The sequence below is a fragment of the Cervus elaphus genome, chromosome 4 (genome assembly GCF_910594005.1).
Source record: "Cervus elaphus chromosome 4, mCerEla1.1, whole genome shotgun sequence".
NCBI lineage: Eukaryota > Metazoa > Chordata > Mammalia > Artiodactyla > Cervidae > Cervus > Cervus elaphus.
Window position 1 is genome coordinate 10395199 of NC_057818.1, and position 72089 is coordinate 10467287.

A 72089-nucleotide genomic window follows, 5' to 3' on the forward strand; every position below is an offset into this window, starting at 1 on the left:
TTGATCATCTGATTGATCGTATCATCATAAGAGAGTTAGGTAATAAGGTGAGATTGCAAAGGCAGTTCCATGTCACACAGGGCCAGAGTAAGGAGTTTTGAATTTATTCTCAGTGTGATAGAGAATCACAGAAACATTTTAAGCCGAGAAAGTGACATGATCGATCTCTAGATTTAAAAAGTAATTTGGCACTTATTGCTGGCTTTCTCATTCTCTTTACTTATTCAGCTTCTAAGTGCTCCTGATTTTACTTTCATATACATATGTCTGTTTCCACAGCCTCCAAAGCATTTACATTTTGAGAATGCCTCTCAAAATACAAATAAAACTTCCCAACATTAGTCTGCAAAAAAAGAAGAAATCATGTTAAAGCATTGGATTAACCCTGGGTTATAAATTGCATGACTCAAAGGAAGCAAAATGTAATTTGTATTAGATTTAGCCAAATGTTGGCAAATTAAAATATGTCAAGTAATTATTTAATAAATGAAGTGCAAGAGACAGAGTGAGATAGAGGAGGGAGAGTATGGATTAGAAGAGACTTGAAAGAAATGTCAATCAGTGGCTATGTAGGGAACCTATTTGGATCTTGATTTAAACAAACTATAAAAAAGCATTTGTTAGTTGAAAAATTTAATACTACATTTTATGATAGACCTTATCTTTTAGATGTATATGCTAAAATATTTTCATATTTTAGCCATTTCATAGGGGAAATGGTATGACATTTAGTATTTTGTTCAAAATTATACAGAGTTGGGTAGTGGATGAAAGTACAAACATAACAGAATGGCTATAGGTAGAAAGCTGAATCTGGAAAATGGGTACATGGAAATTTATGATACTATTCTGTCTACTTTTATATAGATTTGAAATTCCACAATAAAAATCTTTGAAAAAATTGAAATTTGCCATTTTTAAACATTCAATAAGAAATATGAACGTAATCAATACAAACTTTCCAGATAAAAAAATCTGTGATCCTTTTCCTTTCCAATCATTCTTTTCTTGATTTTATGTATTATCTATCATCTATTTATTTATCTACCTACCTATCATTTATCTGTTTGCTTGCCAATCTATCCTTACTCTGTCAATAACAATTGTTCTAATATCTGACTCACGGTTGCTGTCTTGAGTTGGATTGCCCCGGAAGGCGACCCTAATAAGGGTTCAGGTGCAAGCAGTTTATTTTGGAAGTGCAGGAAATACGCAAACAACATGGACAAATCTCAAACCATTAGGATGATCAAGAAAACCTAGGTACAAAAAAATAAATATACTATAAGATTCCTTTTATATAAAGTGTTAGAATAGGCAAAACTAACATAATATGGCAGAAACATATCAGTGGTTGCCTAAGACAGGAGGTCAGGAACTGACCACAGGGAGGCAGGAGGGAATTTCTAGGGTGGATGGAAACAGTCTACATCTTCATTGCGGTGATGGTTTTGTCAAAAGTGAATACTTGTGTCAAAAGTCATCAAACCATAGACTTAAAATGGGTGAATCTTATCAAGTGTTCATTATATTCCAATACTGACTTAAAAAAAAAAATCCCTTTACCAGTAGACAGAGTGTCAAAATAAAAGGGATGTAGAAAATGACCCCACCTTTGAAAAGAATTACTTTTAAAACCTTCAGCTTGAAGCCAGTTTCTTCCTTAGCCCCTTTCTCAGGGAAGCTGAGTGAAAAAAGAGCTTTCAGGACTTCCTCCCCACCTTTATTTTCTTCTTAAGGAGGAAAGTATTCCTCATCAAGGAAATGAAGAGTGAGTTTATAGTCAATTTTTTATATAAGAATTCATTTAATATGAGTTAGAATTTTTGGAACAAGACAGTACTACTAATTCTAACACTTGAAAGTATTAAAACCCATAAGCCTCCAACATGCATAATTCACATTCATGAGACAGCTTTTCTTAGCTTCATAATTATTACTTCCTCCCACCTTTGGAATCGTTGGCATCTATTTCATGTACTTCTTGTTTTTTTGTAATCTCTTCATCTGGGCGAAGTAAGCTCCAGGAGACCTCAGGCATTTCTTAGTTTTGCTCTTCTGCTCCCAGGTATAAACACTTGGAAACATACCATTTCTGATTTGAAAACTCCCAACTGCCAATCCAGGGCTGCTGGAGGGTGTGTTGAAACCCTCTGCCGCCACCCAGCTGTCTCTGCCTCAACATGAGGACAGTCGGTTTCAGCCTCACTTTCTTTTATATCAGTGAGCCTTCTGACCCAGTGGTTTCCCGTTTGATTCCTGCTGGAGGCTCTGGGGCTTCTGCCACTGTTGTTACAGAGGGTACGAGTCATTCAGAATTGTACATTTGGTCCTCTGGATTATAATGTCTAAAAATCCAGACGCCAACTTTTCCAGAATCAAGGGCATAGATGCCATAATCTGTTAAACAGTGTTATCACTGAAATCAGCTATAGTGTTACAACCATCCTGTGTAATAACCAGCATCCTGTGTAAAACCTGGCTAGCTAGCAACTTAACATTCTGGGATTATTTGCTTCCCTTGAAATTTCTCTCCAGAAATATCTGCACTATAGTTTATCCCACAGAGCTGATTTCTCCTGGGTAATTCAGAGAAACATATTTTTCCCCCCCTTCCAAACCTTCCAATGTACAGGTGTAGGGGTACCCACAGGGATTAAAAAAAATGGATTCCCAAACCTTCTAACTGTTGGTGGGAATATGAACTGGTATAATCACTAAGGAGAACAGTATGGAGGTTCCTTAAAAAACTAAAAATATAATTACCATAGGATCCCGCAATTCCACTACTGAGCATATATCCAGAAAAGACAAAAACTCTAACTTGAAAAGATAAATGCACCCCAGTGCATGTATGGTAGCACTGTTTACAATAGCAAAGACATAGGAGCAAACTAAATGTCCATCAAAAGATGAATAGATAAAAAATATGGTACATACATACAGTGGAATACTACTCAGTCATAAAAAAGAATGAACAAATGTCATTTGCAACAACATGGATGAACCTAGAGATTATCATACTAAGTGAAGTCAGACAAAGGCAAATATCATATGCTATCACTTACAGGTGGAATCTAAAAAAAGGGATACAAATGACCTTAGTTATAAAATATAAATAGACCTACAGACATACAAAAATAATTTATGGTTAACAAAGGGGAAAGGGTAGAGAGAGGGAGGGATAAATGAGGAGTTTGGGATTAACAGGTACACATTACTGTATATAAAATAGATAAACAACAAGAATCTATTGTGTGGCACAGGGGACTGTATTCAATATCTTATGACAACCTATAACAGAAAATAATACAAAAAAGAACATATATATAAAATATATGTAAGTGAATCACTTTGCTATACACTTGAAACAAATAAAACATGGTAAATCAATCACATTTCAATTAAAAAAAGATTCCTAAACTCACTAGTAGCCAGGACATGTGGATGAAAGAAACACCTCATAGACAAGATTGGGAAATGTGTCAAAGTTGATATCTCTGTTATGCGTGGCTGTATAAGAAACCACCCCCTTTAAGATTCTTAGAATCTCTCTTACGTAACAAAGAAGATCTAGGAGACAAACCTTCAAATCTGACATCTCAAAATCAGAAAATGATCGTACAGCTGCATCCTTGAGTTTGATGATTTACCTCGATACTTATTCCAGGACCAAATTTTATTGAAAACTCTCCAGATTTAATCTTCGAATTTTCTTACATTGAGGGCCTTTTGCTTGGCTAGAAAGACTACTCTGGGTTCCCACATTTTCTCTAAATTCTGCTACAAAACTAAACAGTTCCTTCTGTAGCCCATCTATCTGGCTTCTTAAAACCACATTTACCTGTTTTATCATAGGCATCAAGAAGAAGCCATTTACCTTTAACATTTACCTGGGAATGTCCCCAACCAGATGTCACTAGTTGTAGTGGGCCCTGTAGTTAATTTCTGGGAAGAACCTTGCATCTTCTGCTTGACAGAGAGAGTACAGTCCGGCACCTGGATTAAATCAGAAGGGAGAAGTACATCCTAAACTAAGATTTTCATAATTCTAACCTCCTGGAGAAAACTCAGAAATTCTCCATTACTCTTGAGCACTGAACAACTGAAGACTTTGAGTTTGTGAATATATGCCTGCAGATAGACTTATTTTGCAAAACAGTGAAGTATGCAGAATCTTTGAGGAGCCAATATTTATTAAACAAATTTCACAGGAGAGTCACTAAAAACATTATGTGCAGTTAGGTAAATAGAAAAACAGTTTTTTAAAGTCTATTATCTTTTAATTACCTACTTTTTTTTTTTTTTTAAACAAACGCCTGCTTGAGGAACTTGGCTTGGAACCAAAGAAGAGTAAGGCATAGGTGACTTCCCTGGTGGTCCAGTGCTTAAGACTCTGCCTTCCAATGCAGGGGGTGCAGATTCTACCCCTGGTCAGGGCGCTAAGATCACATGCCTCCAGGCTGAAAAACCAGAACGTGAAACAGAAACAATGTTGTAACAAATTCAACAAAGACTTTAAAAGTGAGGCATAACCCCTGCTTTCAAATTAGGTAATATTTCATAGAATATGACCTTAACAAGTATGTGATGACATACAGTTATATTCCAAGTGATCACTCATAATTGCTTTTCCAATTGTCTTTATTACCATAGAGAGTCACATGTGAAATTTTTCTTAATACAGGATTACTGATGTTGAGAATATCCTATTTAAAAAATAAACCATTTGTGTTGAAAACAGATTTTTAGTGTGAATTTAATGGAATATGAAGTCAAGTGGGCCTTAGGAGGCATCACTAGGAACAAAGCTAGTGAAGGTGTGGAATTCCCATTGAGCTATTTCAAATCCTAAAAGATGATGCTCTGAAAGTGCTGCACTCAATATGCCAGCAAATTTGGAAAACTCAGCAGTGGCCACAGGACTGGAAAATGTCTGTTTTCATTCCAATCCCTAAGAAAGGCAATGCCAAAGAATGTTCAAACTACTGCACAATTGCACTCATCTCACACGCTAGTAAAGTAATGCTCAAAATTCTCCAAGCCAGGCTTCAGCAATATGTGAACTGTGAACTTCCAGATATTCAAGCTGGTTTTAGAAAAGGCAGAGGAACCAGAGATCAAATTGCCAATATCCACTAGATCATCAAAAAAGCAAGAGAGTTCTAGAAAAACATCTACTTTTGCTTTATTGACTATGCCAAAGCCTTTGACTGTGTGGATCACAACAAACTGTGGAAAATTCTGAAAGTGATGGGAATACCAGACTACCTGACCTGCCTCTTGAGAAACCTGTATGCAGGTCAGGAAGCAACAGTTAACTGGACATGGAACAACAGACTGGTTCCAAATAGGAAAAGGAGTACACCAAGGCTGTATATTGTCACCCTGCTTATTTAACTTGTATGCAGAGTACATCATGAGAAACGCTGGGCTGGAGGAAGCACAAGCTGGAATCAAGATTGCCTGGAAAAATATCAATAACCTCAGATATGCAGATGACACCACCCTGATGGCAGAAAGCGAAGAACTAAAGAGCCTCTTGATGAAAGTGAAAGAGGAGAGTGAAAAAGTTGGCTTAAAGCTCAACATTCAGAAAACCAAGATCATGGCATCTGGTCCCATCACTTCATGGCAAATGGAGAGACAGTGGAAACAGTGGCAGAGTTTATTTTTCTGGGCTTCAAAATCACTGCAGATGGTGATTGCAGCCATGAAATTAAAAGACACTTACTCCTTGGAAGAAAAGTTATGACTAACCTAGACAGGATGTTAAAAAGCAGAGATATTACTTTGTCTACAAAGGTCCATCTAGTCAAGGCTATGGTTTTTTCAGTAGTCATGTACAGATATGAGAGTTGGACTATAAAGAAAGCTGAACATCGAAGAATTGATGCTTTTGAACTGTGGTGCTGGAGAAGACTCTTGAGAGTCCCTTGGACTGCAAGGAGATCCAACCAGTCCATCTTAAAGGAGATCAGTCCTGGGTGTTCATTGGAAGGACTGATGCTGAAGCTGAAACTCCAATACTTTGGCCACTTGATGTGAAGAGTTGACTCATTGGAAAAGACCCTGATGCTGGGAAAGATTGAGGGCAGGAGGAGAAGGGGATGACAGAGGATGAGATGGTTGGATGGCATCACCGACTCATTGGACATGAGTTTGAGTAGATTCTGGGAGTTGGTGATGGACAGGGAGGCCTGGCGTGCTGCAGTCCATGGGGTCGCAAAGAGTTGGACACGACTTTTTAGCAACTGAACTGAACTGAATGCATACCATTTGGAAAAAGTAAATTCAAGAAAAAAGGAAATATTAGAAAGAAAATAAGGTAGTACATTGTACTTCTGAATGATTCTGTTTGGAAAAAATCAGGGTCTTGGGAAGCTATGCTATTTTATGCCTATTTCCCAATTCTGTTCTTTTGCTTTTGCCTGTGGAGTGACATGAGAGGAAAACTGTGGGCTTTGAGGTCAGTAGATCTGGGTTCAAATCTGGTTCTATCACTTACAAGCTGTGTGCCATCGGGCGAGTCAGTGAATGTCTGTGTTTCAGCTTCTTCATGGATAAAATGGAGACAGTAAATTACATCTCCAGCCCACAAGGCAGTGCCTGGCTGAGTGTCAGAACTCAACATTTATTAAACAGACAAACAGTGGAGTAATCTCAGAAATATTCCTGGCACATGGCTGACATTTAATGACAAATCTCTGCGTGGTGATTGCTTTGGTATTGGAGAAACTGTTTCTTCTTTGGCTTACTTTTCTCCAGATGACATCTGGGTCCCCCATTACCAGCACCCGTCTTGGTTAAACCCCTGCTAGGGTCTCTGATGATCCAGTGTGGGTTTATGCTTCATACTACTGACTTAGTTCAGGTGCTCTGTCACCATGGACCCTAGAATCGGCACACGGCTTGAAGAGCATGCTTATTGTTCTTCTCCATTTTTGAGCCGTTGCCGCTCCAATGAGGTCAAATGAGAAGCCGAGGTGGGGGCAGCAAAGTGTCAGGTTCAGGGACAGGATCCATTTGACAGGGGCGTCTTATGTGGTAAAGTGACACAGGGACAATGATCAGAGCAGAGGTCGGAGAAGGGGAAGTGGGTGTGAGAACTTAGGTGAATGGTAGACGAGCGTGACCAGTCACGGGGAGTCACCATCTGCCAGTATTTGTCAGATTGCCGTCTGCATTACCTGGATGGTCTTGTTTGATCCTGTTGCAATTTTGCAACAACATACGGTTACCCCTGATACTCCTGGGCAGGCAGGGTGTTCTCCCATCCAGACAGTGCTGACCGAAGAGGAATTTTAGCAAGGGATACCATCCAGATTAAATACCCCTTGAGGAGAACGCTGTGACTTTGTAGGGTGCATCCAGGGACTCTTACTTTACAACAAATGTCTGAAACCCAGTGTGTCTTTTATCCTGGGGCAAGTGAAAACATAGGGCCGTATGGAAAACAAGCTAAATATGTTAGAAAGAAACTCCAGGATATGAAATTGAGCTGCTGATTTAGAAAGTAGCATCCTTTCTGTGCAAATAGTTTCTTTGTCCAAACACAGCTTAAACAAGGCACATTTATGTGTTAATGACTCTCTCAATGATTAACATTAACATTAGAATTTACTGTGTAGTGGGAAGCTTATAGCTCTGTAAGAACTTACAGAGCCACCAAATAATTTTAGTAAACTGCTTATGGAAGGATATGCCTATACGGAGAGGGGAGGTCAGACCACAGACACTCTTTAAGAAGCTGCCAACACACTGTGGACTCAAATGATAAGGCACCTGTGTGTTCTCTGAAGCCAGGATTGGGAAAATGAAAGAGTGTTTTGGCAGGCAAGTGGAGAAACCGAAGAAACTGATTTTTCTTCATAAAAGACATATTAAACAGTGGAAGTTCTCTAGGGATTTTCTTCAAATTACTCTTAGAGCTATATCTTCTCTTCCTCTCCAAATATAGCCCACTTTGATAAAGTTCGTCAACCAACTTGAATGTCAGCGAATGGATAGTTGTATACCTGTGAGTGGAATGATGATATCTTTTAAATTGAATTTTATATCCATTAGCCAGTGGTATTCAGTTTTTGTCCCCCAGATCTGGGATGGTAAAAGGTTTTAATTGCTTTGTCTTTGCGGCATTAACTGAAGTGTCTGCCTCCAACACAGATAGCTCCCTTAACAACTGGAGCCACGGACATCCTTGATCCCATCAGTGGCATTCTGTTTTTAAATTGGGTGCACGTTTCCTCAGAGACATGATGAAGTGGTTGTATTTTACAGTACGATTAGAAATAAACTTGAGCACTGAGAGACTGAATACACAAATGGACAATGGGCAGGCCACATATAAAAACAGAACTTTGATTCATAACCTGCAGTAACCTGCCCAAGAAATCAAACCTTCATCTCTAATAAACAACTTAGGAAGCCAGCCTGCTAAATGTCAGACTTGGCAGGAAGTCAGTTAGTGTCTCCAGTGAGCTAAAAAAAAAAAAAACCTTCATAATAGTCAGCCCCAAATAGTCAGAACTTGATTAATAACTGACAATTATTTTACCTAATTATTGCCCCCACTTCCAATTTGGGACCAACTAGAGAAAATAACAGGCTTCCCTGGTGGCTCAGTGGTAAAGAATCTGCCTGCAATGCAGGAGACATGGGTTTGATCCCTGGGTCGGGAAGATCCCCTGGAGAAGGAAATGGCAACCCACTCCAGTATTCTTGCCTGGGAAGTCCCATGGACGAAGGAGCCTGGTGGGCTACAGTCTATGGGGTCACAAGAGTCAGATATGCCTTAGCTATTAAACCACCCCCACCAGAGAAGGTAAAATACGTGACCCTAACCAGTGACTTACAATATACTGCTTCTAGTTGGCTGCCTGGGGCTTTTCAAGGCATTGATAGCCGCCAATCAAGGTATCCTCCACCCCTCCCTTCTTCTCCACTATAAAGCTCTCCCACTCTCTAGCTCCCTTTGAGTCTCTGCCAAAGCACAAGTGATGGTGGCTGACTCCCTTGCTATATAGCAAGTTCAGAGTAAAGTCTTTATTTTTTCTCATTTGATTGGTCATTAATTCCATAGCATGCATGCGTGCTAAGCTGCTTCAGTCATGTCCAACTCTTTGTGACACTATGGATTGTAGCCTGCTGCCGGGCTTCTCTAAGAATATTGGAGTGGGTTGCCATGCCCTTCTTCAGGGGATCTTCCTGATCCAGGGATCAGATCCTTGTCTCTGGGCATCTACCTGTACTGGCAGGCGGGTTCTTTACCACTAGTGCCATCTAGCAGTGTGGTTAGACCAACTTGTTCCCAAATCATCCAACTATCATTCATTCATCCATTCAAGAAACATTTATCACAACCTTTAATATGAGCTATATTCCTTGCTAGGTGCAGAGGCAAATGAAAAAAGATATAGTTCCTGCCCTACAGGACATTAATTAGCTTGACAATTGCAGAGATGAACATGAACAACTCAGCAACCAGGTTGACGGGCATTACTGTGTTGGGCAGTGTTCTTCAAAAAGTGTTATGCTAACTACAGCTTCCATGAGATAACTTCCAGGAAGTGTAAAGGGTTGAATGTTTTTACTTTAATAGCTGTAAACTTGAGGGGCATGATGCTAAATGAAGTAAGCCAGATTATAGAAAGACCAAATTTGCATGATTTCACTTGTATATAGAATATAAAAGAGCCAAACTCCTAGAAACGGAATGTGGAATGATAGTTGTCAGGAGCTAAAGGGAGGTGGAAATGGGGAGGTGTTGGTTCAGGTGTAGTTTCAGTTAGGCAAGATGAATTTGCTCTGGACATCTAATGTATGCAATGTGAATTAGAGTTAATAACCCTCTGTTGTGTACTTGAAATATACTAACAGGGTAGACCTTCAGTGTTCCCACCAAGAAAGAGAGGAGGGATGGAGGGGAAGGGGCAAGGGAAGGGGGGAAAAGTAGCTGTGTGAAGTCATGGATATGTTAGGTTGACTGTGGTGATCATATACCAATGTATACATGTATCAAAATGTATACCTTAAAGGCATACAATTTGTATTTGTCAACTATGCCTCAATAAAGAAGGGAAGAAAAGGGGGGAAAAAAGGATTTCAAGCTCTACCAAGCCCATGGTTTCACAGATATTACTGCTTTATCTGTATCTGTCAAAATCTAGTCAGGAGATAAGTCACCCTTCTTTTAACAGGGGAAATTCAATATAAATAACTGTTAATGGGGTATTAAAAAGCCAAAAGGCACAGAGAGAATACTGAAGGTTATCATGCAGGAAGCTGCCACTCTTAGGGAAGAGTCTGAAATCGTTCAATTTTAGAAGCCTGGCGGACCCCAGACAGCTGAAATTCAAGATCCTTTGACTAGTAGTTGCTCAGTTAAAACCAGCGTCTCTGAGCAATGAGTGGGAGGTCGTGTGGGCCAGGGTACCAGATAGACATAAGAGGGCATCAAGTGTTACTGACAACTGTGCCTGGAATGCTAGCCTCTGTTGGGGTGAAGAGGTACTGGGGGAGGGGTGTGGTGGGCAAGGGAATAGGAAGCAAAGAGGCAGAAAGAACTGAGCCCTCCTTCCCAGCGAGCTGTGCTGTCTCCTCTGGGCTCCATCAGCAGATCCCAGTAAGGAGGCAGCTGGCAAAAGAGAAACGAGATTTGCTGAGGGCTTCCCTGACAGCTCAGTGGGTAAAGAATCTGCCTGCAATGCAGGAGACCCCGGTTTGATTCTTGGGTCGGGAAGATTCCCTGAAGGGATAGGCTACCCATTCCAGTATTCTTGGGCTTCCCTTGTGGCTCAGCTGGTAAAGAATCTGCCTACAGTGCGGGAGACCTGGGTTCGATCCCTGGGTTGGGAAGATTCCCTGGAAAAGGGAAAGGCTACCCACTCCAGTATTCTGGCCTGGAGAATGCCATGGACTGTGTAGTCCATGGGGTCGCAGAGTTGGATAAGACTGAGCAACTTTCACTTCTTCACTTAGCCCAGCATTAAAGCTGAGTATAGAAGCGTTTGAATCTGAGAAACAATAGGTTAGTATCTGCTACAGTCCGTTGAGTGGGCCATTCAGCATTCACATACACACGTTTTTAAACGTGATTAAACTTCCCAGAAGAAAAACTCTATTTCCCCCAAATGAATTGCAAACATCCTTTGTACAAAAGATGTTCTCACTCTCTTCTCCAAAATCCCAGCAGACATTGTATCTGTTTCTGGGCAACAGTCACACTATTCATCTTATCTCCTGTCAGTTATACCTAGACTTTAGTCAGACTCATCTGAATATTGTTATCTCAAGGCTAAATTGCAAAGTTAACCCTCTTTAAAAAAATGGACACAATACTAAGATGAAGGAGAAGTGAGCACACATACACACACCAAGAAAGAAAATGTGTGAAACTGCTTGGTAGCTTGTTTTTAGTAATTAGTAACAAGTTAATCAACTTCATTTTTTCCCTACACACTCCCTATTTCCTCTTTCTTCAGCCAGTATCTCAACTGCTCAGGGTTGACACCTGCTAGAGCGACCCAAGAGAGAAGGCAATGGCAACCCACTCCAGTACTCTTGCCTGGAAAACCCCATGGATGGAAGAGCCTGGTAGGCTGCAGTCCATGGGGTTGCTAAGAGTCAGATAGGACTGAGCGACTTCACTTTCATTTTTCACTTTCACACATTGGAGAAGGAAATGGCAGCCCACTCCAGTGTTCTTGCCTGGAGAATCCCAGGGACAGGGGAGCCTGGTGGGCTGCCGTCTATGGGGTCGCACAGAGTCAGAAACGACTGAAGTGACTTAGCAGCAGCAGCAGCAGCAGAACGACCCAAGACTTCCGAGTCTAAAGGGTTGAAATCTTTTTTCACCTCTGAGGTTGTACTTTTCCTTTTAAAACTTGTCACTGGACATGGAAGTGCTAAAAACACACGCCCTAGAGGATGCTCTGGGTTTAACATCCTTCTTCATCACCTATTGTGTAGGAACAACACAAATGTCCCTTTGTTCCCAAGATCACAAGTACCAGCCTGGAGAGTTAACGTTTTTTGCCTGCAGGTGTAGTGGTAAAATGGTCAGATTATTTCAATTTCTGTCTTCTCGGGACCACTGCCGTCTTCCCTAGTGGAAACAAACCTTCCTTGGGAACCCAGAGCTCCAAACAACAGAGGTCGAAATCGAGGGACAGGAAGCAAAGTGTCTGTGCGGGTTAGTGGGAGTAGCAGTGGGAGGAGCCGTTCCCTTTGCCGCCGCTGATTCCAGACGGTACGTTCTGACCATGGCGAGAGCAGCAGGCCCAGCTGAGTGCTCAGTGACTCAAAGCATCAGTTACATTTTGTAAGGTAAGAGTGTTGTATCCCACCTAGGGCCACGGTGCGTTGTACCTTCAGTAACCATTCCACAGTCCTATTACGGTGGAGAGGATCATGAGGGTGGGTGAGATGCTCCGTAAATTCAGGGACTGTGGTGCCGTGAGAAACTTCCAGCTTGTGCCCCAGGATGTAGAGAGCAGGAAGGTGCGCTGTCCTCACCTTCAGGATGAATTAAGAGCCAAATTAACTTCAAAGTCGCAACTTTTTTGTAACTCACCAGAGAACTGCGGTCACAGAGCAGTCTGAATCTAAGGAGACTCCGAGAGAGAGGAGGAAAGCACCTCATTCAATTGCTAGAACATAATTAGATGAAATCAGTATTTTTCAGATGTCCTAGGTAAACATCTCCAGATGGATACACATACACATTTAATTCCATGGGCCTCTCATTTACTATTTAGAATAAGGTTCAGATTAAGAGATGGTGTCCCTGGTTCAATTCCTGGGTTGGGAAGATCCACTGGAGAATGGGTTTCCCTTATGGCTCAGCTGGTAAAGAATCTGCCTGCAATGCGGGAGACCTGGGTTTGATCCCTGGGCAGGGAAGGGAAAGGCTACCCACTCCAGTATTCTGGCCTGGAGAATTCCATGGATAGCCCATGGAGTCACAAAGAGTTGGCTACGACTGAGCGACTTGCACTTTTAAGAGGTGGTATGGTTGGTGGTAAATTTTACTGGGTTGAACTATCAAAAATTGATCACTGTTTTTGGCCCATAAAAATTTCAATCTAATACATCACCATATTCTAAATTAATGGCTGTTGGACATTACCAATTGGACAAAAGTCCCAATACTGAATTAGACTAAAATTATTATTTGATAAGAGAACAAAAAAGTATATGAAAACAGGTATTTATTATAGAACAATGCCTAAAAATTAATTAAAGGCTTAAACAACAACAAAAAACATAATTCCACACATTGACATTGACTTTGTAGCATGAAAATTCTTAGCCTGAACAGGCAAGTTTGCTCTTGATGAATTAACATATAATAAATTCTCATGACATGATTCCAAAATATATGTATGAACTGACTTGACATGTTTATAAACATAACGGCAATTTAAACACTGGTATTAGTTTTCATGAGTTCAATTCAAGGTTAGTAACTGGAGAGTTATATTAGAAAAAAAAATCTGAGATAAAATACTCTTTAGGAAGCTACCACATACCTATGTACATTTGGAGACCAAGGGTTAAAAGTCCACTCCTGATGAACACCGCTAAGCAAAGGATGTATAACATCCATCACACGTCTGTTCCAAAGACAGCATGTTTCCAAAAGTATACGTTTCTTTACACATAAACATTACGGCCCTAATAACTACAGAGGAGCCGACAGAGTGCGTTCCAAAACATGCCCTCATCCCTGAGCCATATCCTAAGGCCTCCACTTCAATCTTGGGGCTTTAAGAACATCTTCTTTGCTTTAATTGGTTTTATGTCTCCATTTTCATCTTCTTCGTAAATGGCACGGTCTCTTTTCTTGGCAAACTTTTTCCCAATTGTCCCCACCAAGGTCTCATATCTGTTAAGACGAAAAAACAGAACAAGTTTAGTTTCAAATAAAAAAGGAATCAACTTGTCAAGAATATCAAGCCAAATACACAACAAAGAATAAGAAAAACCAAAACTATGATTAAAAGAAATAATCTGATTTAAAATTCATAATTTCTCTGCGAACAATTCACTTTTTTTTTTTGTTTTGCATTATCCTAATAAATTAAGATGTATATTTTAAAATATGTATTAGAAGCAGCACTAGAAATTAGCCCCCAGCTGCCAGCCTGTAACAGGTATGAATCCATCCTAGGTCATGTTAGAAAAAGCAGGAAGTCCCCTTTCTGCTGGGGTACTCCCTTCAAAGGTACGGCAGACCCATCACCGGGCGGGAGGAGTATACACATTAGTCAGTGAATATTGGGCTCAGATTATAAACCTGGTCTAAGGCAACACTTACCTTCTAGCCATTTCTTCATCTGAGACATCAAGCTCCACTGTTTGCTCTTCAACTTCTTCTGCTTTGTTCTTAGCATTCATCTGAAGCATTAATTTCTGAAAAAAACACAATGGTGGTGACTAGCAGGGCTAGAAAAAGCTTGTTAAAGGAATTAGTGTCAAACACATTTGAAGGTAGAGAGACAGAAGCCACAGAATCTACAGGACTAGCCAAAACTTACAAGGGAGTCTCTAAAATTTAACCAACTTTACTCTGCAGTATTTGATATAAGCCAGCTCTCAATTAATAAAATAAGACAAAGCCCACTAGATTAGACTTACTGTTAATGAGTCTAAATTGTATTTTAGATCAGAAATTTATTAGTTACTTGTATCTAAAGCAGGCATGCTAACACACTGTAGAGTGGGGGAAAGCAGTAGTAAACTTCATGTGTCCTCTGAACCGCCCACTTTTGAGCCAAATGGGAGAAATGCTACAGTCTACAGTAATTCTAAACACAGCTTTGGTGGCAGCTGGGGAAGGGGAGCAGCAAAATGCTGGAAGGCTGGCGCTGGTGTAACCGAGGGGCCTCCTCACCCCTAAACACGCGGGTGGATAACACACCGATGTCCACATGATGTCTGTGTGCCATGGATCCTTCCTTGGCTTCTTTTTCTCACATTAACCTTTTCTTGATAGGTATCCCTCGACAGACTTAAAAACAATATCCTCTTTATCACAAAGGTGGGACCAGGAGAGGAAAGTAGAAATCACTTTTGACTAGCTTTTCCAGCGTTTAAAGGACTGCAGATGAAGCCGTCTCAGTACAAGCTCTGTGGGGGCACAGACTTGGGTTCCCTGCTGCACTTCCAGCGCCTCCACAGGGCTGACGCACCAGAGGTACACAGTAAATATTTACTGAATAAACCCCACGGTAGGTGTTCCTTGAAACACACAGATACTATGGAATGTGTTCTAAGTACATCCTGCTTGTAATAAAGTAAGTGTTCCCAAGTTGGAATCATTCTTTTTATAACCAGGTACACTGAACTTTTCTCACAATTTATTGACAGCTCAGACCTGTGCGCCAAACAGTTCAAAACCTTTTCCCAGAGAGAATATATTCAGTGTTATATAGAGTGCTGGTAATTAAAGTCACTTTCTAATAACATCCCACATCAAACCTGGAGGGTCAGATCAACACTTTTTCCCACTGTATCACTTTGGAGTCCTTGCCCACCCAGTACCCTAGTCTCTGGACCTCATTTGCTCAGAGTAAGCTTGGCTATCTTTTTTCACCTTTTACCCCATTGCTCTCATTCTCCTCCTAATCTAAAGCTTTCAGCAGGCCAGAACAGGAGACATATTAAGAACAAACACTTCCAGTGTTGATGTTATGTAAAGTCGATTTTACCACCTTAATTACTACACCCACTCAAAAAAGGAGACAAAGGAAAATCAACCTGCAGTCTTTATAAATAAACACTGGTGTTTAGTTTGGCTAACTGTGGTTGCTCCAGGCATCCTTAAGAGAACCAGTTTTCAACCAGGAATGATTCTGCTCACCGAGGGGCCCCTGGCAACGTCTATGTTTGGATACACTTCAGGTTGCCACAACTGGAGTGTGTATGTGTGTATCTAGTGGGTAGGGGGCAGAAGTCAGGGATATTGCTCAACATCCCACAGTGCACAGGAAAGCCCCTGCCACAAAGGAAATTTGAGCCCCAATGTCAATAGTCCCAGGGCTAAGAAACCACTGCTTCATGAGATAGTTACCAAAGGAAAGCTCTGTATCACAAACCTCCATTTGGTTGGCTAAGTACTGATAGGAGAGCTTTCAATACCTGAGCCAGAGTTCTAATAATTATTTGTTAAATGGAGGTCTGTGCTTCTCTACAAACCCGAGGCAGTAAGATTAAAATGAACAGCTCAGTTATAAGGTGAATATTTCCTCTGAAGACAAACTTTCTAAAGAATCATTTAAAAATCTATTTACAAGCTTGGATTAAAAGCTGTCCATTAAAAAGTCAAATTACTCAATTTTTAAGTAACACTTTTTCCATTAGAAAAGGTAGATTTATAGATGCCAGAAAATAATTTTTCATAATGGCATCAAATGAATAAAATCCTGACATTCCTGTAAAAGACCTGAGCTAATATTCTAATACTTCCTGTGGCACTGTCAGGGACGGTATACTGCTAAATTAAATCATCTACTCAATTCTAACGTAAAACTAGACTGCAGTGCCTGCAGTTTCTTTACATAGCTATGGCAATATTTTAAGACTTGTTATTTTCTATATAATGAGGAGAAATGGTATCTTTTGGGAAAAAACCTAAACCCAATCATTAGCAGAAAGAATTCAATTGGAAAAATTTTAAATCTGAAGCAATTATATTTAATACCTCAACCTCAGGATTAAATCCTCTGAATGACATTCTTCCGTAGAGAAGATCTTCACACAACAAGAAACTCTGCTCTTCTATAATGAAACTCCTAAATGAGACAATAAACCTGTATTAACAGCATGTCTACTTGTGGCAAAGCAGAGCAAATAAAAGTCAAGATTTCAAATGAAAAATAGATCTTATCGTTCTCAGTGGAATCAAGGAAAAATACACTAAGATTTCTAACCTAAAGTTAAAGATAAAAACAGATTGCTTTAGTCAACAAAAGCATTGGGAGGCAAGAACACAGGGCACCTGAAGTTTCCAAATGTAAAGTTAAGTTTCCTTGATGTTTATGCTCCCCCCCAAGTGTTTATTAAATTTGCAGAAATCAGTGTCCTAGGTGGCTTTAGTGAATATCTTAGTTGGAGCTCTCAGCTAAAAATAACAATGACTGGTGTTGGATGACTTAAGCAGAGAAGTAATTTACTGTAAGGATATAGGGTATCTTACAGACACTGGGAGAGCCGGATGAGCGGGACTGGAAAATGAGCAGAAATAAGAGTGGCTAGGTGACCCCAAACCAAAATCATCCAAGTGAAAACGGCACTGCTACTGAGAGGGTTCAACACTGGACACCACAGAGGGCATCCAGAAAACAGCATGCAGGTGGGGATGTTTCAGTGACCAAGAAGGACTCTCCCATGAGTCACCAGTTCATAACCGCTATCCCAGGCGAGCATATCCAACTACAGCACATGTTCTCCTGAACTTTTTGTTCAGTCTTTCTCATTCAACTGGCCAAACTTGTTTCTTGTAGAGTGCAGGTGATAAAACATCACGAACGTCCCAAGTAAATCACCTCCCTCAGGAAAGCATCATACATATGCATTTAAAAATTTGCTTAAGTCAAAAGGTGGACCCAAAGGCCAGCAAAGGATTCATAGAAGCACCACTGGCCCCTCGGAGGGCTTTCTCATGTGTTTCTATTGACTCAATAACATTAGTATGAAAAGGTGGTTTGTTATCTACAAGCATAGTTTCAATGGTGAGGGACACTCATGCAGCTAGCAAATAAGGGAAATATTCCAAAATATAACCAAAAACATTCTGCAATTTTCCTACTTTTATTAATCAGAATCCATAACTTTAGAGCTAAAACACATCCAAGAAATTATCAAATTTGTCAATTTTTGCAGACGAGAAATGAATGGTCAGGAAAAAATAAACACACCTGCCTAGGGACACAAATAACTGCAAAACAGGGCAAAAACTCACTGCTGGGGAACAACTCTCTATGGGTCTCCTTCATTTCCGCACACCTGTGAGTGACGCACTAGATGTCCTTTCGTTTTTTTTCCAAGGATACGTGCACAGTGAACAGCTTCGAAAGGCTAAGCTATTGTCTCCCTTCTTCTGCTGGAGCAATGCATTGACTTGCTTTAAGGCTCAACATAAGGATACTGCTTCTCTTGGGGCCAAGGGCAAGTCTGTTCGCAGTGCAGTATCAAAGACTCGGGGCACCTAAGCTCAGGACTTCTCTGTTCTGATGTTAACCTCCTGCGAGTACCATGTCATCCTCCCTGGGATACGAAGAAATGCTGCCAACGTGAGGCTCAAGCGGCCTGCTGTGCTGTGAGTAATCAAGTCCTCTGTCTCTGACTCAGAACTCTCCTACCTTCCACCAGTTGTCCGTGAAACTGTAGTGGGCTGACTTCTTAGTTTGCAAGTAGGGTCAATCTCAGACCTCACAGTTCTTGAAGTTCACCAGGCCACAATACACAAGCACAAGAAGCACAGTAGCCAAAAATACTTTTTAAACATCATCCTGTAGCAGGCGAGTAATTAAACTGGCTATACTCACATCCTCTAAACCACAGCACATCCTTTGGAGAAAAACAACATGGCAACAACAGAGCAAAATCTCTGATCTGGTAACTTCTATTTCTATACTAAGTCATTTGTATTAGGTTCCCTGGTAACACTCTGAGACAGAGGTCTGGGCACAAGTTTCACTGGGGAGTGCTGGCTGGGAGATACCCCTCTATGGAAGTGAGGGCTGCAAGACTGGGCTGAGGGAGAAGCTGACTTGCAGCGTGGCTACACCAAGACCTCAGCCCCTACAGGGAGCTCCAGAGTCGGAGCTGCAGAGCTCCAAGAAGCCCTGCAGTTGTTTCAAGCTGAGGCAAAGCAAGCGGGTTTTAATCCACCTACACGGCCTGGTCACTGGCTAGGGGAGGTATGCACAATGAATAGTCCTAATGGTCATCACTGAGTTACAGTCCAACATAGCTGAATGGCAACCTCTAGACTCCCAGAGCATATACACAATGAAATCTCCAGTTTCACAGAGATCGGTAACCCTTTGGAATAATTCAAGTGGTACTACCAAGTAAGGTTTCACAAACACAAATGAGCAGAAAGAGTGGCTGAATTTCCTAACACTCAAATATAAAGAAACACATACACTGTTAACACTTTGTGCTTTATGCCTAGCACTGTGGTCACTGCTTCACATGTATTATCTCATTTACTTCTCATACTATCACACCCAATATACCAATGACAAGAGACAGGTTCAATAACTTAGACAAGATCAGAAGCAAGCAAGTGGCAGAGGTGGGCATCACACCCAGGTCTGCCTGTCTCCAGAGCCCATGCACTAAATTAACCAATCCATCCCACTATCTGGGGTGTTAAAACACACACACCTCAGGGACGTGTCATCCATTTACCCTCCAGGTCAACTTCTCACTCCCCCCAGAGCCCCCACCATCAGTACCTTGGGAAGCTGATCTGAATGTAATACCTGGAATGGCTTCCTTCCTATAGGATTACCTGGGCTGGTTGTGCCCTCAGATAAAGATGGTGACTCTTTTAAGATGCTCCCTCCACACAGCCCATCTTCAGATTTAGTAACCACTCCCTCTCCTTGACCCTCCAGGCCAGGGGAAGTTATTTCTATTACACAAGTCACCGAGGTGCCACACTGCCCACAGCTGCCTTCCCCACTGCTGCCCACACTCTGGGGGTCTCTGTTGTATGCTCCTCAGATTGCCCAACTTGACAGCTTCATCTCTTCCAGCTAGCTGATGTCCTAAACCAATCTTCATTTCTAAACATAAATATGACACTGAATGCAAAAGGTTATTATTAATATTTACTGCTATGATCTGAAAGTTCATGTCCCCACACAAATTCATATACTGAAATCCTAACCCCCAAAGATAAGGATATTAGGAGGTGAGGCCTTGGGAAGGTGCTTAAGTCATGAGTGTGGGACCCTCATGAATGGGATTAAGGCCTTAGGAAAGGTCCCACAGAGATCCTCAGCCACTTCTACCAGGTGAGGATACAGCAAGAAGGTGCTGGCTGTGAACCAGGAAGAGGACCACCATCAAAACACGACCAGGCTGATACCCTGATCCTGGACTTACAGCTTCGAGAACTGTGAGAAACACACTTATGCTGTCTATAAGCTACCCAGTCTGTGGTATTTTGTCACAGAATCTGAACAGACTATGTCACATACCTCCCTAGGAAAGGAATCTAAAGGTCATTTTCCTGGGAGTAAACACACTATTTTGGGGGGGCGGGGGGAAGAATACTAAAAACAAGATACAAATGGTCCTGCTTTTCATTAAAAATAAGTAACAAAACACCTGGAATACTCTTGAGCAAGTTTAGCCAAGGCATAAAATTAAATTAGACCTCCTTACCACTGACAGTCCCTTTCCTACCAACCCCTGCTCCCAAATCCATACCACCTTCAGCATCACCTTCTCCTTCCTCACTGACATCTTGCCTCCTCTGAGAAGCAAGAGAAAAGCAAGTTGAGAAATAAGCAGAAAAAACAAAGTCCTTTCCTTCCATCCCTCCTGGTGGGACGTACTTTCTATCTTTAGAGAAGGATGTTTAACCTCCCAAGAAAGATTTAGAGAGGATCAGCCAAGTAAACAATGGACAAGAACTGTGTTGGAAAGAAAAAAAATAAATTATAAGGTATGGAAAGGGAAAACATAAGTGTGTCCGAAGACAATAAGCTGCATCTTTAGTCACTTAATAAAATTTAAGTAAAACTATCATACCACAGAGGATATCAAGGTTAAGAAAAGAATCAAGGAGAAATGATACACAGCTTTCAGAAACATTTAGAAAAGTTAACTGACGATGTGAATCATCACTCCTTCATTAAAAAGTTATCATGCATCAACCAAGCTTAGAGGTGGAAGAGAAATGATCTAGTGTGTTATCCTGCTTCAGTAATAACTACCTGGTGACCCTAAGTAATTTACCCTCCCTTAAGCTTCAGTTTCCTCAACCATAAAATGGGTGGAAGGATGGTAGCCAGCTCTCAAGTTTGCTGTGAGGATTAAATAATTAAGAGACACAAAGTGCTTTGCCCAGGTCCTAGTATACACTAAAGACTCAATACACATTAGCTAAGATGACTGCTATTAATAGTAAAAATTAAAAAGAAAATAAACAAAACACTCTTGACTTTATATAAGCTCAATTTATGGAGAACTCTGTTACTAAAACAAAACTGGAGAGACCTGAAGTACACAAATAATCTTCAGAACTTATTACATAGACAGCACATTGCAGATTTGCTTAAAAGGTCACCAGCTATCACCAGAGACATATGGCTTAGATTCCTTTATTCTAAATAAGGAATATAAAAAAAGAACAAAGTTATAAATGATGGTGAGCATCAATAAAAACATAAAATGCAAGCAGAACTCTTACAGACTTAATAATTAAAAAAAATATTTGCAGGGCTAACTCAAGAAACTGAATAGATATCAGTTCATGGGTTTTATGTCACTGGAATGATGAATCACATTTACAGGGATGTGAACCTCCAACATGTCATAAAAAACCTACTCTTTCTCTTTCAGCTCAGGCAAATCCAAGTACCAGTGCTCTTCACTAATGATTTTCTTTTCTTCCTCTTCTAGTTGTTTCTTGGTTTCCGAGTCCAGTCCCCTTTGCATGAACTGTCAAAACATGACAAAATCAGAGTCAGCAACATTTTCCCCAACAACCTCGTTTCTCTGGGAATCCCATCTCAAGGGTGGGAGTGGGGTGACCAAACAGCTTAGCTGACCAAGACAAGAGGACTTCCAGTACACTAGAAAATAAACAAGTCAGTACCTAAACAGCTTAGCTGACCAAGACAAGAGGACTTCCAGTACACTAGAAAATAAACAAGTCAGTACCAAATCCTCAACCCTCTCATTCTTGCTCTATACTTATCTCTGGCCGAACAGCTACACTAGGTAAGGAAACCTAAAGCAGCTGCTCCCTTGCTTCTCATAGGATACTCCACTCTATCTGTATACTCTGTCTCCTGCTGTTCTGCCAGAAGGCTTTTTGTCGGCAATGGCCAAACTTGCTAGAGAAGCTGGGTAATTGTTTCTCTCTCCTTTGCTTCAAGTGTCCAGCTGAGTGCTCCCCAACCACCCAAGCAGGGGTAGATAACTTTTTAAAGTTAACTTCTTCCTTCACAATTACAGAGTCAGATTGTTGGTCTGAGCCCTAAACAACCAGCATATCTTCATTTGACTTATTCCAAGACTAAAACAACTGCTAAAATCTTCCCAATGCCTGCTTTGCCAATATACTTCCCTGAAATTTACATGATTACAAACCATAAGCAAAGAAAACCCTCTGTTCACTGAAGATCCAAATTTTGCTAATACATATCAAAGAAGTACTTCAGAAATGATTAATTACACTACTACTTACTCTCCACCCTCACTCACCCTATTCATCCCAGGTTATACTCCAGCTCAACTCCACTCATGTCTTGCACACGCAACATTTACTCTCCAATGTTTCAAAACATTTATGCCCTGCTTCCCTTCACTGCAAACTCCATTAATCTGTAAACAAGACATCTAGCAGTTTGCATCTAGATGGTGGTGTTCAGTGACAAGCAGTACAGAGTTGTACTGATAATTAAGAGCAGGGGCTTCAGAGCCAGACTGCCTGAGCTTAAGCCCTGTCTACACTTATTTATAAACTGTGTAACTTTGGGCAAGTTACCTACTTCTTGTTTCAGATGCCTTAGCTGTAAAAGAAGGATAATAATCGTACCCACCTCAATCGGTTATTATGTGGCTTTCCTGCCTTATAATATGCAAATCACTCAGTGTCTAGCACATAGAGCTAGAAATGTTCGCTACTAACATTACTTAAGTTTTAAGGCTTACATGTTTCTCCTGTATTAATTCCTGTATTCATTTTATCTACCCTTGTCCGCACACCTCATCTGAAAATCAATTTTGTTTAAAGTTGGTGACATAATTCCACTTCCACCTCAACTGTTAAAATTCTCTCTGTTCCCACCACCACTGAAATCCCTCACCCAGATCACCAGTCCTAGCTGGTCGTTATGACTGCAGTTTTGTCGGGTCTTTCTGCCAGCAATGTATTCTCCCCAGGACAGTGAAAGTAACGGTGAAAACTTAAGAAGCACAGCTAGTAACATTCGCCCCGGTGCTCAATCGCTTCCCAATGTTGCTCACAAGATAAAAAAAATTCCTAATCTGGCCTAAAATTCCCTCCTTGCATGCTGTGATTATTGGCTCCTTTTCCAGGCCCATTTCTTGCTACTTGCCTTCCAGACAGACTGAATGACCTTTAGTTCTCGGAAATCACGGACTTGGGGGGTGGGGGTGGTTTGCCTCTTTAACTTCTGAACTCGCTTCTCCCCCAGTCTGGGTCGCTCTGTCCCCCACCCTCCCACCAACCCTTCAGTGTCTACTAGATGCCACTTCCCGCAGAAGCCCAAGTAAGTTCCAGAGGCTTCCGGCGCTTCTAGCACCACTGCACTGAGTACACCATATTTTAAGTGCCTGCTTATGCGTCTGTCTCTCCTATCCGACCGCCGGTTTTAAGAGAGAATCCGCCGGAATTTATAACCAGTTCCCGGTGCCTAAAGCAGAGCAGGCGCTGCTCAGTGAATGAATGAACGCGAGAGCTGGAAGTCCTCCGGGGCTTCTCTAATGGCTTCGTACGCCCACCGCCTCGGCTCTAGCCAGGTCGGAAAGACTGAGTATCCCCACTGCCCGACCCGCCTCCCTCGCGTCCCCGCACCTTCATGCGCAGCAAGTTCTTGGACAACTTAGTTTTGCGCTCGGCCGCCATACTGACTCCCACCGGGCTCCGCGGTCTGCAACTGGACCCACCGCGCATGCGCGATTCTCGTGTGCGTGGGCCCCGTCATACGTAGCGTGCGTCGTCCCGCCCCGTCGGCTCCACCCCTGTTTCTCGCGTTTTGAGTTGGCCCGCGCTTTTTGCTCGTCGCCTCAGAGAGCATTTGCCTGAGGAGGTGCTTTCCTCGCGAAGAAGCCCAGGGTAAACACGGCTGTCAAAGCAGAAGCCCAGGGTAAACACGGCTGTCAAAGCAGAAGTGAGAGCGACTTGACGCCAAGAGAGAGGGAGACCCCAAAGCGGCCGCTGCCTCAGGAGGCCGTAGTCCTGGGCGCCGTCAGCCTTCCCTGAGGGCTTCGATTGGCCCCCTCAGGGCTGCGCACTGGCCTCTTGCTACCCGCCTCACGGACCCGGTCTTGCAGCGCGTCGCCGACCCAGTTGCCTTGGTGAGACCTTTGAGACAGTGGCCACACCAACCACCCCCCCTGGACCGTTTCTTTGAATTGTTTCTAACGTGGCAGGCGGGTTTTCTGTAGCACTCCATGTGTGTAATAAGTTCATTTTCCTGATAACCCCATGGGGCCGTCATTATCCTCTTGTTGCAGTTGAATAATCTGAGCTACAGGGAGGTTCCAGAACCAGCCCAAAGCCAGGGTGAGGGCGGTGGGGGTAAACCCAGGCAGTTTGGCTGCCGAATGGCCTTTACAGTGTCAAATCCACCTGTTGATTGGAGTGTGCGTCTTTAAACCCTAGTGGCCAGTTAAATAGGAAGAATAGGGAGAGGTAGATGTCAAAGACACGGGCATGAGAACATGACCCTATTTTCATACGAAGAGTTAAAATAACTTTGCCAAGATGATAGTTTTAATGCTGCGCATTACTACCTAAAGACAGTTTTCACGCCCTTCATAGCTGCCACACTTTGAAAAACACCAATCCTGATAGCTCTTCCGCTGATAGCGTGCACTATATGCTGAATTCTTGTGCTAGGTACCTTATGTCTTTTATTTTTTTATTATTTTAAAAAATTTAATTTTTAATTTTATATTTTGTTTTTTACCCCTGGGAGTGTGTATTACTTTAGTTGAACCTCATAAGAACTCTGAAGAAGGTATTGTGGTCCTCATATCGTTTGGGAACCTGAGGCCCAGAGATTAAGGGACTTACCAGAGTTTATACAGCTAGTAAGTGTTAGAGCTAAGATTGATCACAGAGCTGACACTTGAATAAAACATAGTCATGCCCTGGCAGGTTTTCTCAGAGGAGGAAAAAAAGTCATTTTAATATGGTAAGTGGGTATAGAAACTTACTCATTCGTGTCTGTGTGTGAGATACTGGGTTCATCTCTGAGCTACACTGATGCATAAAATCACATGACCTGCCTTTCTTGGAGCTGACCATCTGGTGAGAGCCATGGCAGAAAGAAAAGGATGATGTGTTAGAGAGACTTTTAGGGTGACATTAGATAAGCTATCTGGGATTGCTCTTGTCAGATGATAGTGCCTACGCTTGGGAGTTGAAAAAAAATTTGTTGTATCAAGGATTGGAGGTAGAGTGTACGAAAGGGAGGGAATAGCAACTGTGAAAGTCCTGTAATGAGAACAGGATGAGTTGTCATAGAGTTTACCAAGTGGGAACAGTAGAGGTAATCACATGTTATGAGTGGAATTGTGTCCCTCCAAGATTCATCAGAATTTTGTTTCAGAATGTGGCTGTATGACTTAGAGAATGAACTTATGATTGCCAGGGGGAAGGATAAGAGGAAGGGGTAGGGAGTTTGGGATGATATGTACACACTGCTGCATTTAGAATAGGTAACCAGCAAAGAGCTACTGTACAGCACATGCAACTCTGCTCAGTGTTATGTGGCAGCCTGGTTGGGAGGGGAGTTTGGGGAAGAATGGGTATATGTATATGTATATGTATAGTTAAGTCCCTTCACTGTTCACCTGAAACTATCCCAATGTTGTTAATTGGCTCTACTCCAATATAAAATAAAAGGTTAAAAGAATGTGGCTGCGTTTGGAAACAGGACCTTTAAGGAGGTGATTAAATTAAAATGAGGCCCTTAGGGTTGGTGGCAATCTAATATGACTGGTGTCCTAACAAGAAGAAGAAATTTGAATACACAGGAAGATACCAGGATTGCACATGTACAGAGGAAAGACACAGCAAGAAGGTGGCCATTTAAAAGCTGAGTAGAAGAGGTCTCAGGAGAAACCAAACCTGCCTACACCTGCATCTCGAACTTCTAGCCTTCAGAACTGTGAGAAAATAAAGTTTTGTGGCTTAAGCCACCTGGTCATACTATTTTGTTATGACACCAAATTAGCTCTCGATTACAATTATAATAAGAGCCCTATGTGAAAAATATGGGACTCATGAGAGGATATAGAAAAGGCATCTAAACCATTCTGGCCTGGAAAAGGAAGTTCTCTTAAATGTGTGACATTTGAGATCTGAAAGGGGGAGGAGTTAGCCTGAGGAAAAGCCTTCTAGTCATTTAGTTTTATGCTACCATAATTCCCATACATCCACAGAAAACTTACTTGCAAAACTGAAATGCTACTCATTGGACAAAAACTCCTCGTTCCCTCTCCCCCCAGCAAACTATATTACTTTCTGCTTCTGTGAATTTGACTTCTGGTCAAGATTTTGAAAGAGGTTCTGTGAGAGCCAAGATGAAGAAGTGATCCATTCTGCCATCTGCATCCAGGCATCCAAGAAATAGCTGACTATGAACACTATCTTGAAAGATAGGCACATGTCTTTTCAGATTTAAGAGGAAAACAATTCCTGAAGAAAGAAGAGCATATGCACACCAGCTAAGGAAGCTAGAAGCTCTACACTTCCCCTCTGGACCTCTGTTGTTACCAATCTACTTGTACACTGGATTCTGATTCCTTTTGCCAAAACATTGGCTTCATTATGGTCACTCTCCTGCTCCACAGTTTACAGTGAATATTGTTGTCTGAGGGATAAAGGTCAAATTCCTCAACCTTCAAAATTATGCATTTTTATTTGACATAGAAAATACTTATAATTAAAACAAATTCCCAAAGCTTCTACCCATCAAAATGTAATGAATTATAAGTGGTTTAAGAGTAATAATGTAATTTTCTATACATCTGTAACAGACTTTTGGACTCTGCGGGAGAAGGCGAGGGTGGGATGTTCTAAGAGAATAGCATTGAAACAAATATACTATCAAGTGTGAAACAGATCGCCAAGCCCAGGTTGGATGTATGAGACAAGTGCTCAGGGCTGGTGCACTGGGAAGACCCAGAGGGATAGGATGGAGAGGGAGGTGGGAGGGGGGATGGGGATGTGGAACACATGTAAATCCATGGCTGATTCATGTTAATGTATGGCAAAAACCACTACAATATTGTAAAGTAATTAGCCTCCAACTAATAAAAATAAATGAAAAAAAAAGTAATAATGTAGTTTTAACTTTGAATTAAATTCTCAGACAGGGAAGATAACTCCTTCATCTCTCTTTGCTATTGAATTGTAGAATACAGAGGATAGGTTTCACACTCAGTAATGTGTTAACCTGTTTTAGTTACACAGCCAAAGAAACATCATTTGGGGGGAGGAGATATTTTCATAGGTTTTCACACAATTCTGAATCCTTTCATAATGGAATTTGTTGGATGAGTGAAAACCTCCAAATCCTTCCAGTTACTAGACCCATTAAGAAAAGGTTCCCTGAGTCTCTTCATTTTTGGAGCTGATCATTTCTAAGGCTATGCAGCCCAGTACAGTAAGCCTATGATTAATATTTTGCTACTGAGCACTTGAAACGTGGCTAATGTGACTGCATAATGGAATATTTGTTTAAATTTAAAAACTATAGCAGTGTAAATATTTTCCTGTTTTACACATTTTATTATTTTGGCAAGACTGTATTTCACTGTAGCCTGTCTATGTTGAGATGTGCTGTAAGTGTAAAATATATACATTTTAAAGACTTGGAAGGCACAAGAGTAAAATATTTATATTTTTCATATTGATTAAATGTTTGGATAAGAGTTTAAGTTTAAATTAAATAAGAGTTTGGATGTATTGGTCTAAATAAAACCTAACATTAAAATTAATTTCATCAGTTTCTTTTTTTAATGAGTCTGCTAGAAAATTTAAAATTATACATATAATTTCTTTTACTATTGTATTTTCTATTTTATGCTCTCTCTCTCCCTCTCACTCCCCTTCTTTCCTTTTATTTCTTTCTGTTAGCTTTTGTTCTTTTGTTTTTTGCAAGTACCAGAAATTGATCATGGCTTTTAAGTAAAATGGGGATTTATTAGAAGGACATTTCTAATAGTTTATAACAAGGCTGGAGAAAAGGGCAAGTTAAAAGGACAGAAACCAGGGCAGCACAGGTATCTAGGAAGCAGGAATTAGTGTCACTGCAGAAATAAAGAGCTTCAGATGATTGTTGTTAGGATTTTCAAATTTTCATAGTCAAGGAAAGAATCTCATTGAGTCTTAGCCAAGAGAGGGCAAGACCCAATATATAGTCCCTTCAGGACTATACACAATGGGGGAGGGTAATTTTTTGAAGAGAAATTGGGTGTATAACCCAAAGAAAAGATAATCATTGTAATAGCCCAAACAGCAAAGCCAAGGTTAAGTATCTATTTGAGGCAGGAAGGAAGAGAGTTTCCTTGACACAGCCATGGAGGACAAATAGAGAGCATCAGTTGGGAAATTGACACACAACATCAGATCTATTATTTCTCACAAGATGTTTTCCCTCTTGCTGCCAAATCTTACTACTTTTATATGAGTAACAATCATAGACTCCTATTTTTTCTGCCTTATACCTTTTTCATTCTTCAACAAATTTTATTAAATACCTCTTATGTTCTTGGCCCTTTGGTAGGTGGTAGGGAAACTATCTCTTCCTAATGGTATGTTGTAGACAAGGATATAGGTCTTAAATGCTGTCATTGAGATAAGACTTATTGCAGGAAACCTAATCTGGATTTCAGGAGCTTGGAGAGTCTTCCTTGGGAAAGTGACACCTAAGTTGAGACCTCAAGATAAATTAAGCATATGCCAGAGAAAAAAAGGGAAAGGGGCAGGAGGAATGAAGGAGTTATTTAATTCAGATGGAAATTTTTTTCAATGATGGCAATTGTGTAAGTTACAAGTGTGGAGAGGCAAGCTAGGGCCAGATCAAAAAGGCCATGTGTTAAGTCAGTAGGATTTTGAAAGTTCCTGTGAAGCTATTAAACTGTTTTACCAGGACAATGGCATCATTTCAGAATTGCACAGTAGAATTGTGTTCATCTTAAGAGCACTCTGAAAGTAAAGAAAGTGACAGTGTTAGTCGCTCAGTTGTGTCTGACTCTTTTCAACCCATGGACTGTAGCCCTCCAGACTCCTCTGTCTGTGGAATTCTCCAGGCAAGAAGAGAGGAATGGGTAGCCATTCCCTTCTCCAGGGATCGAACCCTGGTCTCCTGTATTTCAGGCAGATTCTTTACTTTCTGAGATACTACTTTGACCACCAAAAACTATTAGAAGTAATAGTAATAGTAATAGATGAATTCAGTAGAGTTGTAGGATACAAAATTAATATGCAGAAACTTGTTAGCAATTTTTTATATGCTAATAAACTATGAGAAAGAAATGCAGGAAATAGTCCCATTTACAATTGCATCAAGAAGAAAATTACCTAGGAATAAATTAAACCAAAGAATTGAAAGATCTGTACTTTTGAAAACTATAAGACAAAGACAAAAGAATTTGAAAACAACACGAATAAATGAAATGAGATGTGATGCTCATGGACTGGAAGAATCAATATCCTTAAAATGTCTATACTATGCAAAGCAATCCAAAGATTCAATGCAGTTCCTTTCAAAATTTGCATAGCTTTTTTCACAGAACTAGAACACAGTGGTAACATTTGTATTGAACCACAGATGGCCCGAAATAGCCAAAGCAATTTTGAAAAAGAAAAAACAAAGTTGAAAGTATCACACTCTCAGACTTGAAGCTATAGCATGCTACAAAGTTCTAGTAATCAAAATTATGGTACTGGCACAAAAGTGTACGCATAGAACGATAGGATAGAATAGTACAGAAATAAACCCATGCTCTTATGGTCAGTTGATCTATTGCAAAGGAGGCTAAAGTATATAATGGGGGAAAGATATTCTCTTCAATAAATGGTGTTGGGAAAATAGGGCAGCTACATGAGAAAGAATGAAACTGGATCACTTCTTATATCGTATATAAAATAAACTCAAAATGGAATAAAGTCTTAAACATAAGGCCTGAAACTGTTAAGCTCCTAGAAGAAAACTAGGCAGTAACTTTTTGACACCAGTCTTAGCAGTCCTCTCAGGCAAGGGAAACAGAAGCAACAATAAACAAATGGGACTATATCAAAGTAAAAAACTTCTGCACAGTGAAGGAAATCACCAACAGATCAAAAAGATAATCATGGAATGGGAGAAAATATTTGCAAATGATATATCTGACAAGCGGTCAATGTCCAAAATAAACAAAGAACTCATACACCACAGAATCAAAATCCCAAACAACTCCATTAAAAAATCAGGACCTAAAAAAAAAAAAAAAAAAAAAAAAAATCAGGACCTGAGTAGACATTTTTCCAAAGAAGACAAATATACGGTCAAAAAGCACATGAAAAGGTGCTCAACATCACCATGAGGGGATGCAAATCAAAACCACAATGGGATACCTCATATTTGTCAGACTGGCTGTTATCAAAAAGACAAGAAACAAGTGGTGGTGAGGATGTGGAGAAAAGGGAACCCTCGTGCACTGTTGGTGGGAGTGTAACTTGGTTCAGCCACTGTGGAAAACTGCTGAGAGTCCTCGAAAAAAAACTAAAAATGAAACTGCTGTATGATCCAGCAATTCCATTTGTAGCTATTTATCTGGAGAAAATACAGATTTGAAAAGATATTTGTATCCCTATGTGCTTTTGTAGCCCTATGTTCATTTGTATCCCTGTGTTCATAAGCCATGCAGATGTAATGTGCATATAGGGAATATTGTCAATAATATTGTAACAACTTTGTATGGTAATAGATGGTAACTGGTTTTATTTTGGTTATTTCATAATGAATAAAAATACCAAATCATTATGTTTTACACTTGAAACTAATAGTTTATTTTAATTATAATTCAATAAAAAGTGTTTAGAGACTGAATTTAAACTGAAAGTGGAAAGGGAGGAAGAAAAAAAACAAGAGAGGGAGAAAGTCTAACCCTTAAGTAATCTCAAATGTTCTTTCAGATTACTCTTCCTGGGAACTCCCTGGTGGTACAGGGGTTAAGAATCTGCCTTCCAGTGTGAGGGACGTGTGTTCGATCCATCATCTGGGAACTAAGATCTCACCTGTCCCAGGCATAAAGCCCCTGCGTGACTCAACTAGAGAAAGCCTGCATGCAGTGAAGACTCAGTGCAGCCAGAAAAAGAAAAAAAAGATAATCTTCTTAATTTCTTTTAATTTCCTGTTTTAACTACTTTATCCTATCATCTGTTAGATAAAATCCAGACTGATTACAAGGCTTTCTACACCTGCCCTCTAGCCTTATCTCTTACCTTTTTGGCCCTGTCTTGTATTGGACATGACTGAGCGACTAAACTGAACTCAACTGTATGCCTCAACTTCATTTCCTCTAGCCAGATTGATCTATTCGCTGTGCCTCCAAACATTTCATATTCACCTTCCATGTAAATATTCATACTGCCTTCTATTTCTGGAATGATTCCCGGAATAATGTTTTCTCTTTTTTCAACTTTTCAAATCCTGCCTATCTCTCAAAATCCAATTCAAATTTCATCCTCCTCTTACATCAACCAAAAATGATGACTTTCTTTTTTTTCCTTCATTGCTGATAGGGCTGTTTTACAGTTTCAGTGTTTAATTACACACTGCTTTTTACTGTCATCTAACATGATTGCAGGTACCGGAGGGCAGTTCTGAGCTTTATAGTTACCTGAATCTTTCACAGTTTCAAACGGTTCTTAGTATACTCAATAAATACTTACTCAAATCAGTAAGTGAAAAACTGTTCTTTAAAATGGGTGAGATAGCATCTTTTAAAATTACACACATTCTTTAATAACTAACTGATAAGCCCCAGAACACCTAACCAATTCTATCTAGCAAAATTGACATTAAAATTTTTATTTTACAAAAGAAAAAAAATCAGAGAAATGAAAGGCCAGGGATGTGGTAATGAAACCACCTTATTTTCCTGAACTAATTCTATTCAAAATATTCCATTCAGTTAAAAGATAATGATATCTTTGGACTTTCTGTGGAAGTTTCTAAAGAAGCCAGTTGCTATGGGGATTGAGAAGACAAAAAATTTAAGAATATGATCACATTTATGCATATGAAGCTACCATGTCTAAACCTGGAAGACATTTATTTGATGGAGGGGGTTCACAGAGGGGAAAAGAATGTGGAAATGAATTGTTGGGGGAACATGTTATGGTGGTGGAAGTCAAGATACAGTTAAGGTGGGTGTTTATTTTCTTAGAGGGAAAATTGTGTGTTTACTAAAAATAAGGAAGAACAAAAGAAAAGTTAAACAGAGGGCTGGAGAGACTAAATTGTTTTCTCTTTACTTATGACAGGTTTTTACTCCTGAAAAAAATTGTAGATGTCAAAGCCAGTAGTTGAAAAGGAGGCTGCTGGGACTTTGAACCAAGCCAAATCAGTGGCTTTCACTGTTTTATATCCCCCTGTCACTCTTAGGACTATGAGTCCCACACTGCAAAAATAAAAAGCCCATTCTTTTTCTTACAAAGAAAGTTATGTTTGTAGCTATCGTTCTTTTATTTACTATTTGTAGTAAGTTTTACAGACATTAAAATGCATTTTTGCCGTTTGGAGAAATATTTCCTGTTACAACTTTACAAAAGAAACAACCCCCAGCCCCGCCTCCCATCCCGCTTTCCTCGATTACTACCTGTTTTCTCTGAGTATGCCTGAAAAAATGGTGGCAGATGCATTCAGCCTTGTATGCTCACCAGATGGTGTAGGTTGATGGAGAGTGAAATTTTCATTCTGGTGCTGTTCTGAGTCCTTCTCTGGTGTTCTTGCCACAGTTGGAAATTTCTGGCCTAGAGGACATGGACAAGCCAGGGAAGGGTTTTTCATGACAAAAGTGAACTATTAAAGAGATGAAGGTATTCTTTTTTCAGTTCCTGAAAAGAGAACCAGCAAAGATGTTTTGTGATAAAGAGGAAAATAATTGAATTAGATATTAGATTCCTTTGATTAAAAACTATCTATTTTTTGAATTACAGCGTCCTATAAGATTAATACATTTTATCGTAACCAATACAAAAATACACAAATGCACTAAGTAGAGAAATGAAAACCTTACCTGCTTTGTTCGTTCCCCTAACTCCCATTTCTTACAGACAACTTCTGTGAAATCCTTTGGCTTTGAAAGTTTGAAATAGAAAAATATTCTCTAAATAAACTTTATGTCTGTTGAATAGTTTTAACTTTAAGAAAGATATCTGTTTCTGATAGTAAGAAGGCATTGCAAAGTGTTATAATTTCTTTTCTTTGGCCGTTGTGCCTGGGAGTGTTTGTTTTGTTCTGTTTTTCTGTTTCATGAGAAGGTTTGGCCATGACTTACTACCACCATTGGGTGGCAGCCTAAATTGCAAGCTCTTAAGAAGTCATCCTCATTGGGTTCTGTGAAATTCATCTGAGAAATGATGACTTTGCACAGATGTTTTTAAAGGGAGAGTTGAATAAAATTTTCCTCTTATTCTGAGAGAGAGAGAGAGAGAGAGAGAGAGAGAGAATGCAGCTGAGCAAAGGAAATAACTAATGACCAGATACCTGGGAGAAAATCCTCTCTTCCAGTAAGTCATTTGCTCCTGCCCCATCTACTCTCAGCAGTTTAAGAGCTACTGAACCCTCTTAACCCTGGGAGGATCAAATGAGATAACACGTGAAAACACCTTATCAAATGTACAAAGCTGTGCAGATGTGAAAGATGATTATCATTATAGCATGGATGCGGGTTGCTTTCATAGCCAGTTTTATTGGCATGATTGCTTTTTAAATGGAGTCATCTGTGTGAATTAAACAGAATTCACAGATCTGCAAAAACTATTGCACATATTTATTTTATTTGAAGTCACTTAAATCAAGATCTAAGTAAAACCTCATCATACTTCTGGGATGGCAGGAATTAAATCTAAATATTTATGTAATACTCTCCTGTGCCAAACATTGTGCAAAAATTCAGGTTCTTGAGTGAGTGAAAGTCACTCAGTCACATCTGACTCTTTGCGACCCCATACAGTCCATGGAATTCTACAGGCCAGAAGGGGATCTTCCCAACCCAGGGATTGAACCCAGGTCTCTTGCATTGCAGTTGGATTCTTTACCAGCTGAGCCACAAGGGAAGCCCAAGAATACTGGAGAGTGTAGCTTATCCCTTCTCCAGGGGATCTTCCCCAATCAGGGACGGGCTTCCCTGATAGCTCAGTTGCAATGCAGGAGACTCTGGTTCAGGATCTTAAATGGTGCCAAATCATAGTGAAGATCATAGCTCTTGTAATTGATCATTGGACCTCATTGGAGATGCCATTGTCCAGCTAACTAGGTCCACTAGACTCTGTTTTACCACTGTTTGTAGTCCATGCTTGGTGTTAGGAATCTTTGAGAGGACTAGGGGGCCAAGTGTTCAACTTCTCTGGGTGTACCACACAGACACCCTCTTGTCTTGCATGCTCTGTGTCTCACTAGACCTTCTGAATCCTTCTGACCTCTTTCTAATACTGAGAAAACTTTTCCTTTTACCTTTTGCTGCCTCAGAAGGTACTCTGGCTATCCCATCTGGCTTCAGGCCTCATGGATGTACTTCTTCAGTGAGTGTAGACACTGCCAAGAGTCAGGAAGAACTGTAGAATCCATGCAAACTTGTGTTCTGTGGACTTTAAGATCTTAAGGGGTTGTCTGCCCTCTTGAAACTATTGAGGTGTATATAGAGAAAAATACAAACCAAAGATTCAGAAAGTATTCTACTCCAGTGACATACAGAGGTGTCCTCTTGGCTTCAGGGGGGCAGAGCTTTGGTGAGTACACCAGTAAGATAAAAAGATTGTGTCTTTTTATCTGGATGAGTAGAGCACTCAGCATTATCTTCTTGATTTTTTCTTTTTCTTGCCATACATAGACTAAAGAATTGTTTTTCTATTTTCATCCAGCTGCTCTAATTTCAATATAAGAGAAAAACACTTTGTCTGTCATTAACTCTAAAAAGCAATAATTATAATAGTTTATATATTAAATATATATTTATATATTTATATATATTTAAATATATTTATATATATTTAAATATATATATATATTTATATATATATTTATATATATTAAATATAATAGTTTATAATAGTTTATAATTTACAGTTGTCAATAAATACTCCCATAACATTAGTGAATATTGCTTCTCTGGGCTGGTTATTGTATTTGGATTTTTATAGCAACATTCAGACTATGAGGAAGCTAAGTTTGTTTGTGCTGCTTAGGGGATGGGTGTTGGGAACCATTGGTTTTGTTGATTAAATTACCTAATCAGAAATTAATTACTGTAAGTTAAATTCATAGCTGTTTGGAATTTAGCAGCTAAAATTCACGGATCGAAAAATGTTAAATTTTTCAATATAGAAACTTTCAAAAATATTTAAAAATACAGAGAAGAGAGTTGTCTAATTAAGACTCATATGGGGACTTGCCTGGTGATCCAGTGGGTTAAAGTCAACCTTGCAATTCAGGAGATGCAGATTTGATCCTTGGTTGGTAAACTAAGATCCCACATGCCCTGAAAAATAAAAACACTCATATACTCACCAACCAGCTTAATTATTAATTCATGGCCAATCTTGTATTCTTTTTGTCCCATCATTTTCCTTCTCTCTATCCCTCTTCCAATTATTTTGAAGCCAATCTTCAGTTCAGTTCAGTTGCTCAGTCGTGTCTGACTCTTTGCGACCCCATGAATTGCAGCATGCCAGGCCTCCCTGTCCATCACCAACTCCCGGAGTCTACTCAAACCCATGTCCATCGAGTTGGTGATGCCATCCAACCATCTCATCCTCTGTTGTCCCCTTCTCCTCCTGCCCCCAATCCCTCCCAGCATCAGGGTCTTTTCCAATGAAGCAGCTCTTCACATGAGGTGGCCAAAGTATTGGAGTTTTGGAGTTTCAGCTTCAGCATCAGTCCTTCCAATGAACACCCAGGACTGATCTCCTTTAGGATGGACTGGTTGGATCTCCTTGAAGTCCAAGGGACTCTCAAGAGTCTTCTCCAACACCACAGTTCAAAAGCATCAATTTTTCGGCGCTCAGCCTTCTTTATAGTCCAACTCACATCCATACATGACCACTGGAGAAGCCATAGCCTTGACCAGACAGACCTTTGTTGGCAAAGTAATGTGTCTGCTTTATGTATGATATAATTTATTGGTAAACATTTCAGTGAAAGTGAAAGTTGCTCAGTCGTGTCTGACTCTATGTGACCCCACGAGTCCATGGAATTCTCCAGGCTAGAATACTGGAGTGGGTAGCCTTTCCCTTCTCCAGATCTTACCAACCCAGGGATCAAACCAGGATCTCCTGCATTGCAGGCGAATTCTTTACCAACTGGGCTATCAGGGAAGCCCAAATGTTTCAGTGGATATCTCTAAATGGTAAAGGACTTAAAAATCAATGTAATCACAAAGCCGTAATTGCTCTTAAAAGTCAAACATGATGAAAGAATGCTGCCTCTTTATTTAAAATTTAATATTAAACTTATGTCAATAGCATAAATCTTCATATAGTAAAATATACTGAAGGATATTCTGGACATGTTGATAAGTGAAAGACCAAATAATAGAGTAATTTTTATAACATGATTCAATTTCTACTTTAAAGGATTATAAATAACCACATCTATTTTTGTTTAAACATGTAAAAGCATAGACACACATATAATACATCAAACCAAGAATAGTTGTTACCTTTAAAGTAAGATAGTCACAGTTGGTATTAGGGATGGGTATAGGACTCTTAACATATTCTTTAGTATTTTTTATTTATAAAGTATATGTGTATTACTTTTGAAATTAAGTTTTCAAAAAAGAATTCATGAAAGGAACAACTTAAATTATATCAGTATGAGAAATGAGAGACATTTTTATTTTATTTTACTTTTTTTGTGTGTAATAAAGTTTTATTAAAGTACAAAGGAGATAGAGAAAGCTTCTGACATAGGCATCAGAAGGGGGCAAAAGAGTACCCCCTTTGCTAGTGTTAGTAATGGAGTTATATACTCTCCAATGAATCCAAAGAATATCTGGAGGTTGTAAAGACCTCACCAGACCCACTCCCATAATTTACATTTTAAGATAACAGAGTTGGCCAGAAGGTTTAATCCAAAGATTGTCCTCAGGCAGGATACATCCTTGTAAAGACCAGACCTACTCCCATAATTTACATTTTAAGATAACAGAATTAGCCAGAGAGTTTAATCCAAAAGAGACATTTTTAGATCAGGCTATTCTGTTCAGATAGTGTCCCTCAGTTGAATAATCCTTACTCCTGGGTTAATAAGAGTAGCAGTTAGCATGTATAGAGTGTTGGCTAGGTGCGGACACTTTGACAATTGCTTTCAATCTGATTATTTGTTTCTTGCCATGACCCTTTGAAGTGGGTATTCCCATTTCACTTATGAAGAAACGTGATCTAGAGCAGTTAAATAACTTGCCAGAGTTTGGAAGAGGCTGACCAGGCTTGGAAATTAGGTGCTGGGACTTCCCTGCCCATGAACTTGACTGATGATTCCACTTCCCTTGGATCTAAAGGTCTCACAGTTACAGAATGAGTTTCGTTATTTCAGTTCATACTTGTTTGACTCTTGTTGCTGAGTATCTATGTTAGCTTTAATTACTTTGTTTTGCAATATTTTACCTTATTTTATTTTACTATAAACTTAATAGCTCAGGCAAGACCAAGTAGTAATTCCTCTTATTTCCCCCCATTGTCTGCAGAATCTGGCCCGAAGGACTAAGGGGAGAAACAACCTCAAAAGAGCATCATGCTTTTCTAATATAAAAAACATTTAAATGACAGGCAGAAGGTTCTTGTCAATAGCGGCTTTATGTGCAGTTATCCAGCTACCTAACTTTTCTTTCTTGCTGAAAATTCTTATAAAGCTCTTCTTAATTTTCTGTTCCCTGTGTTCAGTTCAGTTCAGTTCAGTTGCTCAGTCGTGTCTGACTCTTTGCGACGCCATGAATCTCAGCATGCCAGGCCTCCTTCCATCACCAGTTCCAGGAGTTTACTCAAACTCATGTCCTTCGAGTCAGTGATGCCATCCAGCCATCTCATCCTCTGTCGTCCCCTTCTCCTCCTGCCCCCAATCCCTCCCAGCATCAGGGTCTTTTGCAATGAGTAGGACAGCGGAATTACGAGTATATGGGAATAGAAGTGCCCAGCACTTTTATTTGGGATACATTTTACATTATAGATGTAAACATGCTAAAACTATCTTTTTAAGAAAGTTGTTATGGATTAGTCCTTGCATACTGTAGCAGATTTATTTTTCGCAACTTGACATTGGCATTCGCAATGCTTTGGGCTTTCTCAGAGTATATTTTTGTTGTTGTTCAGGAATAACAAATTAACTTATTATTTAACATAAAAAATGCAATAGGAAAGCAAAATAGCCTATATAACAAAATACCTACAAACACACATAGTAGGATGCAAAAATTATTTATGTATTCTATATATTGTTATATCCTTTACTTACTGGGGATAATTGAGATATTACGGAGTATCCAAAAGAAAACTGTCTCTAAACAAGGAAAACTGATCCTTACAAAAATTTGCTGAAATTATTCAATTAACTTTTTAAAAAGATGTGTGTTTTGAAATTTTCTATCCTTTGCACTCCTTTTCTCTGTTCATCCTGTCAGGGAGCAACAGGAGTTCTGTAGATTTTAAGAAAATGCCCCGTCAGTCTTCCAGAACTTAGACCACTTGATGCCCTCTTCACACACAGTGAAAAAGCACAGCATGTACTTCACACAGTGAAAGAAGACACTGCCCAACCCTGGTTGCATTATTAAAATAAAATTTGAGCTTTAGTAATTTAGATTTAAAGTTTTGCGCTTCAGATAAGCTGAATGGTCACTCTAATGGGTAGTTCAGTGTTTGGAGAAATAATTTAATATTAATTCTTCTGCAAATGTATAGCTCTACTCTGTGTCTCTGTCTGGGTACTCCAAAGAGGTTATTTTGAGGAATCATCTTATAAGTACTTGTAATTATGTTTGTTTAGATGTTTTAAAATAATTCAATTCTAATTCCTTTGAAAGTGAAAGTTAGGAGGTCCAGATTGAAGGGGGCTTATTGCTCTGAAAGGTGAAGAGTTTTCCACTGACTAATGTCAGAAAATGTTGTACATGCTTTGGAAGCTTTTAGGTAATTTAGAAACCATATTATAGAAAACCCAGTTATGTAACCTTTCCTCTAGGTAGGTCTCACACCCAGAGTCTGAGGAAATTCATGAGTTTAGGTCTCATAAGCTGCAACTGTATTCCTCCAAGGAGATGTATTTTTCCTGTGACTTATATACCATGATTGGCTTTTTAGTTATTTCTTCCTCTGTATTATCTTCCAGTTGTTGCTAGAAAGTAAGTATCCAGACATGGGTGTTTGGTTTTGTGATAAATGCAATTTTAATATAAAGAGTTTAACAGAGGATGATTCTGTAAGATTACAGTTTTCATGATATTTTAAGTGTTAGAGCTAGAAATTTTCTTAAAGATCTCCACTCAACTCTTTATTTAACTCATTAGGAAACGGTGGTTCCAACAAAGTTAAGCAACTAGTGGCAGTTCTAGGACTAGAGAGGTCATATTGAACTATGGATACGTGTTTTGCCTCTGAAGTTCTACAACCTGCCCCTGCCACTTATTAGTTCTGTGACCTTGTGCCAGCTAGGTCATCTGTCTGTGCCTCACTTTCCACATCTTAAAAAGGGATAGTCATGGTACATAGTTTGTTGGGATATTATGAAGATTAAATAAATGAATGTGAGTTAAATGCTTAGCACAGTGCCTGGTACATAGTGAGTACTGAAGAAATGCTGTTAGAATTCATGTTTCTTCCCTCACAGTGGATTGCTTTATGGTTGTGCCACATTGTCGCTCCTGACATCACTTAAATATATTTGATATGGCATTAAAAATATTTCATCACTGTTGTTTCTCATTAGAATTGATAAAATATTTTAGAAAAGAGCATATTTAACAAGTATCTTAGCTATTCTTTTCCATGTGTGAGATGGCCATGTAATAAATGAATGGAAAGGAAAAAATTAAATGATGTATGTCTGAGTATATTCAGATTGTACTTTATATAATAAATTACTTTTTAATGCAGCCACAATTCCTAATTTACATCAAGAATTGTCCACTTCAGTGGCTCATTAGATAAATTGAGCCCAACTAACCAACACAAGCTTATTACAAATGCACATCTGGAATGTGAAACTATTACAGGAAACTCATTGGAAGAGAAATTTCCTGTAAAGGGAATCCTTGATTTTTCAATAAAAGAGGAAATATCTTTTCTGGGTTCATATAGATAATATGGATTTAGCCATGATTTGTTCTTCAATTGTAATCACTTACTGCCTTTTAAAGAGAGATTCATGTCTTTGCAGGTTTCTATGAAGATATACCTCTGCAGCAACAATGGCTAATCTTAGATCTATGATACTGTCCATCAGTTAAACCATTAGTGTCAGCTTTATGCATTGAGCCATGTGTAGTGAGTTAAGGTCTATTTCTATTCTTATTAGATGTATGTAGCAGATATTTTAGGCTGCCTACTCCACTAACGTAAAATACACCTCCTTGGAGGAACACAGTTTCTTGCTATTAGAATCCTATTTTTTCCTCAGATATTAGGCTTTAGGGGAAGTTGGAGTAACCCTCAACATTACAGGGAGGTAAATCTTGAGTAGTCAAAACCAGGCATTCTAATTCTCATTATTACCCTTCCAGTAGTTGATTTAGACATGAGTTTGTGACATAGTTTTGACCAATGAGAGTTGAGAGGAGTCTTTGGGAAGGAGGGTGCTTCTGGATAAAATTTATACATAGAAGGAAACATTTCTGCCTCTTAATGTTGCCATCTTTATATAGTGCCTGGAACTGCAGAAACTGTCTTAGGACTTTGAGGAGGGGGACAAGCCAGCATGATTTCACTGGCAGAGTAGACAGACAGAAAGGCTTGCTTCCTATTTGACGTTGTTAAGTTACCCAGTGAACTCACCCTGGAGCTACTCTACCTGTGGACCTCTTGTTTTGTGATATAATAAAAGTCATTGTTGAAACCAATTTTACTCAGCCTTTTACTATTTTCAGTGGAAGCATGTTAATTGATACAATGCAAAATCATGTAATTATAATTCTGGTTTCTGTATATTCTTTGCTTGTAGCTGCCAGAATGAGCTGAGGTCTGAAAATTGCTCAGCAGGACCAGGCATAGCAGGGACCTCTCCTTTCATGGTTTCACTTGCCAATGACCACTGTCTTGATAACTGTAAGTATTTAAACTTGTACTAACCAGTTACATTTCTTTATACTTGGAGTTAATGTTTTAGTTATAATCATGTAAATATTAGATTATAAAATTATTAACCCTCATAGGGTCCCATTTTGCTGTGATTTCATTTCCTTTTGGGTACCCCATCATTTTGGGGCCAACCTGAATGGGGGGTTACTTCTGACAGTGTAAGGAATGCTGTAGATCTTTTGTTACATTAGCACAGCAATCTCTTTTGAATTGACATAGTGTTTTCCTACCAAAAATGCTTAATTTGGGTGTCTTAAAATTAACTTTCCTCCTTTTTTAAAAGTCATGAGCACAGAATAATGCAATAGCAGCTGTAGAGTAATAAGACTGAACGAACATATGTGAGAAAGGATTCATGTTGTGATAAGTGAAACAAAAAATTAACTTACATATATTTCAATATATTTAATTTTTCTTTTGGATGATTACTAGACATAGGCATTAATTGATTCATGTAAATTACCAGGGTTACAATTTATAGGAGACTTATAAAATAAATACATTTGGTTAATTGGAGAATGATCAAGTCTACAGGGAGATCTTAACACCTTTAAGAAATTCTCCTCAGTTAATTTCACTACTGAATAAGACACTGCATTTTGGCTACTGTCTCTTCACACACTCTTACTGTGTAGAGTTACTGACAGAGTAGCATTCCCCTTCTATAATAGTAAAGGAGGAGTCACTTTTCATATGGATTCATCAAGAGATTTGTTATTAGTTACCAGACCATGAATGTAGATGATGGAGGGTCTCAGTAAAGGGTGACAGTGTCTCTTTAGGTATTTCATCAGTCATCTAGGCAAAGCCAACTGTGAGTGAGCTGCACAGGTGGGCCTGTTCAGAGAGACCGGTAGGAAAGTGCCCAGCTGGGGCCTGGGCCCTTGGCATGGCTTCTTTTCTTGGTGTTAAATAGACTAATAGATGATGATCACTGTTCTTCTTAATCAAAGAACAAAACCCCCATCCCCTTTTCTGGTAGATAGGCTGCTGTATATTTAGAATGAGGAAAAGAGAAACATTTGCATAAAGCTTAAGAAATACCTGCTTAAAGCCTGTTAATTGAGAACACCTGCTTGCCAGCAATTTTTAGTAGGTACATCTGTAGAGAAAGACTGGGAAGAAATTGTTCTTTCCTGTCCCATGCAAGGCAAAACGAAGGTGTAAAGGATGTCACTGTGGGTTTTTAATTTCTGTCCATAGACAATTCAAAACCTTTTTTAGGACTCTGTCTGCTTTCTGGGAAACCTTCCTCCAATTCAGTCCCTAAGGAAACCAGCCTTGGAAAATTAAAATTCTTTCACTTTTAAGCAGAATTCAGGAAGTAGTATGAGTAATACTGAGATATTATTTGGTGTATCATTTGATAGGAAGTGAAAATCATGTGAGTCTCAATCTTCTGGCCTCCTGAAATTTTCTCCCCATCTTGCTATAAAGAATTAAAGTGCAGTTTTTGCTGGAGATGAGAGGCATCTCAAATTTGGGAGAATATTAGGACAGGCCCTAAAAATTTTCTTTAATGGTATCCATGAACCCCCAGCCTCATGTTGAGCTCCTTTGGGGAGTAAAAATGTGAATATTTGTTGGGGCCAAGGGGTTTGGGTAGCTGTTGTGCTGGACTCCATAAACTTGACTGCTTTTTCAGAATCTTACACAAAGTGAAATAACAGTCTTTTTGAAAATCTTAGTATGTCTCATTTGTATTAAGGAGTGCCAAGAAAATGTGTGTGTGTGTGTGAGAGAGAGAGAAATCACAGGACAGAGCAGTGATTACTTGATTAGCCCCTACATCCTCTAGGGGAAACTCCTTCAAGTGCTGAAAGCTTTCAAGTTCTGTGTTTCATTTCAGTGGTGTGGTTTAGTCGCTAAGTTCTGTCTGATTCTTGTGACCCCATGGACTGTAGCCCACCAGGCTCCTGTGTCCATGGGATTTCCCAGGCAAGAATACTGGAGTGGGTTGCCATTTCCTTCTCCAGGGGATCTTCCTCACTCAGGAATCAAACCCACATCTCCTGCAGGTGGACTCCTGCATTGCAGGTGGATTCTTTACTGCCTGAGCCAGTAAGGGAGGTGAAATCCCAAGGCTTTTTGGGTCACATAAAGCCCTAAATAACAGATTATATTCATTTTCACATTTCAGAGTATTCTTATTATTTTGCAAATTTTTTGTCTGGTTTCTACCCTGTAATGTAAGCCCCCTTTATCAGCAGATCTTCTGTATTCTAATTCTTTTGTATTCTTGCATGTGACACACTCTGCAAACTGCAGGGATTCAGTAAATCCTGATAACTTGCAAGTTTTAACTAGTAGATAAGATAGTCCTCTAAAGGTTACAAAAAAACTTTGGCAATTAGCAGCAGGAGCAGTCTTAAGCTCTTTTCTTAAAGAATACATTTAGGGAAGGATGTGTAAACATTTCAGTTGTCTTGGTAGCATTCTTCCAATGATTTCCACTTCTTTAAGTAACAGACATAATTTAAGCACTTTAGCTATTGTTGTCATCTAATCTATTAAACACATAATTGTCCAGTATACATTTTCTTTTATTTATCCCTGTCAACTATACCATATTTCCTGTTTTGTTTCTTAGGATGTTTTCATTGTTAGTTCAAATGCCAGCTTTCCTGCCCAGTCAAGACAGATGTCAAGTACAGGAGGGAGGCCAGGTCTTTGGCATATCAAGACTTCTTTGCCCTGGGCTCATTTAACCCACTATTTGCTGTCTATCACTAGAGTGTGCACCTGACCAACGATTAGCATTTAATGGCAACAGTGAAGCCTGTAGTATCCGAGAGGTGCAGGTATCCAAGGCTGCTGCTGCAGGAAGAAGCAAACACAGCGAAATAGATATATCTGCCTTGGTTAATAAAGATCACAGACAGAAATACTTTTTACCCCCTGTGGACATGCTGGGATTTTAGAGTTGATGCTATTAATCAATCTGTCCTAAAACAGAAATAGTTGCAAATATGTATTATACAGTATCTGTGGGATAGAAAACAAACCTTTAACTAAGCTTGTTTTTTTTTTTGAGAAGTTGGAAAATGTTGCCAGCCTGTTTTTTATGTAATTGAAAATGTTTAGAAGCTTTCCTGAAGAGTTGATTAATATATCAAAATCAAAAAAGGCAATTTTGAGTCTAATTTTGTTTGTTTACAGTATTCTTGCCTTTGAAATTCTTCCATGCAGGGTGAAAAATGACTGTCAGTGTGAAACAAAGTAGTCTATTGAAAAGAACATTGTGTCTAATAGGAAACAGCTGATACCAGCCCAGTGAATGCTATCTGGTATTAAAAGATAGTATTGTAATTCCAAGATAGAGAGTCCAGATTTGACCAAGGGTTGGGGTGGGAGTTCTTTTGCCCCACCTACGTCTGGAGCAAGAATCCCAAGGTGAAGAGTTGGTTGGGAGGCTCCTTGGTCCAGGATGGAGGAACCAGGATAGTTTGCAACTTTGATTAGCTGCACAGAATAGAGTATCCCCACAAAGGCAGAAGTGATACCATGAGGAAAGGGTTGGTATTGCAGGAAGGGTCCGAGAGCATGCTCTTGTCTAACACTCGGAAATGAATTGTCTGAGGAGACACATGTGCTGACAAAGCAAGAGACTTTATTGGGAAAGGGAACCTGGGCAGACAACAGGAGGGTAAGGAAACCCAGGAGAACTGCTCTGCCACGTGGCTCACAGTCTCGAGTTTTATGGTGATGGGATTAGTTTCTGGGTTGTCTCTGGTCAATCATTCTGACTCAGGGTCCTTCCTGGTGGTGCACGCCTTGCTAAGCCAAGATGGATTCCATTGAGGAGGATTCTGGAAGTATGGGAGGACATATGGCATCTCCTTTTGATCTTTCCTGGTTGGGGATGGCTTGTTAGCTCTGGGTTCCTTACCAGGACCTCCTGCTATAAAATAACTTACACTGGTGAATACTATGTTGCCTGGCCTGGGTGAGTGGTTTCAGTCAGTGTTTCCCCTAACACTGGCATAGCTTTTATAGGAGGGCCTGAACTTTTACTATATTCCAAGAAGCTTTTCTGAGAGCTTCTTGATTTTCTAAATACAAATGAACTGAAGTAGTTACTTATATTTTTGTTCTCAGTTTTTGGAAGAAGATGCCATAGTTCAAGAAAACTTGCTATACTAGGAAAAAAACAAGTGAACGCTAACCAAGAGCTTCTGCCTATCTGATTAAAAAATGAGTACTCTAGGAGTTTTTCCAGTAGTCATGTATGGATGTGAAAGTTGGACTATAAAGAAAGCTGAGTGCTGAAGAGTTGATGCTTTTGAACTGTGGTGTTGGAGAAGACTCTTCAGAGTCCCTTGGACTGCAAGGAGATCCAACCAGTCCGTCCTAAACGAAATCAGTCATGAATATTCATTGGGAGGACTGATGCTGAAGCTGAAACTCCAATGCTTTGGCTACCTGATGTGAAGAACTGACTCATTTGAAAAGACCCTGATGCTGGGAAAGATTGAAGGCGGGAAGAGAAGGGGATGACAGAGGTTGAGATGGTTGGATGACATCACCGACTTAATGGACATGAGTTTGAGTTAGCTCCGGGAGTTGGTGATGGACAGGGAAGCCTGGTGTGCTGCAGTCCATGGGGTTGCAAAGAGTCGGACACGACTGAGCAACTGAACTGAACTCCAGGAGAGGAAAATGCCTGCCCTAGAGTGGTTCTACAAATTCCTTTTCTCAGGAAAGTCCTCATTTCAAATATTTTCCCCATTGTTTCTATCATTGATATCTCCTAGAAACTCAGTATTTTGGTAGCCAATAGCACTATTTCTGCAGGACTGTCTTTGAAAGACAGAAGCAACACAATCTTCTTAGGACCATAGGTCTTGGTTTGGGGTTAAGAAAATAATACACTGTATGCAGAAGGAGGTGAATGAATGGCAATACAGAAAATCAACTAAATTTCATACCTCACTGGGAAGATACTAATGTATCTGCGCCAGGTTGTCAGATGGCCTCTGCTTGAATATCTCCCCTGACAGAGTGAATAGCTCAGACGGCATCTAGTTATTAGTAAACCTCTTTGTGTCTTTAGTCAAACCTGTTTCATCAGATCAACAGAGAATGTCCTCCTGTTTATTGTGATGGTCCTTTTCAGATAGGTAAACTGTTATTTTATCCCCATAAGTCTCTTCTCTCCCAGGCCAAGCTTCATCAAGCCCTTTCATCTTTCTGTTCATAACAAGATTTTCACCATTCTAGTGGCCTTAATACCCTACTTTGACTGTGGTTTTCCTAGTCTAACTTCTGCAGAATAGAACTGGGTCTCACTTTAAAAAGTCTCAAATAATACACTGTGATACCATTTTAGTTCCTTTGATGGCCACATCTTAATGTTGATTTGTATCGAGCTTGTGATCAATTGATGCCTCTTGGTCTGTTTCACATAAATGAGTACTTCCCCCACCCCTTCCTCCCTGCACCATGTGCCTGTGCCCTGGATTCTTAAAATTGCATATGGGACTTTACCTTTGTATGTTTTTTGAATTCTGACCTGCCATTCAAATATGTCAAACTCTTGTAAAATCTTGATTTTGTTCATCTAATACAGGCTTTCCTGTCAGCTACAAATTTAAGTAGTGTTTTTCCCATTTTTTGTAAGTGTTATCATATTATTGTAAAAAAGCATGTGCTTTGCAGTGAGACAATCTGGGTTTTTAATCCCAGCTTCCTGTACCTGCTGTCTTATGTTGGCATGTTGAATTTCCCAAGTCCAGTTTTCTCATATTAAAATGAAGATGATAATAAATTCTACCTCTTAGGTTTGTTGTGAGCATTTACAATAATATAAGTACCTATTGCTGAGTAGGTGATGGTTTTGGTAATAATAATAATAATAATAATAATAAATTATTTGTGACATGGACTTGGAACCAATTCTCTTATTTTCTCTCTCCTCATCTGGGTCAAATTTAATATTTTGGATAGGGCTAAGAACAGAGCCATATAGCTTCTAGAGACCATTCTGTAGCCTGACATCCATTAATTAATCAAATATTATTGAGAAATGAATGTTTATTGAGCATGGCTGTGTTTTAGTACTATTCTAGTGATTGGGATTATAGTGGTAAAAAAAAAAAAGGCAGTGAAATCCTTGCCCTCATGGAGCTGTCATTCAAAAGGGCAGGGCTACCATAAAACGTGGGGACATCATTCACATAGAATTTGTTGACTCTGCAAGAGAAGATAGACATATGTACATAAACACATACATACACACGTACAGACACCTCATATATATGTAAGATACAGTGTCAGTGTATATAATACAATGTCAGATAATAGTAAGAGCTATAATGTATAATGTATAAAGTGTCTGACTTTGCAACCCCATGGACTAGACAGTCCATGAAATTCTTCTGGCCAGAATACTGGTGTGAGTAGCCTTTCCCTTCTCCAGGAGATCTTCCCAACCCAGGGATCGAACCCAGGTCTCCCACATTACAGGCAGATTCTTTACCAGCTGAGCCACAAAGAAAGCCCGATGTATAAGGTGACATCAACTAGTTGCAAGAACTATGTAGAAAAATAAAACAAGGTACTCAGAGTACAATAGAGGCAAACATTATCTTACATGATTGGAGAAAATCTGTATACATCATGGAATACACCTTTTTTCTCATGTTGCAAGATTGGAATACTATTTTTCTAGCTCCATTGCCCTGGTGCCTTTTCTCGTCTCTGTGATCCCTTAAAGATTACTGACAGTGACTCTTAGATTACATCTGCAAAGTCTCTCCATACTCTGGGATGTAATTTGTTTAGGCCTACAGACTTGAACTCATTTAAAACAGCAAGATGGTCTCTTGCTATCACCTTACTTATCTCATACTTCAATTCCTTCTAAACTACATTTATTCAACCCTCCTGAGTTTAAAGATCATTCTCCTTGATAAAGAAGATGGAAATACAACAGAAGTTGAGATATATGACTTGCTCTTTGTTGTTGGTTAATGTTGTATCATGTGCCCCAAGCAGTAAGTGTGTTTTTTAGGTTCATCCTTTTTGCTTTGATTGTAGCTGATAAGGGTGTGTGTGTGTGTCTGAGTTTGTGGATGGAAGGTTTAAGCATATTTCACTATGGTGTAGCGAGGGCCTAACTCCTGTCATGTTCTTTCAGTTCAGTGCTCCTGTACGCATTTTCTATTGTTTTAGCATCAGTTATGAGTGAAGGCTCTGGAACTACTCAGTGTATTAGTCACCCGTTTGTGTCCAGCTCTTTGCAACCCCCGTGGACTGTACTGTCCTTGGAATTCTCCAGGCAAGAATACTGCAGTGGGTTGCCATTTCCTTCTCCAGGGGATCTTCCCAAATCAGGGATCAAACCCAAGTCTCCCACATTGCAGGCAGAACTACATTGTCCAAGGGCAAATCCTGGCTGTTCCATTTTCTATAGCAGTGAGACCATGGGCAGGTTACTTAACTTCTTTGAACCTGATTTGCCTCACCTGTACAATGGAGATAATGATGCTTGCCTCCTAGGACTTGAGAGTGAATGATTTAATACACATAGAGTGCTTAGGATTCTGTTTGTCACATAGTAAGTGCTTATCACAGCCAGCACCACTATCATCATTTCTAATGCATTCCTGTCATCTTTCAAATGTATTTTAAAGAGACTAACCTCATCAGGAAGGTTTCTGGTCAGCCACAGTTTGTCTTGTGGTTAGGGGCCCTTCAATCCAATTTTTGTATCTTGTGTTTCTGTGTATCCAGGACCAAACAGTTAGAATTGATGTAAACAATGAGTCAAAGACCATGAATCATCAAAGAAAGATTAAATTACGTTTAGTGTGCTCATGGCAGCAGCAAAATAAATGGATGAATTCTTTATAAAGTCTGTCATTTGAATCTGGCTTGAAATTTTTTAAAAAAGAATTTCTTCCTAATCAGGGAATCCAAGTAACCAGTACACTCACTTCCAAGTCTTCTGACTTAATTTAAATGCTAAAGGAAAGCATGTCTTGGTTCCAGATGAAGCTAAACAAACCCACAATACCTCATGGGAATCCTCAAATATGGTTTCATAACAATATGAAAAGGTAAACTTGCAGGCACTCACTCATCCTGTGCTATCAGATCTTTGGACCATAAATAGGGACTTTGGTGGATGCTTTGACAGATTTGAATGGTTGCTCTAAGGAGAGACTCTCCATTACCCTGCCTTTGTGTTTTTATGACAGATTTCCTTTGTCATAACAACCATCACATTCTTGGCATTTTCTGATAGGAGAAAGAACTAAACCTCCTTAACTCACATCTTTCTTTCTTGGCGGTCTCCATTCTACAGGATACGGACACATGTTGCAAACATACAGAAGCAGCCCCTGCCTGGGTGGGTAGGGTTCTAGAGGGTTGTACAGTGGTGTATTAATGCCTGTGATTGGTAGGTAAATCTGCCTAATTGAGAAATAATATTAGCAAGTCCATTTGTACCCAAACATCAAGCCAAATTCTCAAATCAGTTTTTATCAGTAATAATGATAATGCTGGTGTTTTGATCTCTATTTGTCTGTCTTCCTTGTCTTATTTCCTAATACAGTCTTGAGAACTTGATATTATTTCTTGATCCGCTCATACCTCCAATGATGCACACAATAAGAGTGAAGACAAGCAATACTCTTTCCTTCCTTTCTTCAAATGTAGCCAAGATATGAACCAAGATTGTCTTTAAGTAGCTTGTGCAAAAATAACTGGGATTGACTATTCCCTGGGAAGTGAAAGTTGCTCAGTCTTATCCAATTCTTTGCGACCACACGGACTATACAGTCCATGGAATTCTCCAGGCCAGAATACTGGAGTGGGTAGCCTTTCCCTTCTCCAGGGATTCTTCCCAACCCAGGGATGGAACCCAGGTCTCCCACATTACAGGCAGATTCTTTACCAGCTGACCCACAAGGGAAGCCGAAGAATACTGGAGTGGGTAGCCTGTCCATTGTCCAGCGGATCTTCCCGACCTGGGAATTGAACTGGGTGTCTCCTGCATTGCAGGCAGATTCTTTATCAACTGAGCTATCAGGGAAGCCCCAATTCCCTGGGAAAACCTGCCCTTATTTCTACGTTTCATTAGGGTCAAACAGACAGACAAATAAGCCTAGAAGCCTGTGATGAAAAAGGAGCTATTGGTAGCACCTAGCCAGAGAGGAAAGCTAGACTGAGCTGGCTGGAAAACGACTTTCAGAGCAGCTGTGGTGGGAGGCTGGTTTTTTTTTTTTTTTTAGAAGAGGAGGTAGTGGAGTGTCACTGTCCTGGGGACATGGGACAGTTTGAGTAGCATGAAGGGCACAGGTCATGTTTAGATGCACAAAAACTAACATTGGAAGTTTCTTAAAATTGTTGTCCATATAAAAATCCATGCAGTGCCTAGATGCATTTTTAGGTTTCCCCTTAATGTCCCCCTAGTGTACATACTAAGCTTCATCCTTGCTGAGTTAGAGAGAGTTAAAGAGTAGACCAGAGAGTGGAAATAAAGCAAAAGCTGGCCTGGGTATACAGGAAATTGGATAGATATGACTGAAGAACTAAGAAATAGGGCCAGGTTTAAAAGCTAGTTAATGAGCACAATTCAAACAGATTGACCAGAGGAGAAAACCCTGGAAGTGCTATACAGGACCTTCCGGGAGTGGAAGGAAATGAGGAGAGGAGAGTTCTGAAGGTGAAGAACCAAGGAGAACCACAAATTATTTCCACTTCAATTCTAGGAGAGCCCAGAGAGAGTGAGTGGAATTTGAATGGAAGATTGATCTTCCTAGAGGCCAGATATCAGAGTTGAATTTAAATCCAGAATTCATGAGCTATTTATTGTTCAATTGCTATGTGCCCATCACTGTGCTGAGAACTGGTGAAAAAAAAGGTGAACCAACACGACCTATTTCTTGTTGTCATGGGGCTTAGAATCTAGGAGGTGAGTCGTAGAGCCAATTAAGATGTTGCAAGTGCTAGCTACACAGTACAGGGTACCATGGCAACACAGAGGCTGTACCTGATCTCATAGCTGGGAGGTAGGTCAGGAAAATCTTTCTGGAGAAAGTTCCATGTGAGCTGAGACCTGAAAGGCAAGTCAGAGTTAGGTAAGTCAGAGTTAGGTGATCAAGGAAGACAAAGTGAGTAGGAGGTGGCAAGGCCAAGGCCTAGGGGATGGGTGAGAAAGAGCTTCAGAGTTAGGCACTCAGAAAGCTGAAAGTGGTTTAGCATCGTGCTCCAGGTACTTCTTTGTAGGTAGTCACTTTGCCTGAGGTTTGAGTCTGCAGAAAAAATAAAAATGGGCCTTGGCAAGGTCACCAGGTGGAGAATGTTCTTTGGTGTCTGTCTGTTGGGATACAAAGGATAGAGCAATGAAAAGTGGCATTGCTGGGGTCTCCAGGAGGGTGGAGAAGGTGTTTTGAGATTCTCTGGATGCTGAGGCAATGGGCAGAGGGACAGCATGCCACTAGGTCCAGAAGAAAAGAATAATACTGCATAGGAAATTGAACTTTGTGCATGGCCAGGAAAAAAAGACGATTTAGTTTTATATGTTACATTTTAATAATAGTCATTTGTAACTGCATAATGAAATTTGCGAACAAAAGTTCATTTCCAGAAGAATAATCTCTAACTGATATGCAATGCCTCAGTAGGATTTGGCCAGGTTTTAATTTTAGTTTGAATAAATAATGTAAGATACTAGGCTGTGAGATAAAAGGAAATCTCTGTACTTTCATCTCTCCATGATGGAAATAATAACTACTTTATTTCAAAACAAGTTTCCAATTAGTTTCTGTGAAATATTATTATCCCCTTTTTCCAGATACTGTAGCTCATTTTGAAACTTAATTTTGATAATATATAAACATTTCTGAAACTTACTCTACAGGAATGACAGTTATATTTGGAGTTAGGAATGCAGTTGAGCTGTAACTGTAATTTTGGTTCTGCTCTAAATAATAGTAAAAATAACAGAAGAGAATTAGTCAAAGTATAATCTTGTTTCATGGCTATTCATGACCTGGCATGGAATTATCTTTACCCTAGAGTATAGATCAGGGCCACATCCTCCAAGATTGTTCAATGGATTTTTTTTTAAATTTAAGATTAGTTATGTTTCACTTGAAGTTAGTTATATATTGTCTTTTCCCTATTTAAAGAGTTGATATTATTTAAATAACTAATGTACTCATTCAGTAAACACAGTTGCGTGCTAACTGTGTACTAGACTCTGGGCCAGATTCTGGAGAAAGGCAGCTGTGACCTTTCTTTTGAGATGCTTACAGGTTAGAGATACTTGAGGAATTCTGAGGACACTTACTGGGGAGAGATTCCTCCAACCAAGTTTCCCCCTAGATGCTACAGAAATAAAGACCACGTATTTTAATTAGTATCATAAGTCTGAACCTGACCATTATCTTGAATCATTCAAGGTGGATAAACTGAGGCACAGGATCAGTTCAGTTCAGCCGCTCAGTTGTGTCTGACTCTTTGCAACCCCATGGACTTCAGCATGCCAGGTTTCCCTGTCCATCCCCAACTCCTGGAGCTTGCTCAAACTCATGTCCATTGCGTCGGTGATGCCTTAGGCTCAAATGATTTGTAATAAAGTGGTGACTTTGGTTGAGAAGTTGGTCCCGTGATGAGTTCCTCACTGCCTAGGCCCCATTAGCTCGCTTTTCTACAATTGTGGGGTATCGTTTGCTCTGTTTTTCTTCCCTCAGTAGAGAAAGGCAGACTGGTGATGCTATTTTTCAGATGAAGAAAACAAGGCACAGGGAGTTTACCCAAGGCCACTTATCACTTTTATGGAGGAGCCAGAATCACAGCTCCTACCCTTAGAGTTTCCAGGCTGTTGCCTAGCTACCAAACCTCCCTGCCTCTTCCACTGCACAGCAGCTGAGCAGGCACTTAATAATCATAATTGATGGTGCTGGCTAAAAGGGAGAGCTCAGAGTGATTCCAGGAGTTTGTTTTCACATCCCAGTTAATTTTATTCTTCCTGTGGTCAATAACCTCTACCCATTTGTTTTAGATCGCATCCCTGTCTTAGTCCACAATGTAGCTTTCTTATCTGCATTGATGATTTCTGTTTTCTCTTTCTCAACTATTCTTTTTGGGGGAATTCAGTTGCTGTCTACAGGTATTACATATTAAAAAAAAAAAAAAAAGCAAAAACAAAACAATGCCTGCTCTAGGGCTCCCCAGAGAAGTCTCACTATAGCAGTTTTAAGAAACAGAATGCAATTAAGTGAAAGTTAGATACATTCTGCCAGAATGTAACACTTCTGCTTCTTAAAATACTAGCTGCATTAATTAATCGATTACATATGTTAAAAATATTTGAGCACCTATTTGTTCTAGATACTAGTGGAAATGTACTGTGTGCTCAGTCGTGTCCGACTCTTTGTGACCCCATGGACTGAAGCCTACCAGGCTCCCCTGTCCATGGAATTCTCCAGGCGAGAATACTGGAGTGGGTTGCCATTTCTTTCTCCAACTAGTGAAAATAGAAAGATACATTTGTTTATGGTTTCAGTTGTGATTTATTGAGTCCACCTGGCACATGCCAAATACTGTTCTAATGCTGGGAATTCTATAGTTTTCTTCAGGTTGCTTATAATCTTGGGGGAGGCAGACAATTTTGAATGATCACACAAGTAGATAATTGCAACTTTCACATGTTCCTTAAAGGAGAAGCTCAGGGAGCTGTGAGTGCCCATTACCATGGTTTTGACAGTCAGGGAAGGCTTCCCAGAGAAACTGATGTTAGACTTGAGTCCTGATAATAAGTCGAGGGCACTGAACAAAGAGGGAAGGAGAGAGTATTCCAGGTGCAGGGAACAACATGTTCAAAGGCCTTTTGGTGGGTGGGAACATGTGGAGTCCAGCGGCTGTAATACTTGTATGGTTTGAATGAAGTCGGAGAGTGAGAAGGGGCTGGAAGAGGAAGGTAGAAGCTGGACCAGGCGTAGTATCAGACAACATTTACTGCACCACTTCATGCCTCAGTCTGATTCCAGCCAGGGCTGTGAGGGACAGTGCTATACCAGTTCCCACTGATCCTGTGCTGACCTCATTCTAAGTATGTTTGGGCCTTTTCTGGTCCCCAGGTCTGAGGCTCTTGCAGGAGACCATTGACAGTCACATGTGAGCAACTTGGAAGTGTCAATGAGTTAGCACCATAGGGCAACTCTCAACCATTGGCAGATGAAAGTCTATGGGTAAATGCTCCCCTCTTTGTCTCTGGTGGACAGTTCTGAAATACATTCCCCACAGTCCTCAGAAGTTCCTCAAGGTATTGATCACGGTTGCTCATGGCAGTGGTCAACTCGCTCATTAATTTCCTTCTTCTCAGTTTTACCTACTTTCCAATACCCATAATTCAGGCTTCTTGGGGTCACTCCCCAAATGATGTTTTGTCTTGTCTTAAAAGCCATGGAAAATGATTGAGTGTTTTGAACAGAATGGTGAAATTAGCACTTTAGCACTTAAAAGAGATCATTTTTGCTGCAGTGTGGAAAATGGATTGGAGGGTAGAGCAGTTAGTTCTTTGTAGCAGTGCTGGCAAAAATAGTTAGAATAGAGTGGCAACAGTAAAGATAGAAAGATATAGACAGATTTGAGAAATATTTAGGACCTATAATTGACAGAATGTGGTGACAGATTGGATATGGCAGGTAAGGGAGGAGATACTGGAAATGACTCCTTAGTGTCTGACTTTTAAAGCTATGTGGATAATGACGCATGCATGCGTGCTAAGTTGCTTCAGTTGTGTCTGACTCTGTGCAACCCCACAGATTGTAATCTGACAGACTCCTCTGTTCATGGGATTCTCCAGGCAAAAATACTGGAGTGGGTTGCCATGCCCTCCCCTAGGGGATCTTCCTGACCCAGGGATTGAACCCGGGTCTTCTGCATTGCAGGCAGATTCTTTACCATCTGAACCACCAGGGAAACCCATGGATGCTGCTGCTGCTCACTGAGTTGGGGCAGTCTGGAAGGTCAGGTGTACCAGAGGAGGTATCTGTTTCTTTGTGGTCCTCCTGACAGAAAGCCCAACACAAACTTGCTTAACCAGAAAGAGAATTAGTTGACTTATATAAATAAAAAAATAGGGTAAACTGGCCTTAGGAATGGCTTGTCTTGGGACCAGTGGGATAAGAATCAGTCTCTTGGGTACCTGTGACAACTTAGTGAAACAAGATGATCACATACTCAAACCATCAAATAGACAGAGGAATTTTTTTTTTAATTTCCTTTATTTATTTATTTATTTTTTTTCAGTGGGTTTTGTCATACATTGATATGAATCATCCCTAGATTTACACGTATTCCCCATCCTGTTCCCCTCTCCCACCTCCCTCTCCACCCGATTCCTCTGGGTCTTCCCAGTGCACCAGGCCTGAGCACTTGTCTCATGCATCCCACCTGGGCTGGTGATCTGTTTCACCATAGATAATATACATGCTGTTCTTTCGAAACATCCCAGCCTTGCCTTCTCCCAGAGTCCAAAAGTCTGTTCTGTACTTCTGTGTCTCTTTTTCTGTTTTGCATATAGGGTTATCATTACCATCTTTCTAAATTCCACATATATGTGTTAGTATGCTGTAATGTTCTTTATCTTTCCGGCTTACTTCACTCTGTATAATGGGCTCCAGTTTCATCCATCTCATTAGAACTGATTCAAATGAATTATTTTTAATGGCTGAGTAATATTCCATGGTGTATATGTACCACAGCTTCCTTATCCATTCATCTGCTGATGGGCATATAGGTTGCTTCCATGTCCTGGCTATTATAAACAGTGCTGCGATGAACATTGGGGTGCACGTGTCTCTTTCAGATCTGGTTTCCTCAGTGTGTATGCCCAGAAGTGGGATTGCTGGGTCATATGGCAGTTCTATTTCCAGTTTTTTAAGAAATCTCCACACTGTTTTCCATAGTGGCTGTACTAGTTTGCATTCCCACCAACAGTGTAAGAGGGTTCCCTTTTCTCCACACCCTCTCCAGCATTTATTGCTTGTAGACTTTTTGATAGCAGCCATCCTGACTGGCGTGTCATGGTACCTCATTGTGGTTTTGATTTGCATTTCTCTGATAATGAGTGATGTTGAGCATCTAGAAAGAGGAATTTTATCTCTAGGAGCCCCAGCTAAGCTGTCACTGTGACTATTACGCCCACCAAAGTGCTCATTACAATGGAAAATTTGCTGACTTTTGTCTTGAACATGTGTTTGAGGCATTCAATAGATGACGGATGTGTGGGTTTAATCTCAGAGGAGAGTTCTGGGCTGGGCATACCTTGGGAGTAATCTGCACAAAAGTACTCATTGAAACCAAGGGAGTGGGTGCAGTCAACTAGAGGGAGGGGTATACACTGAGAAGAGAGGAGGGTCAAGGACCAGGTGTTGAAGGATGCCGACACTGAGGTGGAGTTCCTCTAGGTAAAGGAAAATTAACCTGAAAACAGAAAAAGAAGTAGCCAGAGAGGTAGTAAGAAATCCTGGACTTGTTTAATAAATAGTAACAGGCAGCAGCAACAGGTAACAACAGTAGCTGCTTTTTTTGGAGTTCATAGTCCGGGAATGAGACATGAGTTTGAAACGGAAGGTAATGTAGAGACTTTCACCACAAGTTATGTGTTGTGTTGGTGGTATGAACCCCCCAGCACATCGAATGGGAGCACAAAGAGATTGGCCAATTGTTCTTGGGGGAGAAAGGGATCACGTGAGAAGCCTTGAAAGATGAGAAATATGCTGCCAGTTGGACAAGGAAAAAGCCCCAGGTCCAATTTGAACAGAATCAGAACTAAGAGAGGGTAACCTAAACCATAAGCACTTTAGGAAATAGGCAAGGACTGAGTAGGGTTATGTTGGTGAAGGGAGAAAAGCTGGAGGCATCAATGGGTTATGTTTGGATGGTTATTTATCTGACGGCCTAACGGTATCACTCCATCTCTTGAGTGATCACTCCACTGTTTGAAAAGCAGCTTGACTGACTTTTACTCTGGATTGGCTGGTTGGTCGACATATGATGTCTCTCTGTGTGTATTTATATATGCATGTGTGTGTTTTCCATTAAAAGACTCTAAATTAAAAGGTTTTATCAGGTTAATATTGACTTATTGCTTACCGTTACTTCCAAAGTGAGGACAGGAAGAACTGTGGTCACGTTTCAACAAAAGTGATTTAAATAAGACATTAGGAAGTGTGTTTTTTTTTTTTTTAAATATTTATCTATTTATTTTAAAAAATTAATCTATTTTAATTGGAGACTAATTACTTTGTAATATTGTGGTGGTTTTTGCCATATATCAGCATGAATCAGCCATGGGTGTACATGTGTCCCCCATCCTGAACCCCCTTCCCACCTCCCTCCCCACCACATCCCTCTGGGTTGTCCCAGAGCACCAGCTTTCAGAGCCCTGCTTCATGCATCGAACTTGCACTGGTCATCTGTTTCACATATGGTAATATACATGTTTATATGCTATTCTCTCAGATCATCCCACCCTCACTTTCTCCCACATAGTACAAAAGTCTGTTCTTTACATCTGTGTCTCTTTTGCTGTCTTGTTACCATCTTTCCAAATTCCATACATATGCATACTATTGGTGTTTCTCTTTCTGACTTAAGGAAGTGTTTTTCTTATCAGTGACATTTTTCACTTGTCTGCCTCAGTCTTCCAATTTATAGGCTCAGTCAATGGATAACAGTCAAAGAAAGGAAGACTGTACAACTAACAAGCAAACAAACAGAAAACAGAAATAATTAAAATCTGTAAAGTTTATTGGAGATGAAGAAGTTGAGGAAGTTACATCTGAAGCAACCACCTCAACACTCCAGTTACCTAGGGACATGTTTCTAGAGGAGATACGATTTAGGGATCTGGGTTTTAGGGTAGGGCACACTTTCCAGGAATTCCTGGTAGAGGCTAACAGTGATAGGCAGATAAAAATGGCCCCTAAAAATGTCCACATCCCAATTCCTAGAACCTGTGAATATATTATGTTGCGTGGCATGGAAGATTTTAGGTTGTAGTTGAAATTAAGATCATTAATCAGCTGACTTTAACATAGGGAAATTATTCTGGATTATCCTGGTAGGCCCCATTGTAAACCATAAGGGTACTTTAGAGTGGATGAAGAAGACAGGAGAGGGAGTCAGAGAAAGATTTGAAGAGGCCGTGATGCTGGTTTTGAAAATGGAGGTAAGAGTCATGAGGCAAGGAATACAGTCACTTTCTAGAAGCTGGGAAAGCCAAGGCAGCAAATTCTTTTCTAGAGCCTCCAGAAAGGAAGGGTACAGCTTTGCTGACATCTTGGTCATAGCTCAGTAGAGTTCTTTTGGACTTCTGACTTGAGGATTATAAGATAAAAATCTGTGTTGTTTTAAGCCACTAAGTTTGTGGTAAAGGTTACATCAGCCACAGAAAATGAAACAGTGGCTGAGGTGGTCTAATGAATGGTAGTCATAGAGTCAGTTTTCTTTTGGCATAAACAGAAGGTGGAAGTAAGGGAGGCCATAGACTCAAGATGTTATTATTAACCTCTTTTGTTAATTTTTAAAACTTTAAATTTTGTATTAATTTCAGACTTTTTATAAAAGTTACAAAAATAGTACAAAAGAAGTCACATAGGTCTCCTAAAGGTTAACATTTTAACACATTACTTAAACTGTATAATAAATAATCTAATTTATGTGTATATATATTATATATATTAAATATAATGTGTATAATATATAATATTATATGTATATATATTATACATTGTATATAATTATATAATATATAATACTATGTAATATGTAATAATTATTTATTATTATAATATAATATATGACATAATTATAAATTATTATAACTATATTATTTATAATTATAAATATGATTTATAAATTATATATTATTGGTATATATGGTATAATACATAATAATTATATAATATATTATATATTATATATAATATAAAATAAATATGATGTAATATAATATAAATTATATTATATATTATATTACATTGTAATATTATATTATATAAATTATATTATATTATAATGTAATATTATATGCTTATATATAGTATAATTATATTATTATATACTTATTCTCAAACAATTCAAGAAGAAAATAATACATACACACCTATATAATACATGTTGAGAATGAGTTGATGATATGACGCCCTTGCTCCCCAAGTACTTCATATGTGACTCCTACAATAGCACAGCCGTGTATAGAAGACAACATCAGTAAGCTAAAATGGCACAGCACTGTTAGCCAACCTGAAAACCTGTTTAAATGTTGCCAGTCGCCACATTAATGTCCTTAACAGCAAAGAGTATATTTTTCTCTGTTCCGGGACCTCACCCAGGACCACATACTGCATTTGTCTCCTTTAATCTGGAGCAGTAATTCAGCCTGTCTCTATCTCAGGATCTTCACGTTTTTAGAGAGTACAGGCCAGTCCTTTTGTAGAATGTCCTTCAGTTTGGTTTTGTGTAATGCTTTTGAAATGATTAAGAGTCAGAGGATGCATTTTGGACAGGAATACAAGAAACGGTACTGTGTCTTTCTCTGTGTATCATATCAGGAGGTACTTGGTTAAGATGTTTGCCATATTACTTCACTGTAAAATTACCATTCTGTTTATATTTAGTAAGTGTCTTGTGGAGAGATACTTTGAGACAATGTATATATTTTGTTTCTCATAACAATTTCACTCATTAATTTTAGCATTTATGAATCTCTTGCATGAAATAAGTAACTGGAGGTTGCCATTTAGTGATTTTCTAATTATTTAAAATTCAAATTTATGTCTCTAAGAAGTAAGGATTTTAAAGACATAACCTTAATACCTTCTTCTCACCCTAAATGAGCAATAATTCCTTAATTGTCCTGATTATATTATAAATTAAAAATATTTTGTTTTAAGATAATTTTAGATTTATAGAAGAATTTCAAAAGCAGTGTAGAAGGTTACTGTATACCAAAGACTTTGTGTTAAATATATAGATCATATTGGAAAGAATTGACATCTTAATAATACTGAACCTTCCAATCCATGAATGTGACTATCTGTTTTATAAATTTCGCCATATAGATTCTTGCACACATATGAAACTAAATTTCATTTTTGGTATACTATTATAAGTGGTATTTAAAAATAATTTGTCACAAAAAATTGACTTTATATCCAGTAAACTTGCCAAACTCACATACTAGTTCTAAGACATATTTTTGGTATATATTTTGTAATTTTCTATGTAGACAATCATGTAAGCCTTTGACTTCCTTTTCTTTTTTTCTTGTATTGGCTAGAATGTAACCAGCATGCTGCATCCAGTAGGATGTTGGATAGAAATGGCTTGTTCTTAATGGGGACATTCAGGTTTTTACCATGAGATGTGTTTTTCCTTTTTTCTCTTAGCACTATGAATTACATTGATTGATTTTCAAATAAACACTCCCAGGATAAACTTGATTGTGACATATTTATTATTCTTTTTACATAATGCTCAATCTGATTTGCTAATAGTACGTCGACTATTTTAGCTGAGCTCTTCTTAGAAGTGTCCATTTAGTGGCATCTACCTGATGGGGAGACAGTGGAAACAGTGTCAGACTTTATTTTTTTGGGCTCTAGAGTCACTGCGGATGGTGACTGCAGCCATGAAATTAAAAGACACTTGCTCCTTGGAAGGAAAGTTATGACCAAACTAGATAGCATATTAAAAAGCAGAGACATTACTTTGCCAACAAAAGTCCGTCTGGTCAAGGCTATGGTTTTTCCAGCGGTCATGTATGGATGTGAGAGTTGGACTGTGAGGGAAGCCGAGTGCCGAAAAATTGATGCTTTTGAACTGTGGTGTTGGAGAAGACTCCTGAGAGTCCCTTGGACTGCAAGGATATCCAACCAGTCCATCCTAAAGGAGATTAGTCCTGGGTGTTCATTGGAAGGACCGATGCTGAAGCTGAAACTCCAGTACTTTGGCCACCTCATGTGAAAAGTTGACTCCTTGGAAAAGACCCTGATGCTGGGAGGGATTGGGGGCAGGAGGAGAAGGGGATGACAGAGGATGAGATGGCTGGATGGCATCACTGACTTGATGGGCATGAGTTTGAGTAGACTCCGGGAGTTGGTGATGGACAGGGAGGCCTGGCGTGCTGCGATTCATGAGGTCGCAAAGAGTCAGACACGACTGAGCGACTGAACTGACTGGCTGACTGACCCCAGGTAAGTGTGTGGTCACATCTCTTCTCTCCCTATAGGTATCTACTTGTATTTTGGATCTGTTGGTTTTCCTGAGATCTCAGTTCTCTAAGAGGTTTGAAAAAAAGTCATGAGTTTGCAGTTTTCTGACCTTCTTTTGTCTCGGTTGTTGCTACTGTGAGGGTGAGAGCAGTGCTCTGTCCAGCTCTCTAAATGCCTAATTGGAAACTAGAGGCTCCACAACTTTTTCCCCACAATTGTTTGTTTTAGTCAGAATCCAAATCAAATTTATACAACATAATGTTTATATATCTCTTAAGTCCTTTTTGATCTATATTTTCTTCCCCCCTTTATCTCTTTTTTCTTTCCCTTGCTACTTTTTTCTGTTATGTCATCAAAGACACTGGGCCTGTCTATCTTACAGAGCTTCCTCCTGTCTTAATTTTGCTGATTGCATCTCTGATGTGGCTTAATATGGTGCTCTGTCTCCTATAAACTGGTAGTTATATCTTGAGGTTTTATCAGAATCAGGTTTATTTTTCTTTAATAATTCGTAATCTAGGTATTTCTTTTTGTATGTCATGTTATTAGCTATTGATATTCAACACCTAGCTCTGTTAATTCATTAGGACCTTTTTAAAAGCCGTTCTTTTACTGTAATAAACATTATAGTAAAAATATGCAATGAAAATTTTATAATGAAGTTGAAGAAAATGAGGCTTAGAGAGGTTAAGTGACTTTCCTAAGGCAATACAGCCAGCGAGTAAAACATGTAGCCAGGCCTGGAACCAGTGTCTAATAAATGCAAGTCCTATATGCTTTTTATACCATATTACCTCTGCAGAGTTTGCATTATTAAGTAATGGGAAGATCAGTGTTTTATCCCTAGGCACATGAGACATATTTATCTCTTTTAGGAAGACTGAATTCTCTTGCTTAGAGGCATAGGACCATACCAAATGATTATTCAAAAAAAAATTTCCCCTCAAGTTCTGGGTTATATTCATTTTTATGGATATGATTAAAATTTTTTATGTTAATTCTAGTGTTTGAAATGATATCTAAATTCAACTCAGAATCCTGAGCAAATTTCTGCTTGCACCTCTAGTGCTACAGAAAAGAAGAGAATAAAACAAACAGATTTAGATTAAGTACTAGAAAGCAGTATGTTTCTTTTGTCTACTATAGTCAAAGCTTGCCACTGAAATTTTTCTTCAGCTTGGAGGAGAGAGAGAGAGGCAGAGAAGAGGGGAGAAAATAAAGAGGGAGAATTTGCAGTTGGTTTTAATCTATCACCTAAGTTTCTCATGGGTTTGTCTCTCAAGAGAGAGAGTATCTCCTTTGCGCGAGTTGGGGGCTAAGAAATTCCATGAATTATTGGTTAGAGTTTTGTGGAAACAACTGAATAAAAAGACATTTTTAACACTATAAAAATAAATGAATTGTGTTCAAATCAACCAAGGACAGACATCTATCCTGACCTGAGCATTCACTTTTCATTACAAGTGGATGTCCTTAGATATCCAGCCTATATCATCTGATGCGTGACTGATGGTCCTAAGCTTATTTTTAAAAAGAGGGCATGCATGTACCACCCTGCTCGTGTTTCCTGAAATCTCTACAGTTTATTAAGTCATTAATAATAAAGATTATTCTTGAAATAATTTTAATCTATTTCAAATCCAATTTATGAAATAAGGAAGGATGAACTTGGCTTTACTTTTTAACCACAGGGTTCTGGGTATCCCTGAATAGAGGAGTGCTCTACCTCCCCTATTACTTTCCATGCAGACTTAGAAACTTAGGTATGAATGGACTTTTTGCCCTGGATAGAACTTTTTCTCTAGGCTGGGCCCAGTGGAGTTACTGGAAACCTGTTGGACGCAGTAGAAAATGGATCAGAAATCCAAAGAACCAATCCAACTTTGAAAACAATGTATGTCAAAGGTACAGCATGAGAACCAGGGTGAATAGACGTAAAGTGGGGATTATTGGGTTGGCCAAAAAGTTTTTTTTGGGTTTTTCCATAAGATGTTATGGAAAAATCCCAATGAACTTTTTGGTCAGCCTAATACATTTGGATTCCTAGAATCCTTAGAATATTAAAACTGTTGTGGAGTTGTAGTGATATTCTGGTCCAGCTCATTTTGGAGAAAGTGACTGATCCAAAGTCTCAAAATTTCCACTGGCTAAGTAGGTGCTGGAATTTTGTTCTCCTAAGTTATTCCTTAAATATCTTTTCCCCTGACATCTGAATTCAGAAGACCTGGGCATGAGTCTGACTGTAATGTTAACTGCAACTGTGATCTTGGGTAAATCACTGATTGTCACTGAAACTCCTTTCCTCCACCTGAAAAATATGAATATTAATACCTTTTAGGATGTAGTGGATTAAATGGGATAATATGCTTGGAAGCCCTTTATAAACTGTAAAGTGCATAGAGAAGTTATTAGAGCTGAGGGATCAAACTAAGTCTGGTTAGATCCACTGGCATTCCCTAGGAAATTTCATGATAGACCTAGACTTGCCTTCTTCCTGAAAACCTTTGGTATGAATTGCAGCCCACTAATATCTCATGCCATGAGCTGTGGGGAGGTTGTCGGTCGCCGCCTTAGTAGGGTCATCCGGAAGGGCCCACTTATACTCTGGAAGGAACCTGATTCTTGAGAGCAGCCCCTACATCTTCCTTCTGCTGTGAAAAAAATATATTTAATAGATTTCACTAATGTCTATAGGAGTGTTCACCAGGGATCTTTGGAAAGAGTAATCTTCACATTTAGAAGTCTTCTCATTATGGATAACGGGATGATGAGGTGAAAAATGATCTTGGCTACTTATGATTCTGAAAAGCCTTCAGACTGAATAATGTATGGTGAATTAGACATAATGGCGGAAAAGAAATAACTCATTTACTTCAAGGTCCACTTAGTTATTTAATCACTTTTACTGTCATATAAATACACACTGCCAGGCAAAGTGGGGAAAAGTTAGTAACAGCAAAAAAATGCAACTGTATAATGACAGCCTAGCAAATGCTTTAAAAAGAGAACTTAATTCTGGACAGTTCCATGATTGAATCAAGACTTCTCAACGGCATGTACCTTGTAGAGGAGCAGTGACTGGAATCCCTCACTTTGTCTCTGCATTATTATATATCATGGAACAGAGAGGTATAAAATTGGCCAGTTAGATCTGAATCCTGTTTGGACTTAAATGAGATCATTAGAGTAAAATACTTCGGGAGAATACTAGTAGAATATAGCGTTATTGTTACTTTAAATTTTTAGGTAATTTAGGCCAGAGAATGGCATGGACACTATTAGCCACATAAGCTGAAACAGAAAAACCTGTCCTGGAGTTATGACAGGCATTAAAATGCCCCATGTGGCGTCTGGGTGTCACTAGAAATAGTTAGCAAAAAGCACAATTGCTGAATTGTGTTACAGATACCAAGTGAGCAGGAACTTGGTCATGAAGGGCAGTTCATGAGAAGTGGAATAATTAGAGGGAGCTACACAAAGACCTTGAAGAATGGGAGAAGTTTAGGTGTGGAAAACTGAAAGGTGAATTCCAGTCTGGTTTGTGTTTTAAGAAACTTTTCCAGGATAAGAGCTGGAAATGTACGGTTCTAAAAGTTGGACTGATTCTAGTGTTGTAGTCTTGCCCTTCTTCAGGGCCTCCAGAGATTTTTCAACAAGGAATCAATTTGGGGATCTTGCTCAAAGATGAGCACAGGTGTTGCCTTGACACAGAAAATGCCAACAGTGGTTAATGAAACTTTTGTCCCCTCTCATGTCTCATTAAATTGTAAAGCAAGTTTTCTCTCCTTTAAGAGAACTGTGTCAGTTGCCATCATCCTCTGGGTTTAGGTCTGCTTCTTATCAAGAGCTGTGACAGAAAATGTATTTGTTGAAGTGGTTCTTTCCAGCAGAAACATAATGCAAGCCATGTACACAAGCCACATATGCAACTTAAGATTTCCTCGTAGCCACATTAAAAAAGTAAAATAAATCTGATGAAAAAAATCTGATGAGATTATTTTAATATATAAATATATTTAATCCAATATATGTAATAAATATAAAATTATTAATGAGATATTTTACTTTCTTCTTTTCCTACATAGTCTTCAAAATCTGGTATGTATTTTACTTTTTTAGAGCACATTTCAGTTTGGACTAGCCACATTTTAGGCTCTCAGCAACCATGTGGCTAGGTGGCTACAGTATTGGACATCACGAAATATTCTTTATCCGTTGTGGAGAGTGGTACTGACTGAGTTTAATTCTGTATTTGAGGATGAATTTCCAGAGTGTCTGGGGTGGGGTGGGGGCATCTGTCCATATCTAATAATCCATCCAAAATCAACTCCATATGATCAGAAAAGTTTAAAATATTTATCAGAAGAATTTGTATGAGTGATGGTTTACATAGTTTTGAGGAGGAAGAAAATCAAAGGAAAATGTTGATAGGTTTACCATTATAACATAGAAAACTTTTAGAATAATGAAAGAGTCAAAATTATCATTGAAAAAGGGCACCCAACAGATTAGGGGAGATATTTGCTCTTATTCCGAGACAGGTTTTAATGAATACCCATCGTAGTAAATATCTATCCTGTATAAAACTCATTCAAATGTAAGAAATAAAATTAATACCTCATTTGATTAATGAAATAGTTAACAGTTTGTAGAAGAAAGCCAATAGCTGTTTAAGAAAGTTTAATACGTGTATGTCTTACAAAAAAGAAAATTAACCATCATTTAAACCAGGCAAATTCTTATACTTATTTTTGAAGCAAAAACAGTAATGTCCAATGCTGACAAAATTCTAAGAATACATTGGTAAAATCATTTTGAGATGCAGTATGACAGAATAGCACTAGAACCTTAAAACTGCTCCTATCCTCTTATCTGCAGTTCCATTTTTGGGTATATATTCTAAGGAAGTAATACAACAGAAGGAAATAAAGGATACATTTTAAAATGTTCATTTCTACCTGTCTGTAATAGTGAAAAATTAGAGGGTCGTTAAACAAATGATACTAGATCACCTAAATGTACAATTATATAGCCATTAAAGTAGTAATTATGAAGATTGCATGGGAAAATGTTTAAGGCATATTATATGGAAAAGAAGAATGCAAAATTGTGAGTACATTTTGATTATAAAAATATGAAACCCTATGTGTGGACAAAGACCACAAGGGAGTATAAAAAGATAAAGATACCTGTGTAAAAGTTGGAGGGATTATGATATGGTATTTTGTTTTTACAAATTCTAAGAGATTGGATCAAGATAGTAGGAAAGGAGCATATGCATTCATTTCACGTGCTAGCAAGATTATGCTCAAAATCCTTCAAGCTAGGCTTCAGCAGTATGTGAACTGAGAACTTCCAGTTGTATAAGCTGGATTTAGAAAAGGCAGAGGAACCAGAGATGAAATTGCCAACATCTGCTAGATCATAGAAAAAGCAAGAGATTCCAAAAAACATCTGCTTCACTGACTATGCTAAAGCCTTTGACTTTGTGGATAACAACAAACTGTGAAAAATTCTTAAAGAGATGGGGATATCAGGCCACCTTACCTGCCTCCTGAGAAACCTGTATGCAAGACAAGAAGCAACAGTTAGAACCAGACATGGAACAATGGACTGGTTCAAAATTGGGAAAGGAGTACATCAAGGTTGTATATTGTCACCCTGCTTTTTTAACTTATACGCAGAATACATCATGCTAAATGCCAGGCTGGATTAATCAAAATCTAGAATCAAGATTGCTGGGAGAAATATCAACAATCTCAGATATACAGATAATACCACTTTAATGGCAGAAGAGAAGAGGAACTAAAGAACCTCTTGATGAAGGTGAAAGAGGAGAGTGCAAAAACTGGCTTAAAACTCAGCATTCAAAAAACTAAATTAAAATTAAAGACATGTGCTCCTTGGAAGAAAAACTGTGACAAATTTAGACAGTGTATGAAAAAGCAGAGACATCACTTTGCCAACAAAGGTCATATAGTTAAAGCTATGGTTTTTCCAGGAGTCATGCATGGATGTGAGAGTTGGACCATAAAGAAGGTTGAGCACCAAAGAATTCATGCTTTCAAACTGTGGTGCTGGAGAAGACTCTTGAGAGTCCTTTGGACAGCAAGGAGATCAAAGCAGTCAATTCTAAAGGAAATCAACTCTGAATATTCACTGGAAGGACCAATGCTGAAGCTGCAGCTCCAATACTTTGGCCATCTGATGTGAAGAGCTCATTGGAAAAGACCCTAATGCTAGGAAAGATTGAGGGCAGGAGGAGAAGGGGGTGACAGAATATAAGATGGTTAGATGGCATCACTGACTCAGTGGACATGAGTTTGAGCAAACTTGGGGAGACAGTAAAGGACAGGGAAGCGTCATGTGCTGCAGTTCATGGGGTCGCAAAGAGTTGGACATGACTTAGCGACTGAACAACAATAGTAATTTTATAAGTGTGAGTATTAATTTACAAATAGATAAATCAGATTCTTTACCATCTGAACCACCAGGGAAGCCCCAAATAGAAGAATAAAATGGGGCAAAGTTCAGAAACAGTCTTAGGTTAAGTGTGGGAATTCAGTTTATTATGAAGCATCCAATCTACAGAAAACTAACAGACCATGTAGTAAATGATATTGGGATCAGAGGCTCTTCATTCAGAAAAAAATCTAAACAGACATCTAGATTATATCATATTTTTTTATACACAAAAATCAGTTCCAAGTGTGTTAACAAACTAGGTGCAAAATCACCACTACCACCAACCATGTAAGCAAACAAAGCTATAAAAGCTACCATAATTTAAAAAAAAGTATTTAAAAATAATATGAGTAAAAAAATTATTTAAAAATAGTTTTTAAAATAATTGAGTAAAAAAAGATGTATTAAATTATTTTTAAAAATTAAAAAATAATAAAATTATTTAAAAATAATTTTAGACTTATATAAAAGTGCAAAGGTAGTTCAGACAGTTTTTGTACACCCTTCTCCCAGATTACCCTAATGCACACATCTCACATAACCAAAGTTTTGATGACCTCAAATGAAAAGATAGGCCTATAAAAGACAAATTAATGAAAATTATGCTGTAATTCAGTTTTTGTTGAGAGAACAGACTGATATAAAGAATTTTCAACATATAGAACGGCAATTTTATTAATATCCAATAATGAGCTCCAACAAATCAGTAACTATAAATAGGAAACACCTCAATAAAAATGTGCCAGAAAAATTAGGCAATTCACAAAAGAAGAAAAACATAATATATAAAAACATCCAAAAACATACACAGAACTCTTAAAATTCAATGATACAAAACAACCTAAATAAAAATGGGCTAAAGACTTTAATAAATCCTTCACCAAAGAGGATACACAGGTGGCAAAAACACATATGAAAAGAAGATCCATTTCATGTACCATCAGGGAAATGCAAATTAAAACAATAGTGTGATACCATTATACACCTCTTGGAATGGCCACAGTCCAGAACATTGACATTAAATGCTGGTGAGGATGTGGAGCAGTAGGAATTCTCATACGTTGCTGGTGGGAATGCAAAGTAGTATTTTAGAAGACAATGTGGTGGTTTCTTACAAAGCTAAACACCCTAACCATACAGTCCACCAGTTGAGTTCTCTGATATTTACTCAGAGGAGTTGGAAACTATGTCTACACAGAAATTGGCACAGGCCTGTTTATATCAATTTTATAATTGCCAAAATTTGAAAGCAACCAAGATATTCTTTGGTAGGTGAATGGGTCAATAAACTGTGGTCATCAAGAGAATGGAATACTACTCAGCACTAAAAAGAAGTGAGTTATCAAGCTATGAAAAGACATGGAGGAAATTTAAATGCATACTACTGAGTGAAAGAATTCAATCTGAAAAGGCTACATGCTGTGTGATTTCATCCTCTTGATATTCTCGAAAGGGCAAAGCTATGTAGACAGTGAAAAGATCAGTGGTTGTGGGGTAGAAGATGAGGAAGAGTGATGAACCATTGGAGCATAGAAGATTTAAAAGGCAGTAAAAATATGCTGCATGACACTAAATTGGTGGATACCTATCATTATACATTTGTCCAAACCCATAGAACGTGCAACACCAAAATTGAGTCTTAAGGTACACTGTGGATTTTGGGTGATTATAATGTGTCAATGTAGATTCATCTTTGGTAAAAAAAAAGTACCATTCTAGTGAGTGATGTTGATAATGAGGAGGCTCGTGTGTGCAGGGCAGAGAATATATGGGAAATCTGCGTACCTTTCTCTAAATTTTGTGTACTTTTTAAGAGCAGTTTTAGGTTTAGTAAACTCTTTAAAAAAAGGGTATAGAGCCGTGTGTTCAGACATGGGATGATATGATCTCTAGGATGTGTTGTTAAAGCGAAGAAAGCAAGTCAGAGGATAAGTAGTAGAATCTAATCCCCTTTGTGTTAAGAAAGTGTTCATATATGTAAGTCAATTCATGCAAAAATGATATGAAGTGTGCCCATCAAGGAATAGGGGAAGGAAGCATTCATGTTTCAAATTATGTAATTTTGGATGTTTGAATCTTTCACAACATGAATATATCCCCATTGTATGTATGTAATGCAAATTGAAATGAGAAAAGAAATGACAGATTTTATTTTCTTTTTATCTATTTACTTTATGAATATAAAACAATTCTTTTCTATTGACAGTATGTGCTTAGTCGCTCAGTTGTGTCTGACTCTTTGCAACCTCATAGTCTGTAGCCCTGGAGAAAACAATAGCAACCCACTCCAGTACTCTTGCCTGGAAAATGGAGGAGTGGGTTGCCATGTCCTCCTCCAGGGGATCTTCCCAACCCAGGGATCAAACCCAGGTCCCCTGCATTGCGGGCAGATTCTTTACTCTCTGAGCCACCAGGGAAGCCCATTGACAGTATGGGGATTTAGAAAGAGTGAGGATATTTGAGTATGTTCCACCACAAAGGGCGTCTCTCAATACTGACTCACATTTCTAAATAGGCCAGCTTACCTTTTGGGAGCACAGCTGTCCATATCAGTTTCTTGTATCTCTTAGGGATTTCCTAACTGGCTCCCCAGCCCTGGCCTAGAGCTAAGGGGGCATTCAGTTTCCAGGCACAAGCTGGCAGTTGGCAGCATTTGCTCAAAGGCAGGTTGACGTTCTAATCAGAGTGCTTTGCCTGTAGTACTGGCATTTCAGAAACACTGACAACCCAGGAGGAAGTGACAGATAAGCAGCATATCACTGGCCAGAGTAGGCCTTCCTATTTCTCAGATTAAATTGAAACATATGCCCAATTGTGAATTTTAAACAGTGTCATCAGCATATTTGACAGCTCATTCAGGAATATAATATGGTTCTATTGAGGAGGCAAAAGCTACAATCCAAATCTCAACATTTCCCTTCATCTATCACTGAGCGAGAATGATATGAGTATAGCTTTCATATGCTTGGTATTGGTGTGTATGTACACACGTGTACTTGTGTGTGTGCATGCACACATTCACATGAGTCAATGCATGTGTGAGTGTATATGTGATAGCCCCAGTCTAAAATATTTCATGTTGTTTTCCTTCGTAACAATGAAAATATTCCCCAAAGACAAAATTCTGATGTTGAAATCATACTCCCCTGGGATTGGGGAACAGAGTGGGTATGTGTGCAGGAGACCGCACGGGAAGAAAATTCTGGTTGTGGCTATGCTGTTTAGTGATTTAGGATACCTACTCTAACTGTGTATCATCCATCCATCTGTTCAAGAAGTATGTTTTGTTTAAAAAAAGCCAGAAAAAGTACTCTAGAGTATTGAATGTAGAAAACAACTTCAGTTCAGTTCAGTTGCTCAGTCTTGTCCAACTCTTTGCAACCCCATGGACTGTAGCACGCCAGGCCTCCCTGTCCATCACCAACTCCCAGAGATTACTCAAACTCATGTCCATTGAGTTGGTGATGCCATCCAACCATCTTATCCTCTGTCATCCCCTTTTCTTCCTGCCTTCAATCTTTCCCAGCATCATGGTCTTTTCTAATGAGTCAGTTCTTCGCATTAGGTGGCCAAAGTATTGGAGATTCAGCTTCAGCATCAGTCCTTCCAATGATATTCAGGACTGATTTCCTTTTGGATGGACTGGTTGGATCTCCTTGTAGTCCAAGGGACTCTCAAGAGACTTTTCCCACACCACAGTTCAAAAGCATAAATTCTTCAGCTCTCAGCTTTCTTTATAGTCCAACTCTCACATCCATACATGACTACTGGAAAAACCATAGCTTTGACTAGACAGACCTTTGTTGGCAAAGTAATGTCTCTGGTTTCTAATATGCTGTCTAGGTTGGTCATAACTTTTCTTCCATGGAGCAAGC

At 39.2% G+C, this 72089-nt stretch overlaps 1 protein-coding gene and 1 long non-coding RNA gene across 3 annotated transcripts; one reads left to right on the forward strand and one right to left on the reverse strand.

Annotated features, from left to right (window-relative positions):
- Positions 1-11793: 11793 nt before the first annotated feature.
- Positions 11794-23906, reverse strand: MPHOSPH6 (M-phase phosphoprotein 6). Of its 2 annotated transcripts, XR_006340446.1 has the most exons (6): positions 23792-23906; positions 21575-21687; positions 16706-16796; positions 14321-14415; positions 13533-13888; positions 11794-12516 (listed from the first exon to the last, which is right to left on the reverse strand). XR_006340446.1 is itself a non-coding variant. In XM_043898154.1 (5 exons), exons 1-5 carry the CDS (start codon positions 23888-23890, stop codon positions 13756-13758), a joined length of 531 nt encoding a protein of 176 aa, XP_043754089.1. In that variant the 5' UTR covers positions 23891-23906; the 3' UTR covers positions 13195-13755. The 2 variants fall into 2 exon arrangements, 1 of the variants encoding a protein (XP_043754089.1); XM_043898154.1 differs by lacking the exon at positions 11794-12516 and having other exon boundaries at positions 13195-13888.
- Positions 23907-24083: 177 nt separating this feature from the next.
- On the forward strand, positions 24084-45742 carry LOC122691569. The gene is made up of 3 exons (XR_006340447.1): positions 24084-24294; positions 41373-41476; positions 45608-45742. It is a non-coding gene; the product is annotated as an uncharacterized LOC122691569 (long non-coding RNA).
- The last annotated feature ends 26347 nt before the right edge of the window (positions 45743-72089 follow it).

Excerpts from the sequence above, each read along its gene's own strand:
- MPHOSPH6 (XM_043898154.1), bottom strand. The coding sequence starts at position 23,890 with ATGCGCGGTGGGTCCAGTTGCAGACCGCGGAGCCCGGTGGGAGTCAGT. Across the intron at positions 16,797-21,574 it reads CCTGAGCTGAAAGAGAAAGA|GAGTTTCATTATAGAAGAGC; the intron begins GTAGGTTTTTTA and ends TGTCTCATTTAG. Across the intron at positions 14,416-16,705 it reads GATTTAATCCTGAGGTTGAG|AAATTAATGCTTCAGATGAA; the intron begins GTATTAAATATA and ends TGTTTTTTTCAG.